General features: G+C 32.2%; 2 protein-coding genes across 5 annotated transcripts; both read left to right on the forward strand.

Moving 5' to 3' along the window:
* The first annotated feature begins 1,184 nt into the window (after nt 1-1,184).
* Nucleotides 1,185-40,405, forward strand: CETN3_1 (Centrin-3). 4 transcript variants are annotated; one of them, XM_051209181.1, is made up of 7 exons: nt 1,188-1,240; nt 3,056-3,183; nt 3,220-3,337; nt 5,008-5,122; nt 14,772-14,848; nt 34,879-34,985; nt 40,180-40,405. In XM_051209181.1, exons 1-6 carry the CDS (start codon nt 1,231-1,233, stop codon nt 34,959-34,961), a joined length of 531 nt encoding a protein of 176 aa, XP_051074612.1. In that variant the 5' UTR covers nt 1,188-1,230; the 3' UTR covers nt 34,962-34,985; nt 40,180-40,405. The 4 variants fall into 4 exon arrangements, with proteins under 4 accessions (XP_051074609.1, XP_051074612.1, XP_051074611.1 ...); XM_051209178.1 differs by lacking the exons at nt 34,879-34,985; nt 40,180-40,405 and adding an exon at nt 18,869-23,272 and having other exon boundaries at nt 1,185-1,240; XM_051209179.1 differs by lacking the exon at nt 34,879-34,985.
* MS3_00001708 (uncharacterized protein) lies at nt 29,019-33,372 on the forward strand. Its single transcript, XM_051209182.1, has one exon. It carries the CDS (start codon nt 30,393-30,395, stop codon nt 30,849-30,851), a length of 459 nt encoding a protein of 152 aa, XP_051074613.1. The 5' UTR covers nt 29,019-30,392; the 3' UTR covers nt 30,852-33,372.
* Nucleotides 40,406-72,089: the final 31,684 nt, after the last annotated feature.

Below are 72,089 nucleotides of genomic sequence, written 5' to 3' on the forward strand. Positions count from 1 at the left end.
TAGATAACCACAAACGGATGTACTGTAATTAGAATTCGAAATCAAGCATGCAACAAGTACAAAGGTATCATTGGTTTATTCATGCACCACACTTTAGCAACTCGGAGACAATGTTTTAACGCTCAGTTTTACTTTGTCCAACGGTTGGGTTTGCACGTTTACACGTATGGGACGTTAATCTACCTTAGACGAATATCTACACTAGATTCCTTCCCATTGTCTATTCTACAGGACGTCAACACAACTCAGATCAAGAACACGTGGTTAGCCTGACCACAGCGCAAATATATTTCCACACCAAAAACCCGACACAAACCAACAACAATGAACAATCAATAATAAGTGGGAGTAATAATAGTAAGGATAAGAGAATATATAACTCATCTGACACTTGTCAGACCATCTGCATGTATGACTAAGCAGACAACCAATCATTATCAATCTCGCCCACACATCACCTATGATCTGAAATCTTACTCTAATTGCGACGAAAACACCTTTGACAAAACCTTGTACTGGTAACATTTAAGTGAGTGTTTGGTCGGTTTGACGGGGAAACTTACCACTTATTCTTCACCATTTTTTTGGATCCCATCTAGAGTATCGAAATATCGTGTTTTTTCCTTACTCAAAAAGAATAAGAACACCCGGAACGTATTCAAAGGCAAGTCATGAAATCACATCAAGAACTCGAATTCATACCTTATGAAGAGCGCTTTAAATCGCTGAATCGTTACTCGTTGCAGCATAGGCATCTCACAGTTGAATTTTTTATGATTCATAGCATCCTGAGCATCCCTGAACACCGCCTGTTCAAAACTTACGTTAGCTCAGTCCCAACACAAACCTTAGAGGTAGCACCCAGAAATCGGAGACACAACATAGCAGAATGGACTGTAGGAAAACCTTTTACTCTTTATGAGCATTCAAATTCTGAGATGGTTCAGGTGACTTCCCAGGAGTTCTTCAAGAGTATACTTGAAATATTCTAACGGACTCAGGACAGCACATCATTGTTCACTGATATTTCTCTTTTTATCGTCAGATATACCTAGGGTCTTGGCTGGAGGCATCAGTGAACTACTGCTACCAGATATGGACCCCCATTAGGCGAAAGATTCTTCTGCTCCATCCAGAACCATTTGTACCATTAGAAACTTATGACTGTAACCTTGAAATTGAGGATTGAACAAAGTTGGGGAAGTTTCGAAGACATAGTTTTTCCTAGTGATGGACTCAGGTTCGTCCTAAGATTATTTGATGTGGTGGAATCCGTCTGAAACAGTGCCGCCTATTGTGTTTTAAGTGAGATTCCTATTGCCAGGTTTTCGAACCACAATAGCGTTAGATATTGTACTGGTAGCATCTTGCCAAATAGTTCAAACTTGAATTGGTTGCTGTGATATAATGCTGTAGATGTCATTCCATATGAGTGTGACATAAAATCTCAAAGGTTTCTTCTTTTAACACTTCGTGATATACACCTAGGGTAGTTCGTGGTAGAATCCTTCGTGGTATGCTCAACCAGCTGCAAACCTTGATCGTTGATTTGGGCTGTTTCAGAGTCTCTTGACTCCTCCAAATCCCAAGTAATCAAATTTAAACTAAACTAAACTTGTTTTATTTGCAACTGTTGAAGTTACCGCTATCGAATCCAAAACGTGCACCATTTACTCATGTTTGACCATCCTTTCAATATTATCATTGCCATAATGTAGGTCAAAATAGAGCTTATGAGTCTACCCTTGACTACGGGAGATCTTTCGCGTTTATGTTTTTATTTCTTGAGGCCTCATTCCATTACATGACCCAACTTTCCATCAATAGGAGTTATAATCTCTTCACATCCTGTTTCCTCGTATAGATTGTCAATAGCTTATAGACTAGACACCCCATAGATTGTCATTTCATTTTTTTTAATATGGGGCGTATTTTGTTTACGTATAGCGTTAGCTTGGATTAATGCTTTTTATTCGAACATATCATCAGTCGAAATCACAGTTGGTACTTCCCAAATCGGGGCTAGACCTGTAACATTACACGAAGTATATTTGATGCTGGGTTCGTTGTTGATTATGCTGAACTGCAGGTTCACCTATTTATTCGTTTGTTCGTCTGATTCCTATATTTCTAGTTATAACCAAAATATAAAATTTTAATTGATATGTTGGTGTTTGGACTCAGAGAGCTTCGTAAATAAATATTTCTCAATTAAAATAAATACAGTTCAGTGAAGAAACTTTTCTTTTTGATGTCATTTACTAGAGCTAAACAACCGTATTCATAGTTATTTTACGCCTGGTGGTCTATAATACAATAGTGAATCGTCGCACTAGTTGCAAAAGCTCTTGAGGTTGGTGAAAAGTATTTTAAAGTTGCATAATAGTCGGATGATAAACACAAAAATAGTGTGTGGAAGGGAGACAAAAGAAAATCACCCGTTTGACGAATATAGAGAAGATAACGAAGCACTAATAACATAAAAAAGATTTGAAAAATCAGAAAGCTGTGTTAGGACCATGGCGAATTACCAACAAACACCTTAGTTATTAATTTCATCTACTCTTGAAGTATTATTCGGCCAGTCACTTTTGGCTTTAATCCATCTATTTTGGGCAGAACATTTTATTGAATGTAAAATGCCATTGTATCAATAATATATTCAGAAACTGAGCCTCGTATTGTACTGGTTTTAAAGTATTGGTATAAAATATGCTAGTAATAAATAATGTTTAATATGATGTACGTCCTTTTTAGCGTTTTTTTACGACTATTTTGAAGTTAATATTTACCATAAATACAAACTGGAGTACTCTGTTGAAACAAAAATGGCCCATTTCAGTTCCTCAGGCTTTGTGTATTCAAATATCGAGCCAACTCGTAGTCCTTTTAGTTCATTAACACAGGTCATCCAGCTGCCGGTTTATACATAGCTTTCATACATTTTTTTAGACTTTTTTTCTCATTAATGTTCCAATACACTGGAACTTACATTTGATTTAAAACAGTTACTTTGTTTTATCTGAGAAGTTTATATCTATCATTTTATGTACAGGAATTATAGATAATATTCGACGTCGGAAACGAAGAGAACTTACAGCAGGACAAAAACAAGAAATCGTTGAAGCATTTGACCTTTTTGATACAGATAAAGATCAACAGATCAGTTATTACGAATTCAAGGTATGATCGTGATATGTATCATGATTTTCCTTACAGGTTGCACTTCGAGCACTTGGATTTGAGTTAAAAAAACAAGAGGTTCTAAAAACTTTGGAGGACTACAACATCAAAGAAGATTCTGGAAAACTACGATTTGAAGATTTCAATGAAATAGGTGAGCATGATATTTACTGAGCTATGGTGATTTATTCTACACTTCACTAAAGATAGTGAAATTATGCTCAAATCCTTAATCATATATTTTCAGAAATCACTATTAATCCCTTATCTTTTGCTCAATGTTCCTAAAGATGATGATGTTACTGACTTAATTAATAATCCTATGAACGGCTTAAGTGACGGTGTAAGGATGTCGAGGATTCCTTTCTGTCATTTGGAATTCCAAATTATAGTCCAAAACTGGTCTTTTATCCAGTCTGATTTTCAAGAGTAAAGTAGGTAAACGCGTTAATCACTTCGCTTACTTTGGAAACTTCATCAAACCTGTCGAGTATGTTGACTAGGCATTGTATGGACCATTTAAGCCAATACCATTTGTTACAAAGGTGTGTAAATTTTACTTAAAGCCAATCTTTTTATTCTACATCCATAAATCTGGATGCAGCAGTCGTCAAAAGCAAGAAAGAAGTACCTCTGTGCTTCTCTTAAATCAGAAATGCTATCTCATCCACAGATCAGCCCTCAGCATTAATACAACTCGTATGTTATTGATCATCGTATGGTATTTAAATACCTTATAAATGAATTTCCCAAATAGTATAAAGTCCAGGATTACATGTTTAGATGCTTCCACTAATGACACTGGTATGTTAGTTAATTTATTGAAATTAATTATTAGATTAGATTTTGGCTTCTTAAAAAAAGTACGTAGAAACATGAGTTAAACGAAATTTCACGTTTTTTAGACGTCTGTATTGAATTACATAGGTTTACAGATAAAACGTTCACCAAGTCACCCTTGTGTATTGATCCATTTGTTTTTGCAATATATGATTATCGTCTTAGATAAATCCAAATTTATTCTATTAATTCTCCAGATAGTGAATACAAACTAACAAGGATTATTTGCAAATTAAGGAATTCCACATATAACAACTTTCAATACTTCCCTCTCAAATCTTCCAGGAATTGTATAACTGTGTTTGGAAACTTTGAGGTCTCTAATGTAGTTGTTAGTCATCAGCATTAGTGCATAAGTGTAGCGTTAAACCAATTCAGCCTATTTGGGAGATTTGGAACTTTTCCGTTAATTTAAAATAAAATAGATATGTGTATACAGTAGATTTAATTTCTTACGTTTTTTATCTTCGTATACCTTCTTTGGAAAATGAATAAATTCAGGTTAACAAAAGTCCGAATGATAAAAAGAGCAAATCAGGTCAGAAATTCCATTTCATGCAGTTGGTCCGCCTTGCAAATCTAAACAATGCAAAGACGAAGACGTTTACTCCCTACTCAGCCATTTGCAAGTTACTAGGTATAATCAGTTATAATAATAACGTACATGGAAACCAAGGAATAAATTATGCATCTGAAAAAGAAGTCCGACTACCTATAATCACTCCATCAAAACTTTAATCTAAACTACATTACCACTTTAAATTCCAAACACTTTCGTTGCTACATCTATTAATATTTATTTAGGAGAATCCTCTTCATTTTTATAGCTTCAACTCTCGGAATCCTAATACTTGTACATTGTGATTAAGTTTCTCTACTTATCGGTTTGAGAAGTAGAAGTTAGTATTTTATCATTTTTATCTATGCCCCATCCTATTTATCATTTTCCTTTCACATAGTTTATATATATATATAATTTTTTAGTGACAGATATGATTTTAGACAGGGATCCTGTCACGGAAATGGTACGAGCCTTCAAGCTGTTCGATGAAGATGATTCTGGAAAAATTACTTATCGTAACCTAAAAAAGATCTCCAAGTGAGTTTTATTCAACTAATCTTTCGCATGATTATTAACGTTTTATTTGTCTTGTATTCATTATACCTAATCAGTTACTAATTGGAGTTTTGGGATATCATTAAGAATTACTTACACCTGTTACCCCTCGTGGAGGAACATAGGCCGCCCACCAGCATTCCCCATCGAACTCTGTCCTGAGCAACCCTTTCCTGTTTCTATTCATCCTTTTGATGTCTGCTTCCAATTCTCTGCGTAATGTGTCCTTTGGTTTTCTTCTTTTTATTTTCCCTTCAGGATTCTAAATCAGCACTTGCCTCGTGATGTAGTCTGATGATTTCCGCAATGTATATCTTATCCACTTTCATTGTCTTTTTCTAATTTCCTCTTCACCTGGAAGCTGGTTTGTTCTCTCCCACAGTAGGCTGCTGCTGATGGTATCCGGCAAACGGACATTGTGTACCTTACGTAGACAATTGTTTATAAACATTTGTGCACTTTTGATAATGGTTATAGTAGTTCTCCAAGTTTCAGCTCCATACAGTCAAGCTGTATTGACGTTTGCATTTAAATTTCTGACTTTGATGTTGATTAACAGTTGTTTTGAGTTCCATACGTTCTTCAACTGTAGGAATGTTGCCCTTGTTTTGCCAATCCTTGCCTTTACATCTACATCAGATCCCCCTCGTTCATCGATGATGCTGCCGAGGTACATGAAAGTTCCCACATCTTCCAGAGCTTCTCCATTAAGTGTGATTGGATCAGTGTTCTCTGGGTTACTACTAATATTAATTGATCTGAGACTTCAATAAAATGCAATCAAGAAATCGGATTCAAAGTAGACAGAATAGGATTGTATTATATTACTGTAACAAATTAAAGCACAGCATAAAACATTTAATCATACAAGAATTGTATTCTTTCTCTACACGACTGAATATTTATCATTGCCTTTTTAATAAATAAATAGTTATAAAGGGTAGGTCATAGGGCAAACTTTCCCTGCTTCATTCTAATCAACTCGAACTTACATTCAAATTCATTGGTTCAACTTTTCGTCAGCTTGATTTTGTAATTTTTCAAGACTTTAGCATCTACACGTTTTAGTGACCCTAAATCTGACTCCAGGTAGATCGTTATTGAAATAAACATGTCACCAATCCTTGACGTAAATCGCGTTAATGGATAACGGAATTAAATAAGTCTAATACGAGAATGAATTTCGTATAAGTGTATTTCATACAATCGTTGATCCAGCATCAACGATTGGAGAAGCAAAGCGGAGAGAAATGATGCGCGGTGAAGAAGGCGTGTGAGCCAACTCGATTCGATCAAGTGTTGATCGATATTTATTGTCAGATAAAATTAAGTTACAGACATGTGATTAATAGGATAGGAAATGAACACACACACGCTTATATAAAATCAGTGAGGGTTGATAAGCGAATAATTAACAAGGTCAAAACGTGACTCAAGACGAATGAATAAATTGGTCTGTCCGGAAGCTGGAATAATCTATGTGGGCTTAACATAGCAACCAATACTACAAGGTAACTGTCATGTTGTTGCATCAAAATATTAAAAAATAAATTTAAATCCAATTCATATAATCAGTTTCTATACATTAAGTTTCTTTGCTCACTTCGTCTTAAGTTAGTAAAAGTAGATTTATTTTGTTGTTGTTGATAAACTTTCGATGTTTAGGCAGTATGTAATTGCTCAAATAGTAATATTTTAGGCAAATCAACTTACAGAAGTCACAGTATTATACATCTAATTAAGTAGATATCACATTAAACATTTATGGATGACAAATCGATGCTTTATATAGTAGGTGGTTTCTGCTCAAATATTTGGAGTTTCCTATTTAGAACAAACAAGTGTAATTACCCTTCAAGCCATCTTTGTAAATTAATAAAAGTCGTTAATGATTTCTATTGTTTTTTTACTACTCGTAAGTAGTTAAAGTTAGTTCACCCGAATCTCTATGTCTATTTCTCCAGTTTTTTGATAATCAGTTACTTTAGCATCCATTTTCTCCATAATTCATCTTTTAGTATTCGTCTAAAAAGGTTGAATCATTTGTAAAGATTATTTTTATTCCTTGCCAACTATTAGCTGCTCTCTTTAATCATGAGTTGTTCTTTGGAATACATCAAAAATTTTCATGTATTACTGTAAAATTGATTGTTTTTCATTAGTATGATCCATAAATTTGAATACAATACATTTCATTATAAATTACCAGAATTAGATATTTATTTTTTCCATGGAATATCTAAAGGGTCATTTTCTAAGGAAATGTACGGTCTTAACTATAAAATACTTAAATTAACAGATGTGACCTCATCTTTAATTAAGCTCTCAGCTTCGTCTTGTGATGTTCTTCTGGTAAGATCTATTACCATTCCGTAGTAATTCAACATCTAAACTGTTAACAGAAATATAACTCATTGAAAAATCATAGTAAAGAATCTTGAAATTATTGTAAATTACCGATTAACATCATTTAACTATCGTGCATTCATGTATTGAAACTGCTAACTCATTAGTCACGCATTTTATTTACAACCATTCGATCTCTTGAAGAGAGCACGAACAAATAATATATGTGGATTCATTTTACTTCGCGAGGTTTTTGGTAGCTGATGAAAAGTTTACGAAATGAAACGAATTCGTGTTATTCTGCTCAATTCTTTGTTCTTGCTCTCTTCAAGATAATAAAAGGAATTAGGTGTATGAATATTCGATCTCTTTTTAGATACTCTCTTCACCAACTCCTGTCTTAACATTCAGGTTTTATTCTCAGATATTCTAAACTAAATATAATCCGGAGAATTTAAATAAGTATTCCCGTACTTTATTTATTTAATACACATAAATACTGATACAAGTGGGCACCAAAATAAACATGAGCCACACAAGAAAACAAAATTGTTGAGAGATATAGGAGGGCGATGAAGTATGATCAAAAATAGGTGAACGAGAGTAGTATATAATGAAAGAAACCTTCCATTAGAAAACACGACCAGGAAGAATTTAAGTTAAGGGAGTTCCCTTCGTCTTTTTATGAATAATGCAGAAAACTACAATATCACTGGCTTCTGTTATGAGTCATATCCGGTAAAATATCAAAACACTGAGTTGGGCAATCTCTAGGACCGACGGATGACAGTTCTACACGACTTATTTTCATATCGTGGAACCATATCATAAGGTAGCCAAATCTTCGGTTTCACTAGCAAATAATCCATTCTATGGCGTGACATACGTTTAACTAATATCAGATCATGATGAATATCATTTACAATTTGAATCTTCATAAACCATATTGTTTCTTTTTACTTTCTATATTGTCTTCCTATATCTAGCAAGTAATTTCACTTAGCCCTAAACATTAACAATTAAATGGATCAGTTATAAATATATTTAAAACATTACATGTGGAACTATTTCACCAGGCTATTTATTTATTGATTTATTATTATTATTATCTCTTTTTAAAATTCTTGTGACTGACTTGCAATCCGCACAGGATGCACATATACCAAAAGAGATTGACCAATTGCAGTGCTAAGCATCACTGGGAACACTCAAACAACCAATACAAATGAATTATTAATACTGTTTTTATACAAAGATTGAGTTGACATTCTGACTGGAACTTTTAGAAAGTATTATCATTATTTTGACATCACTGTTAGATTTTCCCCAACAAGAACATGATTAACAACAAGTTATTTAAATTTGTTTTGTATTATTTGTTTGGATCTTCCCATTGATGTTTAGGACTGCAGTTGATCAGTCTCTTATTGGTATATGTGCATCCTTAAATCACGAGAATTACAAGTAAAGATGAATAGTGGTTAGCAGTGGGATCCAGGACGCACGTTTCGTCCTATTTGGAACTGCATCCCAGAGTTGATGTTCACTCCAGGACTCCCATCCAGTACCTAAACATCAATAGGAAGATTAAAATAAACAATACAATATGGATTTAAACTTCACCCTATTGCATAAGCTAATGGCTATAGAACTCAGTAGCTAAATTGATAACGTGATGGCGTTTGAAGCTAATGGCACTGGGTTGGAGTCCCGGAGTGAACATCAACTCTGGGATGCAGGTACGTCCAACTGATGAGTCCCAAACAGTACGGAACATGCGTCCTGGATTCTACTGCTACCCACCATCCAACAGGTTATCTAGTTTTATTATGATTTTTTAGATTGTCTATTAACAATTTCTTATAGGATTATGAGAAATTTTGATGTTATAGCCGTAAACATTCTTTTATAATTAAATAAATACAAACACGTACAGTTTTTAGTTTTTCATGAAGTTTTGAATGAAGAAATTACAAAATGTACGGAATAAAGTCCATTCAATGACTTGACATAAGGTTCATATATTTATGTACCCGACTTGTTAGTGGTTCATACTACTTACCAACACATTGTTCACTTTTTTTTTTTTTTGAAAAAAAGGCCATCTAAAGTGACCACATTTCAGATACTTTTAACAGTATGGTCGTTAAAACGGAAATATTTTTCAAAAAGTGCTGATCTATTTATCTGCTACTTTTTTTCTCACAAGCGAAATAATTACCTTTTATAAAGGATTTCCAGTGTTTCGTGTATCTAGAAATTGTTCTTTATATGCTCACTCTATTACTTGCCTACAATTGTGGGTTGAAATTTCTTTTTGTGATATATGCATTTGAAAGCTTTATGAGCTCATTGGTTTGCATTAGTAGTTAAATGGATTTTAATTTAATGAACATTCAACATTTTAGAATTTCACTTTAAATGCTTCAAACTATCATACTTCATAACTGCATAGAAGTGAAAAGACATAAAAATAGCATTGAAGTGAGTTTAAAGGAGTAAAACAATTAATTCGTAAAGTGATTTTCAACATCTAGAAAAAAGTAATTGAACTCATGACCTCGATCCATTTTTAGCCATTTTTTTCATGATCTCTAACCCTCAATTTTTTTTCATTTTCGGGCCCCTCTCAAGAAGTTACCACCTTCTTTGTATGAGTTGATTTAACACAAATTAACCTAATAGACTGCCTCCGTTTCCTACTTTTTCTATCCACACTCTGTTCCAACCTATTCCGTTCATCTCACAGCCAGAAAAGTAGGTAGTGACTTAAAACGGCCTAGTCTGTCTTCATAAATTTGTAACCTTATTGAGTAACTGACCTTTTTGTCTAAATTATTTGCTTCTTTATTTTGAAGCCGACCATTTAGTGGTCCATCACATACGGTTAATTCTGGAAAGATATTTGTCATAGAACACCTTTCTGTCTACTCATATCTGCCATATCTCAGGAATGTAATGGATTTTGATCGTGCTTTTTGCTGTATAGATTAGCGAACCCCATGCAAATCTTTTGTATTCTTGATAAGACTTTAAATAAACAAAATGATCAGTACGCTAAAACATTCTACTCACTATTCTTATCCTGTCTGAAATTACAGACAGGTGCGAAACGCATAACAAGTATTCTCTGATTTTATTCAAGATGCTTTGAAGACCCAATTTATTTAATATTATGAAGCACATTTGTTTGTTTTTATACATTACCCAACAAAATATTCGATTTGCTTAAATAGTTACTAGAAATTCTCACGGTATCATCATTGTATTTGATGTGACTATCAAAATTAGCATACTCATCTGATATCCTAGTTACACGTGACTGTAGATACTGATTAAGCTTAAGGCAGTTAGAATTAATTGGTTTATAAATTCTTGGTGGTGTATTACTATATTTACCAAGGCATTTTTTAAAATTTTTTTCAATTTCTCAGTTAAAACAATGTCAAAAAAGATCTCTTTCGCATACTTACCTACCTATAATGATCATAAAATATTATATTTACTGATCAAACTTTCTCATTTATAAAGTTTATTACTAATCTATCCACTCCACTTGTGACAGGCAGAAGTCGAATTACACTTCATTCACTAAAAGTATACATTCTAAATCACCAGTTTATTTGCCTTTTCTCTGCTATAATACAGAATTTGTAGAGAATTAGTGAATGGTAAAATTTCTCGAATATCAAACTTTTTAATAATACCCCTAGGACTAATGTGTTACTATTTTTACATTTATCCAGTCAAATAATAGTAGTCTATTTGTCTATCATTTAATTTGATTTCACCTCAGACTATGGACATTTGATCAATGATATTAGTTTCTTTTTTTGTCTAATTGATTTGATCAGTATTTTCTTTTAAGGAAATAAATTGTCTATTTCATCATATGCTATAAAGAAAATTATTTTATGAAACCTTATTTAAGAAAACACTGTCAGATAACTAATCAAAATACTTTATGAAATTATCAAGGACTAAATAATTTTATTGGAATATAAAAGTATAACTTTCAAATGTTTATGTTCAGTAATAAACCTTCTCTTAGACTCCAAAAAAATATAAACTTTGTAAGGGTATTATCTGATAATCCGATAAAAGTTAATCTGTTTTGTTTTGTTTTGTATCCACCTTGACTTTGAAGTTTATTAGTTCACATAATTCATGAAGGTTTTCCAACTTTTCAAAGTAAAATTCTAAACTATTAATCCTTTATACTAAACCTTTTCATAATGTCTATAGTAAACTCCCACTTCCATATATCTTTTTTGTTTGATATATAATGAAACTAGCTGAACTACTGATCATTTCATTTGTCTGCTAAACTGGTAGCAAAGACTAATCTGAACTCTTTCTTAATTAATAGTTGTGGTTGTTCGAAATAAGCAACATAAGGTTACAGATTTTTGTCATTATAATCCTGAAAGCTATAGTCACATGTAATAGGATATTTCAAAATTTTATGTTTAGTGTTATGTAAAGGAGTTTCAAGCACTCGATTATAAAACTTGGGATTGCAAGTTTAAGTAACACTCAATGTTACTCTAGATAGTTTAGAAGTCTTTGTAACTTCCCCATAAGTTTGACTCAAAATGTACACGTACTCGTATTCACCTACTAAATTCAGTTACTACGTTTTTTATGAAACCTGTCGAATCACGTGTTTTATGCATATAGTACAACCCACATTGTTACGTAACTAGCTTATGAAGAAAGGGGGATGAATAAAGTTCCAAAGTGTTCAAATAAAAATATGACAATTCGTAAAATCTTCGGTTGTTAGTCTGAGCAATTATAAATATTCTGATTGAAGTCAACTAAGCAGAAGTCTTTATTTAATGATACATTCTATTCTGTCTGATGCACTAAATGCTTGCAACAGTAAATTTATAACAGATTTTTAAATTCCTACAATCGTCGTCACTTTAACGTCAAATAAGATAAAGGAGAAAAATAAGATAGCATTTTCATTCTCAAGGTTACCATATTTTGGATAAATCAAAAGAAATTTATAACATCCTCGGTAACCTTGGCACACTCCCTCGAGACCGTAATTTATGGACAACTTGTCAGCGATGCCAAAGTAACCTTGAGAAAGTTCACCTACTAGAGTCTAAAGAAGATTATAAATTAGTGTGAGAAATCAGAACCGGGACTTAGAGTTAGAAGCTATGGTTAGGAAGTAGAGGTAGGGTTTACGTCACGAAATAACGTCAACTATAGTACCAATATTCTATTTAGCCATATGGATGAATGAATTTTGCACCAAAATATAAGACCCACTTTCTTAAATCTGATTAGTTTGTTTATAAATTATAGTCTCGCTGAAATTTCTGGGAAAAATACTGATATTTGAGATAATCCGGTTACTTTGTCACTCAATTAGTTCACCGGTTGATTGAATAAAATTAGTAAGAGCTTTTCAACCTCTTGAGATTTTAAGGAACACTTGAAGATATCTCGTATTATATATCTATTCACCATTTCATCATATAGAATTCACATCTTATTGTTCAGAATTCTCACACTCCTCCCCCTAACTTTTTCATTTTGGTATATTCCTAATTACTGTTGGTTATTGTTGTTGTCGTCGATAGTGTAAGCGTATTTATATTTTGTGATAATCATTAGACTCTTGTATACCTTATGCTGTTTAACAGTTAAGGGCTTTTTGTCAAGTGTTACATTATTTTCATATCTCAGCAATAATCATATCAAATAAAAAGTTTTCATTATGCTATAAATTGGAAGTAACAGCTATCCAAAGGACTAAAATAATTAGTTTTTGAAAGAAAAAGACATTTTTTGGTAAGATAAGATCCCTGAGTTTGATTCCAGGATAGTTTAAAATGATTTCATTGTTTGATATTTCCTTGTTACTGTGTTGTATTATTTGGTTTCAGGCTTTTATGGAGAATATCTTCACATGTTCTATTTTTTTTAGTCGGTTATTCATTTTTCCTATTTTTGTTAATATGTTTCGACATAATCCATTAATAGATAAATAATGTATTTGTAATATCCCAATGAGTATAAAAATTAGATTTTCTGACGTTTCGTGACTTAGTGTAAGCCACTCCTTCAGATAATAAATAAATAACCAGGATTTGGTTATTTATTTATTATCTGAAGGAGTGGCTTACACTAAGTCACGAAACGTCAGAAAATCTAATTTTTGTACTCGTTGGGATATTACAAACATTTTATTTATTTATAACAATCTACCCAATGCTCAATTTATTCGAAATTATCAAGTCAAACCTTGTAATGATACCTATAATCCATTGATGAAGTCGTTTCATACATCTTAAGAAATAAGTATCATATACTTTTCTTTATAATGTATATTAGGGGAAGAACTCACTGAATAAAATATCTAATACGTCGTTATGATTCGTTCAGTCTGATAGGCTGACTGATAAGATTGAGGTTTCCAAAATTGATAAGTTTCACTCACTTGAGTGATCTCCGAATCACAACCGCATGGATTTCAAAAGTCTGAGCATCTATCCAACTGATTATGTGTGTTAAGATATAGAAACTATTAGTCATATCATATGCTCAGTCGAAATGGTAAAACTGAGTCTGTTTGCAGATTAACTGTGGGACAAAATAGAGATCACAAATTAACCGATGATTCTTTCAATTTTATCTATCATTGGACTATTGTTAGATAAAATCTTAATGTAACACTATCATGCCTATTTACTCGAAGCACCTGGACTGATTGTTTTTGCAATATCTACCAAATAAAATTTATCTATAATATCTGAATCCATGCAATACTTTTTTGTTGATTAAGTTTTAATAGAACGATCAAATTAATATATTACGACAAAAAACCCAGATAACTTTGTAGTTGGGATGAAATAAAATAGTTGTTTCAAATCGATATGACGAATAGAAACGTGGTCTCATTAGTAGTTTACGCTTTCCATTTCTACCATTAATCGATTGCTTATTATCCGATAAGTCAACCCTACTGCTTTGGTTGAATATTCTGTATGTAATTTCCTAATATATTTTTAATCCGTTGGAGAGTTATTCTGTTTTCGTAAACCTGTTCGTGTGGGAATTCGGAAAAGCTTTCGCAAAAAAAAGTTATCCATTTGGCAGCCTCAATCACTGGAATTTTACTAATCAATTATTCGCTCATAACACGAAGCTCTTAGGACAGTTTAGATTACTGAATAAGTATTTGAGTACTTTTAACAAAATCATGATTATAATTTTACTATTCATTGTGGGTTGATACATCTGTTTCTTGTTTGTTTTCTCTTAGAGAACTTGGTGAAAATTTATCAGATCAGGAACTTCGTGCTATGATAGAGGAATTTGATCAAGACGGAGATGGTGCGCGTAAGTTCATAGCAGCTAGTTTATTTTGGTGCAGGTTAATTCTGTATACCTTCACTTTAAATAAAACACGCTCGTAGCAATGGTCTTTTATCAACTTATGATAATCACTTCAGTTTTTCAGGTTAATTTTGAGTGTTCCACTGTCACTAATTATTATTACTGTTATTATTGTGTGGTGTTTAAAATATTTGATGATTCGAGTGATAACGTATGAGGAATATTACGATCTTCAACTTGTACCGTACACCTCATCCTCTGGTTTTGACCTGATTCACTCAGAATTATTGTCTTCCATTGCTGTACGGACAGTTTTGGCTTACACCTTATAGGTAGAACTTCAGAGTTGTCGGGTGTCTTTTGATTCATTCTCAGTAATACTCATTCAACTGTTTTATTCTGTTGATTCCAATCATCTTACAGCTATTTACATATTAAAATTAAAAGAAAGATAATGTCAAGTTTGTGTTTCATGACCACTTTACTCCATGATTCGATTAATGCACATGCTAAAAGAATGAATATTAATGCATTTCAGCATATTGTATACATCGTTTTTATTCCCTACTATTAAAAAGTTACAATAGCAATAAACATTGTTATTACTTTTATTCTTACTACGCTATATGTAGAAAGTTGGATACATTTCTGTCATTTCCGCTTTCTATATACTTTTTCTCATTCTCTTTTCATATATATTATTTCTATGACCGATACTATATATATACTTTTAAAGCATAATTCTATTGTGTATGCATTATTAGTTGGTTACCGGCATCTAATTAACGTTTCTCATGTTCCCAATAATAAGCATACCATTTTTCATTACGTTTTGAATGCCTTATCATTATTGTCACTGGTGAATAACCATTCTATCACTATACATGTCCTACATTATTATAATTAATATGAATAATTTATTCTAGTTTCATATGTATATGTTTATAATTGTTGTTGATATCGTTACATCATTTATATGCTATAGCTCAACCAGTTTGTCTATATTCGTTATGTTTATAAATCTATCTCTTGCTTTTGCATGCATGAAAAGATTGCCACTTCTTTAATATACATTAATATCCTAGTTATTTTTCACATTTACATTTGATCTTTGTTTCTTACCTGGTTTGTTTAGTTAATATTTCTCCAGACACGATTTGACAATGTATCTCAATACATTTAAATATCCTATCCACATATTGTTTAACTAACGTAGAAAATTTTCATACTATTCTTTAATTTCTCTTCACTTCGCTTAGACAGAGGGAAACAAACAAAAGTGCTAAACTTGAAACATTATTCATCTCATATTTAATCGTCTTCTCCGTAAGCGAATAAACTAATTTCAATTTTGAAACGTTGTAAGCGGAATTTCAGTATAGACCAATGAGACTCGTAGACGATTTGTAGACATGTGACATTTAAAAGTCGATATCAAATAAACATTCAGGGATGGTGTATGCGAACTATGTATTGGTTAAACATTCATTATCTACTGTTTTGCAAGAAACAATCAATTTTTTAATTTATCATGACGAAACAATCTGTCTGGTTAACAGACATTTGTATATCTCATTTGTTTAAGTTTTCGGATTTCGTCTTATCTGTTTATGATTCAAACCTTGTAATACTGTCTGAATTTGGACAGCTAGATGGCCTGATATGTCTCGTCATGAATATGTATACATTATTAGTAATAACAATATACTAGACTGTTTGAATCCAACTTGAACCCTAGTACCTGTTTATATATTTAACTTCTACTTCATTCGATGAATTACGAAATTTTTATCAAACCCATTTCTGTCGTTTGTTTATTTTTAAGTATATCCATTTCTTTTCTGATACAACTAACCAAATAGTTATCGGTCCGTTGGAAAATGTTGCTAGCTATTGACTGTAAATGCAAGTGATGTTATCCTAAAGTACACATCATATTTTGTGTTATGGATTTGTTACAGATTCTTAACAGTAATTCCTTATACCAGCAAGCCAAAACTCTGCACATTTTCAGTGGAGAATTAAACATTTAGACTGCTCCCGCTAACTTTGCTTCTTTGAAACTTACAACTTACCTAATATCTGTCTCAGCTTTAAAAGATGATGTTTAGGTTTTTAAATGAAGTTATTCGGATGTCGTAAATCAATAGTTAAAGGTCCTACATGACTTAAATGTATATCATCTACAATGACGCAGTTGCATCCACTGCTTACATTTCTTTGTATTTGAATCGGCTAATTTTAGTTGCATAGGTTTATTGACAAATTGATTATATTCTCATCGTTTATTTTACCTTATTATTTTCTGTCTTTTGAATTTTTTTAAAATGTTTTGATGAATCAAAATCTATTCATTTTTATACGTTTTCTGTTTTCCATCACTCTATTAGTCTACTGCACTACTCAATCTTCTTTAAGTACACCATTTATTGGAACCCCGCTGATGGATAGGCAGTATTAACAAAGTGGACATATTTAATTCCAAAACGAAGAGAATGGGTTTGCTGTTATAATACTCGATTCTCAATTGACAGATCACGGGTTTGAACCTCATTTATCGACTCTTGTTTAGGCAGATAATTTATGTCACTTTTCCCTTACACAATTAATCTGGATTAAAGCAAACTTTTACTCGGTAAATGTGTGCAACTATTGTTCAATTGCACATTATATTAGTTTCAGTATTACTGACTTCTTGAATGGATAGTGAATGCTATTGATTTCTGAATGCAATAATTTTATTGCAGAAGTATTTATCCAATTATATTTTATCAAATACAAAAGCGTTATGATTTCTTTAGGTATCTATTAGTGATTCAATTTATTATATATGTATTTTGATGCTTCTTAAAACAATTCAATAAATTATCAAATATACGTATACCACATTATTAATTCTTTCTTTGACGTGAGCTTATATTTATAGCATATGTTTCGGTAGACAGAATGATCGATGTATTGATCTGTGTTTGAGAAGATCTATTTCTTCTAATTCAGAAACTACTCATTTAGTCCCCTGGAAAATTAAGCTATATTTTCAACCAATAGCATATGTCTGTTTCCTCAGAAAGCTAAACCAAATCTTAACCAACAACAAGTCCTCATTAACATATTTCACTTCTTATTTGGTCTATATCTGATTAACCTAGAGTATCATACATGGGATATGTATTCCAGTAAATTAATTGACTGGAGAGAATAATCGTTTTTGTTGTTTTGATGGTGAATCATCTAAAACTTAAAGAATATTATGTAAATAGGTTGAAAATCAGGTCAACTTTATTTTCTCTTACATGTAAAAATTTATAAAAAGTATATCTTTCTATTTGGATAAATTTGTTAAGGATAAATTCTTTATGCACTTCATAAATACGATAGAAATTCAATCTTATTAGTTATTTCGTTATGTTCAGTGTCACTTTTGATTTGTTTTTTGTATTGTATTTGTGCAATATTCATAACCATATAATCTGATTTATGCTTTTTGTACATAAATGAAGTTTACTTCATTGTGAGGAAACTAAGTTGTTTTAGGAATTGCTTAATTATCTTTTTTGTCATTTCTATTTGATCGGAATAATTGCTATCATTAGTTAGCGGTTATTCGTGTGTATGTTATTATTCATATTTCTTATTTTTAAGGGGAGGACTGTGAGACCCCACCCCAGTGACAAAAACTACACTCCCGAGCGCACCCGATTAGGGTTCATCGCGAGTTCCAACCCACCAAGGTGCAATGGTGAACCTCCACCTGGTGTCAGAGCATCCTTGAACCCGGCTCTAGATATTAAGTATGTGAGGAATATACTAGTCTTGATTCGGAATGTAGGTACTTGCCATTTTTCTTAACTCCCCTATCCTGATTGTAACTGATTACTGATAGAAAATTTTCCATCTCTATAGTTTAAATTGTTTATCGTTTAATAATTCTAAAATATGTTGAATCTGTCTTATGAGTAATATACATTGTATTCAGTATTATCATATCGATTATTGTTGTCATTTGTTCTCATTCATTCTTAGTTAATTTGGAAGAATTTATGGCGTTAATGACAAAGGAAATATAATTCACCAAATTGTTTATTGAATCAAACCAACAACTGTGTACTTAATTATCCCAGTTAAATACATATCATCATTCTTCTGAACTCAGTTTGATATGACCAGTATAGTTTGAATCTGCCTTCCTTTTGAATTTGATGCTGCTTTTTGTGTTTGTGAATGATCAGCTCCCGATATGGGTGGTGATTATTGTTGATGGCAGTTGATCTACACTAAAAAAGTACTTCATCTTATTTATTTCCTCTTACCGGGCATCATCATCTATGTATATTATCATTCTGGTCAATTCTTTAAAATATTTCACAAATAATCTACATTCTTCTACTTTTATTGTTCACAGCTTTCTCACATCTGTGTGAAATTATATACGTATATAAATATCATGTCTAACGTAAAAGCAACAAGAAATGCTCTAAGTCATAGTTAAACATAATCTATACGAAAATATAGGTTTCATAACTTTTGACAACCTGATTTGATTGTCGCTGTAATCATCAAGTAAATACACTTGATTATTGTGTGGTGTTATGTAATAAAACCAACTTTACATATCTTTTGTTAACGTGATAATCAGTTTTGATAATAACAATTGGAGAAATCCAGGACTTTGTCATTGTTTATCAGATTATATAATCCATTCGATAGAGTACTAACCTGTTAATGTGAGGATTGTTGGTATAAATATATTCACTTTTAACGCTCTCATCAATTGGATCGAATAATTAACCACGTAGCAGTAACCAATCCCTTGTCTAGACCTCAGCTATGAACATATCTTACTAGTCGGTATCATAGCGCACTTTGTTTGATGTTAAGTATTTGAAGGTAATCAACAGAAAGTCAGCTACAACGTAGGACTAGGCACATATATACATCGGTCCAAGTTGCCACACCTCATTAGCGCAACAAGATAAACACCAAATTCATAGAAGTAGTCACTTCAGTGATAGTAATGCATAAAAGAAAGATTGTATATATAGTGCAGGGAGAAAGAATTAGTTCGCAGAAAGAAAGACGTAAAGTAATTTTAATCTCACGGTTTAAGGAAAGACAAAGAGTGATCGATTCTGAGCCATGTCACCCAGAGCCTCCAACCATTGGTTACGGTAGTCACGCTGACCCCAACCAAGTAGTCTGCATTTACCAACATGGCTCAGACTAGGAGTTAGTGACTCCAAGGACTGGTGCCACTTTTTGGTTTGGCCACCCCTAACTTTCTTCCAACCATCTTCAACACTAGTCAGCATTGCGCGTCGTGGTAAACGGTGTTCAGGCATGCGTAAAACGTGGCCCAACCATCTCAGTCGATGAAGATTCGCGACCTCACCAACTGATTTATCATCATTCCCTAATACTCTGCGCCTAACCTCACTATTACTTACCCGGTGATCCAAGCAGATGCGAGCAATATTTCTAAGACATCTTTGACCAAATGCTAGTAACTTACGAGTATCCTCTACCCTTCAACACCACGTTTCGCAGCCGTAAAGAAGAACAGAACGAACTGCTGTGCAGTATACTCATCCTTTAATTGATAGACGGATATCTCGCCCTTACCATAGGTGACGTGAGTTGACAAAAGCCAAACGAGTTTTCTGAGTCCGTGCTGAGATTTCATCAGACACCATCCCATTTGGGCTGATCAGATGTGTTCAACTACTTCACTTCCGATCCTTAGCTAAGGTGCTGACTCAGGCAGTTTTGAAGCAACAACTTGCATTTAGCGTAGGAAGAACACACACCAAACACCCTGGCATTGTTGGTCAATGCTACTGAAGGACTTTGCATTTTATCAGCGTCTTCAAGAAACAGGACTATGTCACCTGCATATTCTAAGCCCATAAGTGGACCTCTTGGTAGATGGTCAATTCCTGAAAGTTCAGTCGACGAGAGAGTTATTTCCAGCAGTAGGTCTGTGATGAAATTAAACAAAAATGGAGATAGTGAACAGTCTTATCGGACACCATTTGGGGTCGCAAAATCAGATGACAGTTCTCCATAAGCTCTGACTCGACTGATAGTGTTCGAGTAAAAAGCCCTGAGAAGATTTCTGACGTACACCTTTCCATACAGACCCTTCCACAGAACGTCTCGGTTTACAGAGTCAAATGCTGCTTTTAAGTCAAGACAAACTGTCATTGTTGGACGCCGATAAGCATGTCAGTGTTCTAAGACCTAACGAATGGTGAATATGTGGTCGATGCAACCACGATCAGGTCTGAAACCAGCCTGATTTTCTCGAGTTTGCAGTTCACGAGTCTTTGTTAGGCACCCGATAATTATTGTGGTTAGTATTTTAGATGCTATATTGGTCAAACTAATCCCTCTATGGCTATCACAGGCTGATTTTGGTCGTTTCTTATATATTGGGACAATCAGTGATTGCGACTATATGGATGGGATTACATCCACTTCCCAGATTTTAGCTAAAATATTAGTCAACCTAATCGCTAAAATTGGACCCTCATATTTGTATACCTTTGGAGTTAATCCATCTGGACTAGCTGCACTTCCTCGTTTCAGATTAGCTATAGCTTTTCGAACTTCATTTAGAGTCGGGGGGCGTAATTCAATGTTCCATTCAAGCTGTTTGGGAATGGTGTGTAGTTGTAGAGTAGTTGAAGGCCAGCTGAACTGCTCCCTAAAGTATTCCGCCTATCGTTTTAAACGTGTAGACTGAGAGCAGATAAGTGTCATCTTTTTCCCAGATATTGTCACTTGCACTTGACTTCTTTATTCCTGTCTCTTTTATTAGTCTGAAAAGCTATCTTGAGTTACCTACAGCCACTGCCTTTCCTATCTCATTTGCTTTCGTTGCCCACCACTGCTCACGGTCATTCCGTAGACTTTTGGCTAACCTAGATCTGATTTGTTTTCTCTCTTCATCGTGTTCAGAGCCTGATAGGATGAGTTTACGAGAATCTATCAGTGCAATAGACTTAGTAGAAATCCATTGGTTTTTCTTAACCCTTTGGTTTAAATCACTAATAAATGTCACTACGGTTTCCACAGTTGTTTGTATATCTTTCCAAGCAACACCTGGGCCAACCTCTTTTTCAGAACTACCTAAGTGTGACCTCAGTTGTTCCTGGAATCTACTTTCGACATCCTCGTCACTAAGAGCAACTCTGATACGTCTTCTTATTTTGGTTTTTCTGCGTCCAGCGAGGTGCAAGCAAATGCGTGCTCGTATTAGAGCTTGATCGGAGTTCAAGCAGGTATTCCGGAATGAGCGACAATCTTCTATCGACCCTCTCCAACGACGACTGATGGCAATATGGTCTATTTGAGTCCATCGTTGGTTTGGTGCGAGGGGTCCCCATGTTAGACGATGTCTCTCCTTATACTTAAAATTAGTGCTTGCTAAACATAAACGATTGTCTGAGCCCAGTTGCAACAGACAATCACCACTATCTGTTTGCTGAACCGGAACACTATAATACCTAAATGTCCTTCTGTTTGATTTAAGCTAACTACTTAAGCATTAAAGTCACCTGCTACGAGTACTATGTCTGAGCGTTTAGCTTTCTGAAGAAGTTCAGGGAGCTTTCTGTGAAAGTCATCTTTCACTTCATCCGGGCTGCAGTGACTGGGAGCGTAGATAGAAACGACGAAAAGACAACAACGTCTGGCCTTATCCTTCCGAGTTCTCACAAAGCCATTTAGCCTAACAGCACATAAGTGATTGTTAACAAGGATCCATTCTAATAGTGTTTGTTCTGCCCTCATACTTAGTGCTATGCCTACACCCACCAGACCACGGGAACTAGCCATCGGGTCGCCAGATGCATGGAGGGTGTATCTCATCGGCTCTCTGTTTTGGCGAGGTGAGGTCAAGTGAATGGCCACACTAGGATCCTGTATGTGTGTTTCGGAGACACAGCATACATCAATGGTACGAGATTCTAGGGTTTTAGCCAAGGAGGCCTGCTGGCCGATTTGACATAGGGCGTGTACGTTGAAGGCTCGAATGTGTAGTTTGAAGCGAGGTTTCAATAGACCTGGGGCACTGTTTTGAGCACTAGAATAGTTGGCCATGGTGACACTTGAGGAGGAAGTCAAAATAGTTGAAAGTCGATGTAGGAGGAATAATAGAAATTGAAGAGGGAGGTTGATTATGAATACAGTGGTCTTGAGTGCTGTTAGGGGTATGAGGGCGGTTATCACTTCCCGGTTGCCCACACCGAGGAAGGGTTCTTCTGGAGGTACCTGAAAAGGAAATTGGGTTAGAGGTGGTCTTAGCGACCTGAGAGCGTGACCGCAGTGCCCCTCACAACTGACGAAGTCGGTTACACACGACCTTTTTGTGAGTAATTCTCGTGTTTGCTCCATATTTGTTGAGACCTTACCACCGGAGGTCCGTGGGATAAGGCCAAAAGTGCATTTTTAGGTCCGACCTTTTCTAACCCCACCCTTCCTTCGTGGGAGGGCAACATCGCTGTCATGCTGGTTGTCGGGGGGAACACCTTGTTGCTGTCACACCTCTGTACAGTCAGCACTACGACTTCGCTCTCGGATCTTGGGCTTGCTGGTCTTAGTATTACCGCTTTTCAACCGACCTGTTTGACATGGTAGGACTATTAGGAACGATTATTCCAGCCAGTATAGCTCTGTTGGTTCATTATGACAGGCAAGCCCGACCACCATGTCAAGGTATCAGCAACGGTCGGGAATTAACAACATTCCCTTAATTTACTGTTTATTCTAGGTGACATGAGATAGCGAGATGTGCTCGAAAACTGGAGGGAAATACTGCTCTCTGTGGGATTCAAATTTACATCACCCAGTGATTGTTAACTATTTGGTTCATTGTAGCAGGTCATTCACATCCCGAACAGCTTTCTGGGTTTACCTCCAGCTTATTAAAATATAGTAAAATATAATTTCATGTGAGCATTACTCTAAGCTAAGTGTTGCTAAGCTACTCAAACATATTAAAATGAATGTTTCCCAATTTCACCATAAATTAATCCTGATTCAAATGAACAAACTTACAACATGCTGTCGATCCACCAGCCTTTTTAACAAGACTTGGTTAAATAAATTAACAGTTTGGGGAACAAGACTGGCGTTTCCTGTAAAACATTAGCACATTTGAACCCTCGTAACTTAAGAACTCCCAAGTAAAGGATAAGTGTTTCTCCAACAAGTAGCCAAGTTCAGAAATATATACAGAACATTTTTATTCGTTACTGAACGAACAATTAAAAACTAAATTGATACTAGTTACCAGTACGTCTCCCTTACCTAAGTGATAGACTTTCCAAATACAACCATCAGTGATGAGTGAATGTGGCTTGCTTTATAGTCATATCCAATATTTCAAAAGTTTCATATTTAAATCAGATTCTGAATGGTAAATTATTCAGAGCTATACTAAGCTTGTATTTTAAGTGAAATGACATGGTAGTGTATAGTGTTTTCCAACTAAGATTCTTATTGTTGACATCCCACTACTACAAAATAATAGATAAATTCAACGAAACATTTACAACTAGAGGATTCAACTTTGAGTAGTGTAATATTTTAATCAAATACTTTGTCACTACTCCATTTAGGTAACAATGTGGTTATTAGATGTGTGATGATTAGGAGTATTTGAATTATAGTATGAACTAAGAATCCCAGGAATAACGTAATCGGATCAAGAAGTACTAGATAAACACGAACGAATGTACTGTATTTGGAATTCGAAATCAAGCATTCAATAAGTACAAAGGAATCATTAGTTCATTCAAACACCACAAGATGTCACTTAGGGATTTTACCGTTCTAAAACTGATTCCTAAATACATTTCAATCCAAAAAAGTTAACTAGCTACAGCTTGAGCAATTGAGCGGTAAATTTCCTGGCTAAAGTAATTCATGGCAGACAAGAATTTTTAAGGGATAGACAGTTTTTCGAAATTTCTTACTGCTTCGATTGACGAATTTAGTGAATCACAAAGGTAATTACACTGAGTGATCTGCAAGTTTTAGTAAAAGATTTAATGATTCTAGGTATGACAGTGGATGTGGTGGTCGGTATTCGATATATCCCTTAAACTTCGTATACAATTCGTCTTGATAACCGTCCTATTTAACCCCAACGGTATATTATTCAGAAGGCGAATACGAAGTGTTGATTACGTTTATTTCGAGACCACACACACAGATGTCCAAAATTACAGATGCATTAAACGAGCATTAAGAGTTGTGTCGAACGGCAAACAGGCAAGCGAGCGACTGAGCGAATGTAGACCAATAATAAGAAAGGTCAGTAACTGGTAACCAAATATAAGGTCAGTGATTAGACAATGAAAATGGACAGTCAAAATCTGTGTGCAAGCAGTGATACTGTAATTAAAGGCAACACATATTCTCATTACATATCGACAAGGCAAGCTATAAGCCAATTACAGAGATACTTTAGTGATTCATTTACTAAGGCTTTACCTATTATGTTCCCTGAAAAAAATTATTAGCTTTCAGGTTAATCCATCCTGCTGAGGAAACATGAATATCACTAAAATAGTTTTCCACATTGAAGTGAAAATTCACAGTATGATGTACAATCTTTAACAATACTTTTTACATCAATAAGAGTGTGTATATATATTAGTATTAGTATTATCTACTTACCATTTGAGTTTAACAGATTACGAAAGCATTTCAAAACCAGTTCCTTTTCTACCACTGTTAATATTATATAATAAATAAAAAGGCTGAAGGATGTGAAGAATTTTTTTTTCTTGTCGATACAAAACGTTGGATGACTCATCATTCTGTATGTCTTATTAACGCTATCGATTTTCTCCAAACATCTTTAATAAAAAAAAACAAGTAGATTTAGTGAAACTAGATGACTTTTTTCAGGAATCATCAAAAATGTAAACAGTTTAGGTTTAATTTTTCAAGTCACCTAATTGAAGACAGGTGATATTAATCAACCAGAGCATATTTTTTTCCGAGAACATTAAATGATGCTTACCTGTGTTTATTCTCAAACACTAACAAGTATCTTCTAAACATCGTTGCATGTTCATTAAGTCTCATCAAAATTTACCATGGGATACAAGTTACCATCATATCGGATCACTGAAATGGCTAACCATAACATAACTTTCACTTAAAACTATAAACAGTTATTTTTAGATCAGCTGTCAGCTGTGATGAAAACTATCATCATATTTACTGAGAAATAATTAACCTTTTATTATACTGATATATGTTTTTCGTATAAATATGTTATACTAACCCACAAGCCTCGTATCTTATAGTCCGCATAGTACCAAACTAGTATAAGATAAGCAATTCTCACTTTGAAATTTTTCTTCTCTTCATAAGCCTCAATTTATTATTATTATTTTTATCATTTAACTACAGTTTCATTCAGCATTTTTAAACCTTTCTTAAAATCTTAACCACTTAATATATTAGCATGGAGTTCATTCAAATGTAGAAATGAATATAATTAAATTCTAACTATTTCGGTCTATTTTCACAATTATCTTTATATCAATACTGTTGAAGATTTGTAATTATAGAATGTCAATAGTTGAAATCATGAGTCAATTGAAGCTAGATCATCATGGAAAACCTGGAAGCACTGGACGGCCGTTTCGTCCTAGTATAGGACTCCTCAGCAGTGCTCATCCACGATCCCGCCCCCCGCGAGACTCGAACCCAGGACCTATAAGTCCCCTTCTGATAATTATAGAATGGTTCGCAAAAAAACATGTTCATATCTACCCCTCCAACATGTAAATAAGTAGATCACCAAACTTATATCCAAGACCATATAAATTTAAAATGTAACATAAATGAGAAGTTATATTTAAAGAATGTTCTTTATCCACAAATGCCTCCTTCTTTCACTGTCCACCTATCTACTACTTAAAATGATACTGACCAGTATTAAACTAACCGATATGTTACTAATGTAATTATATACTTTAACAGATTTAAGCGAACTGAATTCGATACACAACTTTATATAAAATGGATAGCGTGCTTATATATTATTGAGGTCCAATGATTAAAGCCTATATCTGTACACATTTAAATAATTATCAGTTACAATTTTTAATGTTAGTAACAAAAGGTCAGGAGGTCATAGTTGGTTGAAATCATCTAGTTAGATACAAACATAAAATTATGATGCGTTTGAAAATTAGAAGACAAATCGATATGCATTCGACTATCTATACCTGTTTTATTTTTTAATAAATGACGGTATTGTTAGGTTAGAATAATAGTGTTTAAGTGTGATAATCAGGTAATCACTACCTTCGATGATACTTCAGAAGAAATATTTTCCTATTAACGTATGTTAGTTTCTGTAAAATATATCAAACTGATTTCAACGGTTAAAATACTTTAATCTGTACAATCCCTCTAATAAAAATATATCAAAATTCATCAAATTCCTGAGTAGTATGTAGATTTATTAAATTTACGAAAATAATAATGATTTCAGTGTACCAATCAGTCTCTGAAGAAATGAAGATTTGCCAATCATCATTAATGTTCAGAATTAGTCGTATTCTTAGTGTTATGTACACCATTAGAGTAAACCAAAGTAAAATTATTCAAGATAAATAACTTAAAATATCTTATTTCATAGACCATAGGAAAAACTATATCTTTATTCTAAACTAAGTACCTGAGGAAATTAACAGTTTTTACCGTATTATAGGTATGATGCTCCAAGCGGAAGCTATTATTTGAATGAGTGAAATTATGGCGGTTTTATATCTTTTAGTTCACCTCTAATTGATTGATGAGTAATTACAATCGATTTATCATAAATTAAAAGACAGTAAATCTTACTGCAAAATAGTATGTTATAAAAGTGGTTTGTACCAATTATTGTATTCCACAATGGAATAACGCCATTTATATATGACAGTAAATGTAACAAAAACGTATGAATTAGGGCTGCGGAAATTATCACTAGTTCGCCATACCTAAAGAATTAATGCGAAACAAAAATTAAATAAACAACTTAAGTCAAATGGATTTTTAAAATGTCATAATTTCACATCATTTACTTATATTCATATGTATAAAGCGTCGTAAACAGACAGACAAAATGCTTTCGGGATTGTCCTAATGTACTGTAGTTCCTCAGACCATTAACGTAAAAAAACTATCCAAATATTACTTATTGACAGTGAGTGTTAGTGTGATTGTTAGCCTAACATAGATAGATGCTCTCTCACCATTCCGCTTACCTAAATGAATTCACAAGTGCGCAGAGTTTATCTTTAGCCTTGGCACAATTCCAAAATAATATTTTTTATTAGTTAATACTTATCGTTTTGACCGAATTAATTTAACTAATGTGCTTGTTTTTCTACTGACTTACGAACCATAATAATTCGATAACACATTTTCGATGAATACATGTTTAGAAATCATAGAAAACTCGTATTCTTTAAAATATTACAGTTTGTCTCTATTACTGTCTCAGTGTAGTAGCTAAAATAGACATACAAACAGACCTTTCCACTGAATGATATGAGTTCGAGCTTTTGGAATATATGCGTTGACTATCAGCTGTAAATAACTAACGGAATACCTTCTTTGTTATTGATTATGGAACTTGACTATCAATTAACTGATATCAAATCATACACTATAAGTTTTCAGAACTGTCATCGCTTAAATATAATCGTTCTGTAATCGTGAAAATCATTGTGATTAATAATTGACGTTTTTGTTACACTGAACCCAACCTCATGTAAAAGAATTTAAAAGGAGTTATTTCTGTTGGTTGACAAGACTCTAAATTTAAGTGTACAACCTTGAGAAATGAAATGAACAGTTTGTAGAAATGAATTCATTATTAAGTGAACTCATTTAGTCAGTTCTCCCCTATATTCTGAGTGGTAATATTTTTATAAAAGGACTCCGATTGTAGTCTTCACTCCACAAGAATGTCAGACACAACCGAAGTATTGCTATCATTTTTTATCTCGTTTCACTTTCCAGTTTGAAAGAAGTTTCAAATACATTCGCGCCAAACTTGGCAATCATTAGAATACAGAAAGAAAAAAGCTGGCATCGTTGAAGTTACTACTTGTCCTTCCCTCTCTCAACTCCGCATGTAGCCCTCCTAGTGTTAAAGTCGCTCCCAAGACCGGATAAAGAAGGAGGGTTGGGTACGGGGTTAACAACTTCATCTCGTAGAAGACAATCTTGCTAAGACAAATTGCACGAAAAAATTCAAACTTTTAAAACTTTCCTGCCAGTTGAAAGTTCTTCATTTATGATCTTTATGACATTTAATGGTTAAAGCCGAGATTCTTCGAAACTCACGAGGCCGATGATAATGGAATGTCCATACAATGTGGGAGACCGGGAGGACCACCAGATAGCAACGGGAATGAGGAGATACAACTTCGGGGTTCTCGGAATCAGTGAAACCCATTGGACTCAAGCTGGATGAATGTTGCTGTATTCTGACCATGAAGAAGAAAATTCTCCACACACTCAGTGAGTTGCTCTGATGCTGTCCAGAGATGCACGAAATACACTTATAAGATGGGAATCTCATGGATCCAGTACCATCAAAGCACGATTCAAAACAAAAGAGGAGATCATAATATATGTTGTCCAATGTTATGCACCCACCAATGGTAGCAACGACGACGATAAAGATCAGTTCTATGGGAGGCTGTAATCCATCCTAGCGAAGTGCCCAGGAAAAGACCTAACAATCCCGATTGGATATCTAAACTCCAAAGTCGAAATGGACAACACCGGATATAGAGATATCATGGGACGACATGGACTGATTGGGAGAAACGAACAAGAATGGTGACAGGTTTGCAAATCTATACACATTTAACAAATTGGTTATAGGCGGAACAATACTCTCGCAAAAACACATACACGAAACTACATGGGTCTCACAGGACAACAACACGGAGAACCAGATAGATCATATTTGCATCACTAGAAGATTCAAAAATTCAGTGGAAAACGTGAGAATCAGGAGAGGAACTAACATAGATTCAGATCACGCCCTGGTTTTAGTCAAGATGAAAGTGAAGCTGAAGAAGCATTGGACAACTGGACAAACAGCAGTACAAAGGTTCAATACAGCCTTCATTTGGCATACTGACAAACTCAATGACTTCAAGATAGCTCTCAACAACAGGTTCCAAGCCTTACAGGATATACTGAAATACGAAGAAACTACTATAGAAAACAACTTAGAATAGATTAAAAAAGCAATAATTCCAACGTGTCAGGAGGTGCTGGGTCACAATGGGCATCATCATAAGGAATGGATCTCTATGGAAACTCTTAACAATATTCAAGAAAGGAAGACCAAGAAGACAGCAATTAAAACGTCCAAACAAGAACAGAAAAGTTCAAGATACAAGCTGAATACACAGAAGCAAACAAGCAAATGAAGAAGAGCATCAGAGCTGACAAGGAAAAATGCATGGAAGAGCTAGCAATGACAGCAAAAAAAGCTTTAACATAAGGAAATATGAGACAGCTATATGACACGACGAAGAAACTATCAGAGAAATATAGTAAACAAAAGAGACCGGCCAAGGACAAAGAAGGCAAGCCGATCACTGAGATTGAAGAACAGAGAAACAAACTTGTGGCACATTTTGAAGAACTCACGAATAGACCAGCTCCACTGAACCCACCGGACATCGAAGTGGTACACACAGACCTCCCTATAGATGTCACTACACCAATGACCGAAGAAATCAGGATGGCAATCAGCCAAATCAAGAGTGGCAAGGTGGTAGGACTTGAAAGTATACCAGTTGGAGCACTGAAGTCATACACGGAAGCAACTTCAAACATGTTCCACGTTCCATTCAGAAAGATTTGTGAGGAGGAACAAGTGCCACAGACATATTGGAAAGAAGGATATCTCATCAAGATACCAAAGAAGGGAGATCTGAGCAAGTGTGAGAACACAATTGTATAGGCATCACACTAATATCAGTACCACGGAAATTTTTGAACAGAGTGTTGCTAATCCAGACGAAAAATTCATTAGACGCTCATTTTCAAGATCAATAGACCGGATTTCGTAAGGATCAGTCGTGCACAACCCAAATCGCGACACTACAAATCATCGTTGAACAACTAATTGAATAGAACTCGTCATTATACATCAACTTCCTTGATTATGAGGTGTTTGACAGCGTGAATGGGAGAATATTATGGAAACTTCTTCGATATTATGGTGTGCCTAAGAAAATTGTCAACATCGTACAGAATTCATACGATGGACTACATTGTAAATTGGTTCATAGAGGACGGATGACAGATGCATTCCAAGTGAGGACCGGTGACTGACTGGTATATGAAGAACACTGCATCTCAAAGGGAAGCATAGAATACAGTTGGCGGCTCGCATGCAATAAACGAGTTGGACATTTCAGATGACCGAGCCCTTATATCCCACACATACGAACAAATGCAGGTGAAGACAGCCAGTGTAGCAGCAGCCTATGTCGCAGTAGACCTCAACATTCACAAAGGGAAAAGCAAGATCCTGAAATACAGCACGGAGAATACCAATCCAATCATATTTGATGGAGAAGCTCTGGAATAGGTGGAAACTTTCACGTACCTGGACTGCATCATCGGTGAACAAGGACCATCAGATCCAGATGTGAAAGTAAGTGTAGCGTTCCTGAAGTTGAAGTACATTTGGAGCTCAAAAACTGTCTTCAAGCCAACGCCAAAGTCAGAATTTTCAATGGAAACGTCAAGACAGTTCTACTATACGGAGCTGAAACTTGGAAAACTACTGAGGCCACCATTAAAATGGTAAAAGTATTTATAAAGTTTTCTTCACAAGACGCTTCATATCACTTGGCTAAGAATCATGAAAATATCCTACTTTGGTGGAGAATATACCATCTTCCAGCTGAGAAAGACATTAGAAAAAGTCGCTGGGGGTGCGTTAGAAGCATTTTACGGAATTATAAAACTGAATCATTAGGCAAGCCTTAATTAAGAATCCTCAAGGCAAAAGAAAAAAGAAGAGACAAACCAAAGTACACAGTACACGCAGAGGCAGACGTCGAAATCACGAATAACTTTTTGCAAAACTGGAGAGAGCCCATGATAGAATGGGTTGGAGACTCCTGTTCGGACGCCTATGAAGTATGAGGAGTGATAGTCTTATATAAGACATCATATGTCATTTACGTGTTGTTCTCATGTTAATAATCATCTCAGAATCGTGATGATTATGATAAATTAACATCAGAAGCATGCTGATTCCAGGAATTTCAATTGTCACTATGATTTCTTTTCATCCGGCTTATTTAGTTTCGAATATTTTGTGCATAATATTAACTCAACTGGATATGTTATTTTCAAATTTTAGAATATTGCCCTGAAGGACGCTCTAAAGACATTTTTATTTACAATAATTTATGAAGTTGTTAGTTGGATTTGAATAAAAAACGTTATAATTGAAAATATTAACAGACATAATCTTTAATTTATATTGTTTTATTTATATGGGATCATTCGTCATAACTCTCATATTTTTACATCATCTATTTATAATTATGTACTTTGTTTAATTGTCAATGATTTGACATGCCTAGCTCAGTATACACTTGGATTATATAGGAAACAACTATAAAGTATTGGGATTTTCTTCAATTTTTTCTCTGAGGATTATCATATCTCCCTTATTATCTTAATATTTACTTAAATTGTCTATTATGGTTAGCGCTTTTTTAGCGAGGTTACTTTATGTGGGATTGGGGTTGCCGATCCCATTCCCAACCCTCCTCCTTCATACTAGCTGGGCACCGACGGTAACCCTAGAAGGGCAACAGGCGGAGTTTTATTACCCTAAAAGTTCACTTAATTATGAATACCCTAACATTATTTACATTTGACTTGTTTGCAGACGTAAAGTGTCGTTCCATTCATTTATTTGATAGCCAACATTTAAATGTTTTCCCCACTCTCTACATACCTAAATATAGTGAATTATTTATTGAATAGTTGCCAACACCAAGTTCTAATTCTCATCGAAGGTTGAGTGTTGCTGTATAAAACCACGTTACTTTTGCATCAAAAAACGGCATTTACAAGACTTTCTGTGGAATTTTATTCTGATATTAAATGATATTCTATTGAATGTCAATGCGAAGTTATACATAACAACAGTAACACAGTAAGAATAACTTTAAGCTCTATAAACTAGGTGATTGAGTAGAACTTAATTCTCAATAATAACAATGTGAAATTTTAAACATCTACAACAAGTGATAAACAACATTATTTATAACCATTATAAAATGATGTCATTCGAGAGGAATATTCAGACCTATTTCTTAACTATATACACCAGTCACCAACTGGCCTATAAATCCATTGTTTTATATATAAATATGTTATTATTTGAAAAACGATTACAAAGATACTGTGTGATTCAAGTTAAAATCAGTATGGTAATGATTTAATGAAAACGTTTCCTAAATAACAATCGTAATTATATTAAAATTAATTATGAAACAGGGTTGGCAGTGCTACAAATATACATTCATCAATTTTGTTAATACTATCTATTATCAACTTTAGTATATATAAGTAAGTGTAGGTTTAATGAAATAAATCATAGAAATTCAAACGATAAACCACCAGTTACTTAATTCCAGTTGATTGTATAATATTATCAGAGTAAAATACACTAAAAACAAACTATTCAATGCACTCACTTTTCATTACATTTTGTATACTTTATGAGCTTATATTTTCTGACAAGATTATATTTAATGGTTGAATTCATGAGTCGATTTAAGCTGGATCACCGTGGAAAACCTGGAAGTACTGGACGGCTGTTTCGTCCTAATATGGGACTCTTCAGCAGTGTGCGTCCACGATTCCTTACGTGGGATTCAAACACAGGACGAGAGCGTGCATACGCTTAGCCTCTAGATCATTGAGCCGGCATCCAATAGTGTTAATGTCCAACTTCAACCAATCCACGATTTATCATTTACTGTAAATCACTAGTAGATAACTAGTCAGTACATAAGTAAACAATCAGTATTTGTATATTGAATAAATTAAGCCTAATAGATTACATCCAACATTATTTTGAGCACTTAGTTCTCACATAATACACTAATATTTTAAGTCCACTTCTAAAAAGCTAGACGTTTCTCATAATAATTTTGTAAATGTCCAACTAATAAGCATTCCACTCAACAGTTAACTAGCTACCTTTTTTTTTTTAAAAAAAAAATCAAATTATTCAAATACTCTGGAAATCATCTTAACCAATTTTGGAGTAAATTCAGTTCATCTCTTCATAAATACCAGTTTTTCTTTATTGTAATCTCAAGATTTTATGAGTAATTTAAATGACTAGACTGGACCATAGAAACATATATATTGTAAAGATTTTCTGAAATGAAGTGGTTAATAGTTAATGTTTCTCACAATAATAGAATTTAATATAAATTAGGAACACACTTTAAACTGATACAAAAATTATACTTGTTTAAAACATGATATATATTTTATTCATTTAAAGCTGAATGTTCAGTCCTCAGTATAAATTCCTTTCGACATTCCTTCAGAGAAAAGGTTATCTATATTTCGCATGACATAAACACGATGATTTATTCAGAGGTCTACACTAAAACTGTACAATAAAAATATAATCAATATTTTCAATGAGTTTATTCAACAATACTTCAATGCTTATCTAAACTCCAGTTTAATGTTGTTGTTTTTCTACATTCATTAATAAGATCTGCTTGTGAATAACCAAACTAAAGTAAATAACCAAAGTAATATTCTAATCTACTGTTTTTGGCAAATTTCTTTATTTTAGTTCATATTACTTTGATTATATTATAATGCCTATTCAGGATATTCCCATTAATATAATCTTCTAACTAATAAACATATAAACAATAAATATACTTAGATTATATTATTTCATTATTTATTCTTTATTACATTAAAAGACAATCTCCAGTGGTTATTGGAAGAAGTAATCATAAATCATCAAATGCTACTTATATCTCTATATATAAGTAAATATGCATAAATATCTATAAAATTCATATGACAGGTAACAATTAATATAGTCATAATTTGTCTGTATTATTATTAATTTATTATTATTTTTCTAAATACAATTAACTTCTATCAAACTAGTAATTTTTTTTAATGAATCATTTTACATAAATTTATGCTTCAAGTTTTAAATATGACGTGATGTAATAAATTTTCACTAAAAGAAATGACTCACAATAGAAATAATTCAGATTAGTAACATCATATTGTACAAACATTAAGGCTACAAACATATCAATATGGATGAAACATACATATATATATATATATATATATATATATATATATATATATTCAATAGAGCTGATACATTGGTTTATAGATTAACAAACTTCTTAAGCAAAGATGGATATTGGCTAGCAGTGCAATCCAAGACGTGCGTTTCGTCCTATTTGGGACTCGTCAGCTGGATTTATCTGCACCCCAGAGTTGATGTTCAATCTGGGACTCGAACCTAGTACCGTTCACTTCAAATGCCATCGCGTTATCCACTTAGCTATTGAGTCCTGATAGCCACTTGCTTGTGTAATGGGGTGAAGTTTAAATTAATTTGGTGTTGTTTTACTTGTATCTTCTCATTGTTATTTAGGGCTGCAATTGATCAGTCTCATGCTGGCATACGTGCATCCTGGATTCCACTGCCAGCCACTATCCATCCTTGCTTAAAAAGCTTGTGAATTAAGGCTATATCGAGGCATACGCACAGTATGCACATATGCAATAACAGACTGATCAATTGCAGTCTTAAACCTCAATGGGAAGATACAAGTAAAACAACACCGAGTGAATTAATAAACTTTCAGAAATGTCTAGCTAATGTTCTCTTTTAAAGAAACTATAACTGTTTGTAGTCAAACAAATTGGTTAAGTAATTCAATCAACTTTTAAAAATGCAATGAACAAGTTGTTGTTTTTTAGCTTCTTGAATGTTGAACAGAAATCTAAAATTTAGGTTGAATATGATAGAAAACTATAGATATTTATCAGATAAATCTGTTAGTTGAAAATCCTCGGGAAAACATTTCTGCAACTTGTTCTGAATGCCTAGTACTGTAAAGAAAAGTATTTTATTTGTGTTTATTTAAGAGTTCGATTGCTTAAAAATTTTGGGAAAAACTTTTTAATTAATGTTAATAAATCCATGATCTTGCGTAACGCTTCATCCATTGCCTGAGCTGGAAAAGTGTCTCACACTCGACAAGGATTGGACTCCACTGGTCACGGTTCCACATGGAACATCAACTCTGAGGTGCAGGTACATCCAGCTGACGAGTCCCAAATAGGATGAAACGTGAGTCCTGGATTCTACTGCTAGCCACTATCCATATTTGTATATAATGTTGTCCAATAGCCTACAGATAGAATCCAGTCATCGCTGTGTAAACTGAGGAACAAGTTGTTAGTCAATACCCAGTGACTGAACGGTCGATCTTTATCTGACAAAACAATACTAGTTTGGTTAGTATTAGATGAAAAGTGAGTATAAAAGAATAATAAGTCAAACTATGTGAATTCATAATTGTGAAAAGAACCGCTTTCATCAAGCTCAAGGGAATAAGAGAAAATTATATTCATCAAGTCATTAGAAAGAAGCAGTATTTAAAACTAAGAAATAGTCTATGAAATTAAGTAAAGAATAGGTTAATTAATAACAATCGTGAGCTCACAATAGAGCATAATTGCGATAGCGTAATATTGATTCTCAGTTAGATTAAAATATGTCACTAATGATTTCTAGATTGATACGCTTCCTATTCTTAATTATTTGAGGAGTACAGAAAATAATAATTAGCTTTTAAGATGAAAATCACTAGAAATTTTGTTAAAACTATAATCTAATTTGAAACCAAGCCCTTTCAACAGGCTATATCTACCTTGCAGTAACCTGCCCTAACTTTTAACTGGGGTATGAGAGCATAATCCAGTGTCCTTTTATCATAAGTTTGAGAGGAGAGCGGTTGGGAATTCTATTTCTCAAAATTCAAGCGGTTCTAACCATTCCACAGAACTACAGGTTAGTTTCAAGGTTGTTTACAGAATTCGTTCAAATCTACCAAAATTTCTTCGCAGTTGGCTATATAAAACGGAAGCTAAGCCATCCATAAAAAGAAGATAAAATTATAGTCTTGACTACAGTATAATTTACCCACTACTATTATTATTATTATTATTATTATTATTATTATTATTATTATTATTATTATTATTATTATTATTATTAGTGGAATATAGACTCAATTAAAGCCTGTTCCGTGCAGGATTATGTTGAGGCAAACTGATTAGCTATTTCTTAACCAATCAGCGCTAGTGGATATTTGGAGAAGACTCTAGAATCTTCTCGTGTAAAAACTATAAATATACTAACGTTTTTCTTATTGTAATTCTTACTTCCATCTACCCTTGTTATTTGGAATATAATTCCCTATCTGTCCAACCGCCTTCTGATTTGGGGACTTATCGAGTGAATTGGTGTCCAAGAATACTAAGAAATAGGAATAGCTGGGTCGTAATACGAGAAATTATAACATTTGTTATCTTGGATTATATTGTTATTATTGAGAGTATATTTTCAAACTTTACCATATTCTAACTACCTACAACACTCCGTTTGCTTTAGTGTACATAATGTTCAGATGAAAATGTGATTTAAATTTTTACAATTTTTAAAATCTATCCAGTAAAAAAATGATATCCATACCTAACAAAATCTACCAAATAAAACTGCTCTGATATTTATTATTTTAAGCATTAATTAACGCTCGTGAATATTCCCGTTTGTATTTTTGAATTCTCAAGTTTCCTTAATGGGAATATAATAAAGACTTCGTCATTTAATGAACGGATTTTCCTATCTATTATTGTAGGGAAATGAAACTAATGAGTAAGTAAATTAAAATGAATAACACAGCAGTTATTATTTAAAATCCAGTGGGGAGTTGTATTGTTTTTTTACTTCAAACAATATCCCATATCAACAGGAAATTTTTTCCACCAAAATAATCCAAAGTAATGTGGTTTCATGATAGTGGGTTTGGATATTGATTGAAATAAAACCTCGTGGGCTAGTTAGAGAACCAGAAAGTAGCCAGTGTCATTGATTCCTAATATGACAACCGAACAAAGTGCTTGATGACTAAATGATGAGTGAGTTTTTATTTAGATGATAATTTGTAACTATACATCTACAGGTATTCTTGAAATCGAAACCAAGATATTTAATTTCAGTAATAAAAGAGTTAGTATGTGAACTATTTGCATAAATTGTTGTATTTGACAGTTCAAACCTGAATTGAGTTCTAATTTAGAGCATTTTATTTACCGATGATATGTTCTGCTCCTACCTTTATATATTGTATTGATCGTGCTTTAGGAAATCCTATAGGTTTCTCAAAGTTATCGGATTTAAAGCTTTGGTACTTGAATCATATACTTCTATTCCGATAAATGTAGTAACAGACAGAGCCTATTGACCGCTGAAATGAACCAGTTTATAATAATTTCCAAGAAAATATCGTTACAGATGGATATTAATTTTTAAAAAATGCTAACCATAAAGTCATAAGATAATTCGTTTCATTAAATTGTCGTTTATTTAACTAACCAATAAAAGTATACATTTAAGATATTCTTGTAGTGTCTTAGCTTCGTTAATCATTCATCTCGATAACCGTTAACATATAAATCCGCGACAGTGTTTGAATTCAGAAGGTAATAAGAAGAAGCAACCACAGTTTATTAGCGGATAACACAGATAACAAAGTTACAAACACATTGAGCTAATTGGAGGAAATAGGCGAATGTGTGTATGTAAGCAAGTTCAGAGGCGAATTTATAGTCAAGTCGAATCAAGGAGCAGATACGTACGGCAAAGGCTATAAATAGGATTCGAGCGCATATATACGTGGGATAGACAACACTCATCGAGCGATATTTAGGTGACCAATATTTTAGGTAGAGTGAGGAATATGTGCGTAGGCTGTCACATATGATCAAGAGTACACGTTTATACAGACATGATAGTGATCATAATAATACAAAGAAATAGACGAATTGTTACTGCTCGAATAACACTGTCTGTTAAATAAGTTTACAAAAGGGCACTACAGAAACCAGCCATAATCAAAATAAATCGTAGAAGTGTTGCTATACTCTTTCCAATTCTTTTATACGTAGGAAATAAACTGAAATAAATAAGAAAGAGGAATACTTTAAAGAATGGAACTCGAGCAACTGTATAAAAGATTTGTAGTCTAGGTCATAGTAACCACATCTTTTTATATTTAACTACCGTACATCCGGATGCTATAATATGATAATTTAAACAGGAAAAAGAAAGTTCGGTGAACAAACATTCAAGTAAATCATTGAGACATATTGAATAAAAAGATCTACAGTACTCATTATTATATCACAGATAAATCAGTTTTTATCACTATATGCTTTAAACCGATATTTCACAAAATCTCGAACAGCTGATCATTACTGCTCTAGAGGGTCAAGCTAGAAAACCTATATGTTTTTCGGACGTCAAAAGTTACAGAGATTCACAACTATTAATCGATTACCACCATTTGGCAACCTAACTATTATGGGGTCAGTTATGAAATGATCTTGTCCATTTCAGAAAACAGAAAGGTACTGAGACGTTCTTTCCCGATAGAAACTCGCAACCTGTATAAGCGAATTATATTTCTTATATCCAACATTAGATCACACCTATATATTATTCAGTGACTTCAATAGACATTTCAACCAATTTAACGTCCAGTATCATTAAATTTCAGTAATAAATACATATATTGTGGTATCCAATGAGTAGCAAACTGTATTTCGGAGTAATTTTATTTCAGTTATTTATTCGCTCCTCAGAACTGACTTACATTAAGTCACAAAACGTCAGAAATACAATTTTCTGCTCATTGATACCACAAAATATATATTTATTATTAACTTTCTACCTAATGATCAATTGATTTAAAACTACCAAGTCCAACCTTGTGATTGATACCTACTAAACTTAGTGATTAATTCCGCACTCACTACTATTTTATGTGCGAGACATCTTTAGAAAAGACACATCATGCCAACGTTATAATTTTAAAACGAACCTAAATCTGAATATTTTATGAACAAAATAAACTATGTATTCATTGTTTAAGTAATGCTTTTTATGTATTTTTTTATTGTAGATAAGGTAGAATACACGAATTCATTCTTATATTTAAATTTCTAGACGTGGTCTTCTGCTGCATTCGAATGACATTATACATCTACCAAACTAAAACTATTGGAAATAACTAATTTGAGCTTATTTTATCAGATTTTATTTAACTAGTAGACTAATATCTGTTGACGTTTACGCTGAGATTCTAACTCAGATTCTTCTGTTTCAAATATTAACGTGTTATCCTTAAAGTTACTGGGTTCAGATATCCACTAATTTGTTTAATGGGTATGAAGTCATATATGATGATTTAAATTTTCTTGTTGTTAGTATTAAGGATCTCAAATAATCAGTCTCTGCTGGTATATTCGCATCATCATACCTAAATATATGTAATAAGACGTTTAGATGAAAGCAATATCGAAGCTATGTTCTCAGGTTGTACAAATTTCACTTTAATCATTGTAAATTTAGCTCGATTGTAATATCAACAATAAATACAAAATATCTACTACATACACGAAAACACAATGCTCTGAGCATAACTGAGATATGATTAAGAAGAAATATTTCTTCGCTTTAAATGTCTGGATAAGAATTTCCAGTTTACATAAATATGCGTCATTTGTAATTCGCCGGGTATATCTACCAATTTAACTTGTATTTACTTACTCTGTAATAATGACATGTACTATACCTACTTAAATTCCAAACTGACTGGATGTTTTTAACATTCAAGTCCTCAACTATAAATGACATATTCAATACATTGAAAAAGTCCCACAATTATCTGATATGAGATGTCCTACAGATATATACTATTTTCTATTACAAAACTTAATTTATTAAATTTAGCTTCCCAAAGTTGATTGTTTTGTAGTCTGTCATTGCAAAGCTAATCGGGCAAAACCTTGTCCTCAAATAAGTTCATCCTGAGAACGAACTTTTTTAATTGTTAAGTGGGAACAATTTGAAAAATAAATCAAAGCTTTCAGACAGTTACTTAAAAGTGACAGTGAAAAAAGGCCAAAGTACAGCTTCATTTATTCGACTGTAGTGGAATTTCGAAAGGCTGTTTTGATACACAATTCCAAGTTAAAAAACACGAAAAGCATCCATGTACTTAACGAATTACTACATTAGAGATTGCAAACATAAGCTGCCAAGTAAAAATCTATTTAACTAATAGGTTATGAATTTCAGCCATAAGTATAAAGATGTTGTAGTTTAATAGCTACCGGGTAGATAAATATATCCTACATCCCAAGTCCGAAAAAGCTTGTGGGTTCTCTCGTTAGGGAATTATGATATTTACATGACTGCTCTCCGAAGAGAAAACTATATTTAGCTTAGAAAAAGACAAAACAACTTGTATGACTAACTATGATATCTGTAAATGACTTATGTACCTGTTTTTTTTTCTTCTAAAACACATCATTCATGGCAGTAAACAAAGATAAAATTGTATTTTCTGCTTCCATCTGTTTATTCTACGTATGACTAGTCTATATGCTTAGTCGTAGAAAGGGTTAAGAAAAAAAACGACAAAGGAAACATATCTACTATCAGATAAACTACATTTTTAGAGTTTGAAAATGAGACAACCTCACAGTCCTAGCCCAGTTGCATGATATTCTCATTTCAAAGTATGACTCATTATTGTAATGACAGACTGACTAAAATATTCTCTCAATATTAGTTATTATCTATACTTTAAATAAAATAAAAAACAATGAACAAAGAAGTCTCTATGTTAATTATAAAAGCAACACATAAAAACTATCTTTATTGTATGTAATTAAGTTCTTCAGAATGCGCCAATCAACCAGTTTGTGAAACAATCAATAAAGATAGCATAGTTCGTTCCTATTGATTACTTTCCCATGTGATACTGAGATCACTATGAACACTTGATTCGACGGTTACAAATCCCAGACTGAAAGTCATTTTCATTATACCAACTGGTGATGACAATAGTAGTTTCCTCAAACAATGGTGACTGAACGAACTCCCCCTATTCCATAGAAAATATCTATGGATTTTCGACAAAATTTTACCATTTAATAAGCTGTTTTGTGGAAATTTCTGGATGTTGGTAAGACAGTTTTGGTAGTCAGCTGATTGAGGTAAAGAAAGCACAGTGAATTATTTAGTAGTAGACATCTGCTTCGACCTAGTTTTTGACTCATCAGTTTTACTCACCCAGGGCTATCAGTTTTCATAGCATGCATTATACTGAAAAAGCAGTGATTCGAAATCAAGTGTTTCTCATCTTCGGCTCTAATTAATCTATCCTATATACTGTATCTGAGAGTTCAAGTGCAATGAATATCAAAACTATTTTCAGCACAGTAGTTACAATCTTGTATTCGTAAAGTATGACTCAACAAAAAAAACCTGTGATAAAAATAGTAAATCTACTACAGAATAACACTTTTGATTGTTCCTAAACAGAATTTCGGACCTGTATACTAGTCGTATAACTTCGTCATCAGATTTGAGTAACATTGTTTAGATCACAACATTCAAACGTAGAACAGACAAGTAGTTTAAAATTTTTAAAGAGACACATCTAAGTTGGAAGTATGTGATGTAATTCCAGTCAATCAAATATCATTATAACACAAAATGTTTATAAAAGTGATATATCCTATTCTGGTTTATGCTGTTAAAAATCTAGTTTTTCAGAAAACCAAAATGATTAGTTAACTATACTCATTATCTTCATAATTTAGGAATCTTTGTTATTTATGTGTTAGGAATTAGTCTTGAAAAAAATAGTCCCTTATTGAACAATCAGATTATAAATTCACTTGATATTGTTTTACTTGAATCTTCCCATTGAGGTTTAAGACTGCAATTGATCAGTCTGTTATTGGCATATATGCATACTGTGCGTATGCCTCGATATTGCCTTAATTCACAAGCTTTTCGTAAGCATTGATGGATAGTGGCTAGCAGTGCAATCCAGGACGTACGTTTCATCCTATTTGGGACTCGTCAGCTGGATTTATCTGCACCCCAGAGTTGATGTTCACTCTGGGACTCGAACCTAGTACCGTTCACTTCAAACGCCATCGCGTTATCCACTTAGTTATTGAGTCCTGATAGCCACTTGCTTGTGTAATGGGGTGAAGTTTAAATTAATTTGGTGTTGTTTTACTTGTATCTTCTCATTGTTATTTAGGGCTGCAATTGATCAGTCTGTTATTGGCATCACAATATTTCTGTTTAAAAGTTTCTTATTCGGAAAGATTTTTTTCTAAAATATTCAAACTTCCAGATTTTTGTATTATCTAGCATACCGTCTATTTAGATTTCATAATGCTCATAAAGAGAGAACATTTTCACTTTTTTTTAAAGTGTCAATGTTATCTATGAATATATATATATAGATTACGTTATTAATATTTGTCAAACTGTGTGGAATACAAGTTACCTTATGAAATGAAATTAGTTCAGATTATGCACGCACACACACACACGCACACAAAGAAAACAGTTGTCCTTTAACTTTTCTAATTATTAAAGCTATTTGATACAGGAATTTATAAAATAAATCAAAGTTGAAAGCAAAACAAAAGTATATTTTCAAAATATTCTAAGTTTATAAAAACAACAATATTTTTCATCATTTATAATCTTGTTTATGATTTTCCCAATAAAAAAATGCGACAAAATATATGTATGATATTTATGTTCTGTATGTATGATTTGCATAGGTGATTTTATTTCAGTCTATTTCCAAATAACAATAACTTAAACATCTAATTGTATTTCGGATAATAACAAACAATGGTTGTGTGTTTCGTTCTACCCGGCGTTCGTCAACTGAATAAAACCATGTCCTAATGTTGATGTTTATACTGAAACTGAAATCTAAATTAATCAAGGATTTCGCTTTCAAATACTGCTCAAAATATAATCAACTAGTAAATAATGAATATATTTCTTTGTTATATCCCAAATGAGTAGGAAAATTGTATTTCTGACGTTTGGTGACTTCATGTAAGTCAGTTCTTCAAAGTAAATAAATAATTTTCTATCCAAAGCTCAATTTATTTGGAACTATCAATTTCAACCTAGTAAATACAGTTGAACCATAGATGTGTGTTCAAAGAACATACAAATGCTAACAAAGATTAACTAGTGAAATCTTGGTTATCAAAAGTGGATAAGAAAATATAGACAAACTTAATTTGTGTATCATTAATTTTACAAATTCAACAATAGAATCAATATGACGAATACATTTACAAATTTCATTCTGATAATTACTTAAATGATTATCTTAACGTCAAATTATGTTCAATTACCATAAAGAACAATAATTCTTACTATAAAAAAATCCATAATTCCAGATATTAAATATTTAGCATAACATGACCACGTAAGATAAATTTTTATGGAATCACTAAGATGATACCTAAGGAAACATGGAATTATTGATGAATTATGGACTATATATAAAAAACCAGACAATTTTAATGCCTCAGATACATGACAGTTTTAAAATGCTTTTTTACAAATGAAATACAGAAATCACCAATTAATTTCGAACAGCAGTGGTCATAATGAGTTAAGAGAATGATGACGATGTCAATGTACTGTCGTGTATGTTTCAAAATTTCACCCGATGAAATATGAACTAGAACATTGTTTTAAATAAGGGGGAAAGTTGCATAATTATCTGTATTTGATCCATATGTGTATCCTAACGAATGATTCATCATTGATTAACCGAACTACATAAAAATATTTAAGATAATAATACAAGTTTCCTCATTTAAAGATGCCCTATTATACTATTGTAAACAATCAAGCTACTTGAATAATTAATCATCATTTGAAGATCAGATGGAATTTTTCCACATTGTTCAAATATTTACTTCCGTGACATTTGTTAAAAGAAAATTATATCTTACTGAAATGTTCATTCATGATATTTTAATTGAAGCCAAATAATTTATCTATAAACAGAAAATTCGGCTGGTTCAAATAATTAACTACACTTTCAGCAATATTAGACACTATAAAATTAACGTAACTTTACTACCAGGTTATGTTAGTCTAATGAGCTGACCATTTAAATGAAATGGTTTAAGTTGATGCCTTCTCACTTGGTATCTGTGCTATTTGAATTAAACTCTCCTCACATCTGGAAAAATATTCGTGATTAGCCATAGTGTTCTTGTCTCTGTGTTTGCTGAAATTCACTTACTACATTTTTACAGTAACCGATATTACCCTATCTAAATTAAACTATCAACTTATAGACTTGTGCTGAATTCATAAAATTATGTATTCACTACCTAACTTCTTAATTGTATGCAACTTCAAAAACTGACCTGTGTCTGTGACCTCCAATTTGGCTAATTTAACCAGTACAGCGAAAGTGACCTTTATTTGCCGTGAAGTTTGTGATTGTTTTAATGAACTTTACAAGCGGATTTTAATTAACCACGTATTTCAGGTCAAAAGCTTATTATACACCACGTCTACATTATAATATAGTGAAGTTTCACAAAATTGATAACAGTAATTTTCGTTAATTATCGAAAGAATCAGTTGAATCACCTTTTATTATTTGACTTAAGAACAGAAAGAGTACAAGAATAAGATGAATCTCGAACCCCACAATCAAAAACTCTATCTTAAGATAACCAAGAAACTTTACAGAATCAAAAAAATTGTCATCCTCCGACCTGATAAAGGCTTGCACGTTGTTATAATGGACAAAGAGAAGTACGTAAATAAAATCAAGATGATCCTCGTTGATTAAAGGGAAAATATATGACTGATGCAACTAAACGATATGCAACAAATAACTTGAGGGATCTCTTGAAAAAGAAATTAATGCACAATAGCATTTAAAATAAGTTGAAACCTAGAGGTTCCAAACCATTCTATCAGTATGACTTACCGAAAATACAAATCTCATATTCCTTTACGACCAATGCTATTAATGATCGATTCTCCGGTTCACAAACTCTCAAGATTGTTAGCTAATCATTTGGAAATTATTCGTTCAAAATTATCTCTATGTTATTCGAACGATAACTATCAATTTGTCAAAATGTTAGAAATGGTTAAGATCACTGGTAGTTTCATTTGATGTCATATTATTTATTGCATTCCCACTAGACGAAATCATACAAACCTTATATGAACACAGTGAACTTCTACGACTCAGATTCAATGATGATGATGATGAAATAGCTAACACGATTGATTATAGACTGGATGATGTACTGAACACGACGAATTCAGCCGCCACATACTAGTTTCGCTTGGTCAGACAAATCGATCATTCAAACAAATAAAAGTGAACTCACTCTCATCCCATCTCACTTCCAATAGCATGAACTGCTTTACACGTTCATACCGAACTCCTTACATTGAAAGAACTGAAGGAGTGTTCCTGTTCACATCTCGTAGCACACTCCACAGAAATTCAGATTGAAAGGTCAACGTATTGTAAACAGTGCTATTGTCTGTCATCTGTTCGATGATGGACATAATGCTAGAATTGTAAAATCATTCATAATATTCAATGCTCAAACAGCTTCAAATTTACTACGTTATGCAGCAACCATCGCTATTGAAAATCAAAACTGTGTATTGGAAGAATACATTTGTTAATCTCTTACTACCCTGATAACTTCCATTTCTCCTTGAAATCATGAACCAAACCATGTTAGACCAGCATTGGAAACTATTCACTATTCAACTACGTAATATCTTATTTGATATTCTCACTATAAAATACCTTTCCTTAATTCTTGTGACATTTCTGAGCTTTGTTCAACTCATTCTGTTAATCTATCCAATTTCATAATTGTTATGACGTAACTGTGATATCAATGTTCAGTCACTAGGATCGTGTGCTCTAGTAATTTCCTTCTACAATTTTCACATTTGATAATATGTAAATACTCATCCACTTTACCATTTTATCACTCTTTCATGTTTGTTGTTGTTACTGTTCTACTAATTTTCGCCAACAAACTATGAAGTATGTCGATTGGTAACAAATAATTATTACTATTTTATGTAAGTTGTGAGTAACTGATGAGAATCCACTAAATAAATGAATCCACCCTATTCTACTACTTTTGTTGTTATGGCTTCATTCAAATCTATCAGTGGTAAAAACTGCTTTAAATACCTTCTTTTAGTTGATTACACCTGAAGTAAATACACATAACGTTATTTAGTTTCCTGATAGATATCAGGAGAAGCACTATCTGAATTTATCTTTAAGGCTGTAACTTTTATTATTGTTTGTCAATCAATGAAAATGATTTTCAGTAAATGGCCAAAGAAAAAACTACACTTGTATATAAAACAGGAGTCACTGCAACATATTGGAGTAGGGGTTTGTTATTTTGTAAATCCACTAATTATTTAACTGAAACTTAACAAGAAACAAAGTCATCAATATTCTATGCATCTTGATATTTAGTTATAAGTGTTTCAGCAATGATGTATTTTACTTTATCAATAACATAGGATATATTATGTTTACCGTTTCTCACTGAATAACATTTTACATCGTGAATATTTAGTTACTATTTTTTTCATCTAATTATTTCTTATGTTTCTTTATGTACTCACTTCGACAACACAGTGAATTTTAGTTTTTTTCTTAGGAATTAATTTCTGTGAAACACTGGAAACGAAATTATTCATTTCAATTTAAATAGAAAGTATAAAACAAGCAAAAATCAAAATTGATCTATGGTTTAGAAACAAGAGAAACTGATCAAAATGAAAATAATCAGAGAAAAATAAGAATGAAAGTCACTTTTTGCGTATATATATATATATATATATATATATATATATATATATATATATAGATAGATAGATAGATAGATAGATAGCTACCCTACCATTTATGGATGTTTCAAAGATAAACTCCAATATTAGTGTATATTGATATTTATTTGTAAGTTTACTTGTTTCATATTCATTTCCTCATTTTTTCCAGTAGGTGATTAATTAAAACGGTTTTTCGTAAGTTTACTTTTTGTGCAACTATCTTTTTTGTTGTTAAGTGATTAGAGGAAGTCGACTGGAATTCCTGGATATAAGCTTCATGCTTTATGCAACTCGTCAGTAAGACATCTTTAGTGCTGAGCAGACTGGTACTCCTTAGAGAACTTAACCACGTATCACCCAACTTCACAATCTAGAAGGTGACCATTGAGCTATTCAAACTGTGACTAACATTTTTTTCGCTGAATTAATTAGACATATGGACTGTTTCAATGTTTGAAAAAATAACTACCTAATATACTATTTTATCTAAATAAGAATTTTTTATTAATTCAATGAACTTCATTTCATGTTTTGAGTAAACAAGGCCAATTACAAAGACGATAATAATAACTATAAGGAGGCGGTGATCGAAAAAATTTACGTGGATATGCCTTAAACCCACAACTTTTCACTTAAAAATTAATTAATAATCTTATTTCTCTTCATAAATACCATCAAAACAAAAATACTATTTTAACAAAACTTCAGCAACAGACTAGTAAATTCATTGTAATTGATTTTAATTAAGAATAATAGAATCATTTGAATGTCTTATTGAAAACCTTCGAAACCACTTCACATTATACCAGGAATAGTTTATGAAAGATTTCAGGAGTTAGAACCTTACAATCAGCTAAACTAAATATATAGACAAACATATAGAGAGATTCTTGACGGCATAATCATGGCGTCACGATTAAATAAAAGTGATTTTAAATTTTTAATGGTTTTGTTTTGCTTACTTTCCATTTATAGGAATTTGATGAGATTTACATGTGTACATGTGTGACTTCGAAGTAGGAAATTCTATAGTCAATAAGTTGATCGGGTTACTGAATAATATAATGATAAATTTCATAAATAGGAAAGGTAAACTAAATACCATGTAATTTTTTTCTTCTTTTGTTTCTCGGAAGAAACTAGGACCAGATTTCCTGAATAAATGTTGAAGTTATTTAATTTTAATTATTCCACGTTTTACAAATACAATTTACATTTCAATATTCTTCTATCCATATTTCAATGAATATGTTTAATGTAACCATTTTAAAACATTCATTCTAAGATGATGAATATTAAAACACTATTCGACATTCACTATGAGAGGTTATTTTTAAGTTTTAGGCTACAAACATGAGTATTTATTTAATTAATGTAATGCATGAAAGTACTATCAATCTATCATTTATAAAAACTAATAAGAATTTATTCTAAATATGTTTTATATAAATCAATCATCAGCTTTATAGTTTGATAACTCACACCTTCCATAAATACTGTTTATCTTTTGTTAAACGTTATTTCTAGCCTGTTCATATGTTCACTTGAGAAATGAAGAATAGACATTAGTGATCATGAAAGTATACATCTTGATTATTATACATCGACTTAAGGAAAAGCCAATTTCCACACGTAATTATAAACATTAATTTTTATTTCAGTAAAGCTATAAATATTTTAAATAACGTTATTATTATTAATAATACAAATAACAAAAGTAGTTTATTCATTATTTTTATTTCTTATCATCACAGAAACTGACTGAACATCGATGATGATTCATCTTTGACAGTATTTCCCTTCAAATGTACGCACAAACACACATACACTTTCGGTTAACATGAAATGTTTCTGTAGGAGGTTGGATTATAATTAACAAATCAGGGCATATAAACAAACATCTGAGACAATATATTTAACATCTTCAGTCTATTTATTTACTAGAATGTTTATATTCGAAAACTACAGTGCATACTTGAAAAAAGAAAACTTTAGGGTAAACACAATTTTGCCATCAGTCAAAAATAATCTGAAAATGGCAATTCCTGTTTTGTTTCTTATTTTTTCATTGTTTAACATAAGACTAGCCAAAAAATATATGTATATCATTAGCTGACTTTATCATGTTTCTATGTAAAACAGATTTCTACAGAAATTAGGTCAGATTTCTGTAACTGTTAAGTGATTTAATTTTGTAAAATATGTATACTTTTGTAGATGAAGTAACCATACCTCTGTGCATTCATGTGGTAATACAACGTTGACTTATTCACAGTTTACTTACTATTAGACAATATATTATCATCAGAATTATCATCATAAAATGATTATGTAAGCATGAACAGTGAAACTATTTTAGAATGCAGATAATATGTATACAAGATTCGAACAGTCAAGCCATGAATATCCGTTTTTCATATTTGGTGTTTCATAGTCAAATGTACCAGTATTTTGATAATGAAATTGAAACTTTGTGCCATTTTTAGTAATGATCTACTATTTGTATACTAAAATAAATACATAACTGATATTAAATCTTGGCCAAATTTGTTCATTCCATATGAAAGTTACTACGATAGTGTTGTTCAGCTTCAATGTGAAAAAAAGATCATCAAATAGTTAATCTTGTCCAACGCTAAAACCATCAACAATTAATTCAAACAATGAATCTGATGTTAAAGTACACAATGATAAACTTTAAAACAATAATCTCTCTGATAAATAAAGAATTATATGTTTACTGATTTGAATATTTTTATCAGATTGAAAATACTTCATGATCCTCTGAACAGTATCTACCTGAACTTCATAATCCTTCATAAAAGTTCTGACGAAGGATGTATTTAATAAAATAAAAAGACTAACTTTCAAATTAATAAAATGATTTTTTAGACATATTAGTTTTCCATAGTGTAAATCTTCAAACAACTGTCTTAATAATAGAAACTTATATTAAAATAATGTTAAAATGTATCGTTTATATGATAGTTTTTTTCCCCTCAGTTCCAACCATTTTAGACCAATGTAACAAAAAAAATTTTTGGTCGCTTAAGTTGGTTAATCTAACGTTATTTCATTAAGAATAGCATAAAACTCTTTACAAATGAAATGAATAAGTTGAATTCTCATTATAAGAATTCTGTCACTTAAAAGTTCTGTAGTTTTGCGATAAAACTGCAAAACTTATAAGCACTATATTCAATGCTGAACAAAGTGTTTAAAACTTTTGTTCAAATTTTTATTAAGTAATTATTGGAATCAACCTTGTTCGTCTCGAATTAATCATTGATCCTTTCCTCTTGACATTTTTCCTCTTTAAGAGGAAGATTTATTCTTTTGGATACTTAAGTACATCATGTAGACTATTTCCCGGATTAATTACTAATTGGTTAGGAAACCAACTTCCTTAATCTCATGTGATTAGTCTTGTGATTACCAATTTCATAATCTACAACAATGATGTTAATTTAATTCCTTACTCTAACCAGAAAAAAATCATTTAAATCATTAATTTTTATTATACTAGATAAATTATTAAAGCTATCTACATACTGTTATAGATGAAAATATATATCTACTTACTAAGTGAACCACAATTTTAATACTCAAGTTTAAATGCTTTTGAACACCTTGAAAATATATCATCAGGCTAAATACAGAAAATAGGTTTATAGAAAAGAAACTATTCAAATGAACATAGATTTCTTCCGAATTATACATATCATTTGCAAGAAAACTGGGTATGTAACTGTGTCTCAGTAGTTCTCACTGTAAAACCACATTGATCAAGTAACCATTTGGAGAAATTAGGGAATGCTAAGCCTTGTAATTATGATTTGACTTCCTCATAGAAACTGATATCCATTTGTTCTAGAAGTACTTTATTATTAAGCCATTTAACGTGAGTCCAATTTTTGGTTTTATTTTGCGTGAGACTTTTTATTATTGATTGCTACTGAGGGACCCTGAGATTTAATAGAACATCATTCAAGTTTGTCTGAAAATGATGTTCATATCTGTGAGTCACTTAAAATGACTGAAATTCCCAAACATCCGGAAGGATGTCAATTATTTATAAAAATTAAGACTTACCACTTAACACTAAAAGCACAATCTTTTTACTATGTTCTGTAAAATTAGAATCTTTTTTACGATAAGAAAAACTCTATATTTGCAGTATACTAACTATAACTAGAAGTAAGTACTTACGATAATACTGTCTTTACTGCTGACAGATTACTCCTAACAAAAATCATATAACATAACATTCTGCCCCCAATAACAAATAATTTAATCCTACCGCCGGTTACTGTCATATATCGGTGATGCTGTTCAGAAGAACGATGAAAGCTCCACGACCAAACTATCCAGCTCAGAGAACAAAAGTCCATCAAAAACTGTCATATATCACTAAGACTTTCCTGAAGCGTCAAAGAAACCTTTGCCAATTCAAGGGCTGACAAATCAATTCGAAAATGCCAATGTGAGTTGGTTATTAAGAGTCACAGTATTATTCTTCTAGACAAATTCACTGCCCACGTATCCTTATATGAGACAATCCAGTACCCATTGACATAGAGTTTCATTCCCACTTTAGGATTATTTCTTTAAACACCTCCTTACTCTGCATATATGGTTGATAAGACGTTCACGAACTCCCCCTGTAGCTCTTCTAGGGCTATTGCCGGTCCCAAGACCGAGTAAAGGAGGAGGGTTAGATACATACCATAAGAATCTTAGGTATAATTTTGTCATACTTTTTGAATAAATGTAGACGGAACTACTGTACATGTGAATTGATACATTTACTATCCTCCATTTGTTTCATTTTTGTCACATCTTCGTTATTCTTTATTTTGCATGATTCATTGATTGGTTGTGGTAAGTAATTCAGTTATCTCATTTTTCGATATTTGGTAAATAAAGAAGGAACGTATCCACTCGACGACTATTATTTCATTATTGTAGATATATATATATATATATATATATATATATATATATATATATTAGTGTAGAGCCATGATGAAAAATAATTGAAAAGAAATTTCTTCGCCCGATTTATTCCTTCTTTATCTCATTTTTAGTTTGAAATGTGTACATAAATGACAAAGATGTGTTCATTTTTGTTCCATATGTTGTTTGGATATAAATTTTATACCTGTAGGGATAAATCTTTGTGTTCACGATTTAATTGTAAATTGGCTGAGTGACCTGTAAATTACCGAATATTTTGAATAAGCCTACTTTAATCCTTACAACAAAATAACTTTGAAAATTAAGGAAGAGTAAATTGGATTCTTTAATATGTTTGTTTGAAATTTTATACAACGAAACGGTATTGTTAACTGGATAATATTTTAGAGACAACCTAACGTCCATGTTCCGGAGAGAAATTATGCTATGTAGAGTTGATTAATTGGGCGGGGAAAGAAGTCATTTAACTGTAGAGTTGGATTATTTCTGTATTATATTATGATTTCACTGAAGTGAAAATTTTAAACTACTGGATTTGGATCCAGTGGTTTAAAAGTAACCTATTTGCTATAAAACGTGATAGTCATTATTCCAGTATGCCTTTTTTGTCGATTCTCCGGTTAATAGCAGTTCTTGATCAAAATTATCCTCAAATTGAACAAACCTCTACAAAATACCTGACTCTATTTATTTTTTACACCAAATTATTCATACAATTTAGTAAGATCAACATTCAACAATATATTATGTCAGAAATATTTTCAATTAAACTAAACCGTTTCATTATGACATAAAATGAACACGATTCCATAGAACTAGTTTAACTTTTTAACAAAAATAAGCAAAATAGTAATTTACCTGTAAAACAAAAAACCCAAAGTTACATTTTATTAAACAGATAATACGTTTTCTTATCATATTAATTTGTGTCACTGAGATATAACAGGGAATTATCTTTTCAAACTACTCTACTATCAATATGAAAAAGATGAATGTACTGAATAACATACAGAAATAATAGTCTGTCTTAGTTATACAATCAGTTATGGCTTGTCCGAACAATCGTTCAAAAATCAGGTCTATTGTCGATAAGCTTGGTATTGAAAGAAACATTTGCAGACCTAATTTTCCCATTATTCGGTTATAACTGACTTAGCCCTCCCAGTCAATCAAGATGGCTCAAACAGTACTTTAATACTCCTTTTTTCTTTTTAAATATTACAGTAACAATAACAGATGAAAACATTTTGTTAAAGTACTAGATCCTTGTCCTCATGGAACTAGCATTTTAACATGTTTATATATACATATATATATATATACACGATTGTACAGCTTGATAATAAATTCGTTGAAATGAGATCCCATCACTGAACTCCGTGTTTTTAATGTCTAAATGGGAATTATTTGTCAATAACAGATTAAATAAAATAAAACTCATTTTAGTGAACTTTGAAAACAAATTATTCATCAGTTTAGGGGTTATGGATATTGTTAAGTTTTTGATTGACATCATGAACCGAATCCCACGAGCAGGATCGTGGATGCGCACTGCTGAGGAGTTCCACAATAGGACGAAACGGCCGTCCAGTGCTTCCAGGTTTTCAATGGTGGTCTAACATCATTTGGTTCATGATCTCAATCAAATTATTCACTTGAATTGCAGCTTTTTCAGCATCAATTTTAAAATAAAATTTTCGTTAGATTTCATTTCTTTTCTCATTTGTCATGAACAGTCATTTGGATGAAGATGTTCCTGAATTTATAGAATAAGTATTTTTCCTATTATTGATTTTTTTATTATAAAAGTAATCAAATGATAGTACCATAGTAACAAAAACTGCATATGGCTATCTGAATCTTAATTATGTTTTTTTTAATTTATCACGAATACAGTAACAGTCTGGAATTAAAATTTTTCTAAGTCTCACTCGAATCGAATGACTCATAATATCAATTTGTATAAACACAATAATTACGACACATTATTCGTAATCTTTGATGACTTTTATCATGTGATCTATTAGTCAGTTACAAGTTCTCTAAAAAAAAACAAAAAAATTAATTTAGTTCTTCTTCCAAATGAATCATATTTTGCAATTCAGGTAGAATGAAAAAAATTGTAATTTCACACGTTTTTACTTATAATCGAAACAGGCAACGAGTATGGTAGTAGTGAAATATGTATAATAAACAAATATGGGCCGACGATTTTCATGTAACTCTCCCATTGCTTCAGCAAATAAGTAGACTGGATATTTCTAGATCCTTCGATTAATCTAACCCAACATCCTGTTGGGCAGATAACTCAAAGGGAGTTGGTGTGAATTTCACCAAAATTTATAATTTCTTTCAAATTTAGTTACTATTCCCCAGTATAATATTATACCATAATAACCACTGTTATCTTTAAGAAAAAACTAATTTATTCGGCTAGAAGTATTCTTGATATTGAGGTTACCTTTTCATAAGAGAGCTGTATTCAAAGTTTGCAAGGGATCGTCTATAAACAATTTAAGCAGCATTAAATTTAAAAACGATGTTCAATTACTTAGTCTGATAAACCTTTCCCTAGTCTAACAAACCGGTGTTGAGTAGTGCAGAGATCATCTCAACCAATATCCACTATCTCTGTTTGTTTCATACATTACGCTTTAAAATTTGGGATAAATGTTTAACTGTTTATACAGCGAAACCTCAATATTGCTTACTAAGTGTTATTGGTCGTTGATCAGAACAAAGAATTGTTATCCGTGTAGAAAGAATTTTGAGACAATCAACACAATCAAATATCTTACTAGTTTTTATCCTATTAGCACCCTTATACTCCAGTGTTGAAGCATCCCAAGTCAACCCTTAAATAAGAAAATAATATCAATTTGAATATTTTCGAATCCCATACAGTTTGTACATTATTCGTCATTTGGTAACTCGTAGATAAAATCATTGCTCAGCAGTTTGGTCCACTAATTTATTATTTAATCACCACTCATTACTCGTAGTTAATATCGTTATGGTGATTTGTTCATTTCACAATTGTATGATTAATCTGCCATGAAAATACTATACGTGCTGTCACCGGAGTTTACATGCAATTCCTATGTAACAATATAGTCACTGTAAGCTTACTGTGAACCTATTGAAGCCTACAAGATATAAATATAGTTAATTTCTTTGTTAATGAACATATCAACCTGGTTCAGATCCTTATATAAACAACAAAAAGTTTTCACATCTGTTATGGAAATCCATGTATGAAGGAAATCCTGAAAGAAAATTATTAAATGTTGACAGTTACACTACGAAGTTCTCATTTTCTATTTAACATTGGTTATTCTGTACGTTACTAATTTTTTTTGTCAGTCGAAAACAACAAATGAAGTTTTTAATAAGGATTATTTCGAGTTGAATTCATTTAAGTTAGAGTTTTTATGTATCCGACTAAAAATCTTAATTTCCAAGATCTGAACTGAGTTTAGGAACATCATGAAGGACGTAAATTTAGGAAAAATTCAATATTCTAAACTTTAATGTATACATTAATTATCATTATGGACATGTCATTTAGCATAAACTAACGCAAGCCCCAATGTGTAGAGGGGACTGATCACCCACTCTGCTTAAACTAATGGAGATTGGACTTATCACAAACCCTATCAAAGATGGAGATCGGTCTAATCAACTGCTCTATCTTTATTCTGAATAACAAGGGGACAGAAGTTAACTTCGAATCGGAAATGAGATTCTGGTGCTGGAGAAAAACTTCATTTTGGTACTTCAGCAGGCTTTGTCTGGAAGGGATGGACCAGAGAATATATCATAAACTGTGCCATAACCAGTGCACAAGGGTGCACAATAAAGTTGCTTGCAGTATGAGCGTGTAATAAGCACATCGTCTACAACAACTTATTTTCATAATGATTAGAGTACTTGATATTCATTCAGTGGTAGAAGTCTCCGGACTACGTCCTGATGTGATTGCATCTGTTCTTACATGTATATATGGAGTGTATGGGTCTCGGCATATGCATTCTATATGTGCATGTAACGTATAGGTGCGAGTGGGAACTGCTGAACGTGTATGTACTCGTGGAATGAGTGAACTTGTCTAAGCATTCTATGGTTGCATGTAACGCATACTAGCAACCGTGCTCATTGATGCCTATATATACATATACAGAATACTTGGGAGAAATTTGCACGTTCTCCAATGGTAAATTGATTAGTCGCTCATCAGCGCTTTTAGTTTGCATAAAAGTTTCCGAAAGTTATAGGAAAGTATCGACAGTAACGTGTCCGTCTGCATTACGTTATGAGCAATAACGAGTCTGTCCATACTACTGATATCGAAATCTGTAATTGAACATAAAAAATCGGAAAGTGAACCGTAACGAGTTCGTTTACTTTGCTTTCTCTAGTGTCCAGTAGCACTCTCTTTGCAAAGCTCTGTTCTTTCTCGAAAAATGGGGACTACTACTACTCGGTAAAATTCACATTGTAAACCATATTAGAGCATCTGTAAATTCACTTTGACAATATGATTAATCAAGCTTTCGCAGAATTCAAAAGAGGGAAATATTTCTTTTAGTGGGAAACTAACCATCGGAATAATTCTAAAAACTGACTGTACAATCAGTTTATTTTAAGGTTATAAATAAAATTATAACATGATTAATTGAGAGTACCAAAATAATCCACAATTTTCAAAACGGTCAGTTGGATTATATTACTAAGTTTTACACAAGCATTATATATGACGTATGAACACTGTATATTTCCATGTTCCTAGTTGATGAGTTTAGAATCCAATGATTTTAATATTCTATTTGTAACTCTGAGAATGATGAATCAAAATAAACTCCGCGTCTTTTTTCCTCATTAATAATACCGACAATAATATTCATTTTATTCAGTATCGTATGTCTGTGCGCAGTAAAGAATTCTCAGCACATAGGACTTTAATTTTTGAATATATAGAAATTATAGAGAAAAAGTTCCCAAACAGTGATCAGCTTTCATTCATATTCATAAGTAAATATTGACTATCAATCTTGCTCCCCTGATAAATATAAATTAATACTAAAAGGAATATGGTTAACCGTCTTAGTTTAAGACATAGTAATAATAACCATTTCATCTCGAAATTCTTCTATATATTTAGCTCAAGAGTTTAAGGTTGGGAAGTGAGTACTTTTAATGCCGCCGATAAAGTCAAAATCTATCTCCAGTCTTAAGAATTTCATAATCTGAATTTATTATCTTATTATGATATTTGTTCATACTCAACTAAATTGAGGCATACTGGATATTATGTCGTGTGATTTGCAATGGTATATCTTCTTCCTAATACTTATTTCTTCATCACTATTAAAGAAGATATTGATGATTCTATTCACCTCAAAAATACTCATTACTCTGCTTTTTGTCTCAAAAAAAAACTGACTGAATTCTTAGTTGTTGTACCGTAATAGTAAATTTTTTTTCAATAATTACCTTAACTAAATTCATTAGTTAGTAGATAGGTATTTATTCATATTCATTTATTTTTTTTGTTACCCAACAGCATTAAACATTAATTTGGTACTGTATACTAACCATTTTACCTATAAATATTGATTGGCACGCGTTTAGAATACACCATTTCTGTACACCAACTTTAATGGTAAACAATTAATCATTAGAGCAGTATGTTTATTTATTGATAAAAGGTCAAAAGTTCACATGATAATGAAATAAAAATAAAATGTAAAATAAAAACAAATACAAATAACAAAAAAAGTCAGTAGGAGGAAATAAACAAAATAACTTCCTCCATTATATTTTTCACTTGCATCAGATTTCTTACCACATTCAGAGAATTTAAAAATCAGATCTGTCAACAAATTATCTACCATATAATGTCAAAACAAATGAGGTTAATAAAAGTTATGTAAAGTAAAAAAAAAACAGTACAATACTTGACTAAGTATGTAGTTGTCATTATTGAACCTGGTCATGAAATTTAGTGTACGCTGCTCACATGATTGTTTGTAAGTAACGCGTTGAGGAACGTGGCGTCGCAACTGCCACAATCGTCAGATTGAGTGAAACGTTTCAGTTCGTCGAAAGCGCGGTGTTAGCAGAACACACCGAGAAATGTATATGTTAAATAAGAAAGAAAGATTAGTTCATCGATCAGTTCTCTTTTCGGCGAATTCATTTTCAAAGCTGTACAATCGCAAATATATATACTTATCTTTACAGGGTAATAATATTACTAATAATAAACTTCTGTTATACATGGTGAGAGTGAGGTTATTACCTTTGTTTATTTAACCTCACTCTCACCATGTATAACAGAAGTTTATTATCAGTATTATTATTACCCTGTAAAAATAAGTATATATATTTGTGATTGTACAGCTTTGAAAATGAATTCGCCGAAAAGAGAACTCTTCGATGAACTAATCTTTCTTTCTTATTTAATGTCATAATGGGTGTATTCCGTTTATTAAAAAATGTATATGTATCATATATATACTTTGTTACTTCTAGCAATAAATCCACATCTATCTTGCCTACGTAGGCAATGATTTAAGAACGATAACTCATTGAAATGTTTCTGACACCAAAATGGGTTTGAGTCTTGTAGTTAAGTCTTAGAGCCCCAACATTTTTTGACGATAGAATGTTGAGAATCTTATTCCTCTTCAGTCTAATAAACTATTTGAAAATTCAAGCGAACAGTTCACGCTTTATTAAAAATGTTGATACATTTGTGTGTATTGAAGGTGATGAAACTAACTAGTTAGGAGAAATTCACTTCTTTTGCACTTATCGTAAAATAAGCTGTAATCATTACCTTGTATCTTAGGTAACGAATTGGGTGATAATATCTTACGAGTTTTTCTTTTTCCCAGTACAGGTAATCTCATAAAACATAAAAGAAAAAAAACGATAAGCGAAGAAATTCAGGTTGATATCACACTTTCCGTGTATAATGATCAATGACTGAAACTCGTATCTTTAAATAATTACGTATTAATAACTCTCTCTTATACAGAATAATAAGGATGCGATTTATTTGGGAGTAACTATTACCTAATTCAATAACCTTATCGAATACCTGTTTTATAAACTTAGGTCATTAATAGGGACCGAACAGTATGAAGTCTACCGTAATCGATTGACGTGTTCAAAGTAATCATGTAATTTTTTTCCATTTCAAAACTGTTTCACTGACATTTCCATTTATTCGTTCAATTTTTACCTCAGTACAAAAAGAAATACGAATGGAACTGTTGAAGTTATAAAACAGTGTGAACATATCCATCAAATCATGGTACATACTTTTCAGATAAATTTTATTCGTATAGAAGAAAATACAACTGTCAGGTACTGAGAATTACGAATGAAATTGTGACTTTTATCACGATATTCAATTTACTTGTACTCGAAAGTTATTTTAAATATAATTTTTACAATCCAACATTTTTATACCGATTAGCGTGTATGACTACATTTAATAATACTACTAATAATAATAATAATAATAATAATAATCAGTACATACAATTTTCATTTTAAATCAAGAACTGATCTTGACTAGACCGCTACTGAGAAACAGGAATTACTAGGCAATTACTTTGTCCTAGTATAGCACTCCTCAGCAATGCCCATCCACGATCCCACTGTGGATCTGACTCAGAAACATCGGTTTGTAAACCAACGAGCTGATGCCCAGTGGTGTACATATCTAACTTCAATCAATTCGCGATATTGTGTGACCACCCCATAGTAGGACGAAACAGTTTTCCTGTGGTTTCTGGTTTTCAATGGTTATCTAGCCAAAATCAGTCCTTGAGTTAAACTTTAAAATCCTACAATCTCAGGAAACTCTCCCATAATATTGATATGCGAAATGTCAAAAATTACAATTTTCCAAAAAAACTTTACCCTTTGATAAACTTTAAAAAAAAAGTGAAAAAGATCTGAAGAATAAAATGAATTCATCCTATTTCACGGCTTCAGTATCAGCTACAAACAACCTGAAGCTATAGGAAGTTACATGATGGATTAGAAACAAAGGTGTAACATATTTTAGTGATGTTGAACTAGGTGTTTGAAATTGGATTGAAAATCTGAATTAGAGGAAAAAGAAACAAGAAACAGCCATGTATTTACATTGTTGAACAAAACAGCCACCAAAAACAATTAATCATGTTATAATCAGAAGAAGACATTGTATAATCAGTCCGCATAATTTAAATCAAAATCAAATCAATACCTGAACTTCAATAAGATTGCGTAATAAATAAGAATATTTGATTACGATTATATTTACCATGACAAAGGCGAGTGTAACACTATTTTTCTGTATACAGAGATCAGGTCATGAGCTTTGATCTACTTAGCCTTTCTAAATCAGTTATATGTGTGAAAAATTTTAGAATCCACAATACAAACAGAGAGTAATTCGAAACTACTATAATTATTGGAGTTACTGATTAAATTCATTCTAAAAAAATGAATTTATTTAATTCTGTCTAAACATGAGATTGACTGTGATGGTTATAAATTTTAATTTATCTTTATGACTAAAATATGATTAGTGTTGTAGAGCAATACATGTTTCTGTGTAACTGATGGGCTTAAAGAGGAAATTAGTAAAACTCTTCACTCAAGCATTCTCCGGTTAGCGTGTAGATATGATGACCGAACATAATAAAAGACCAGGGTGGCAGCAGGATTCGAATAGGACTCTTCCAGGTAATGAATCCAGTGATCAACTGACTGATCTATGAAACTCAGAAGTTATTAATTAAGTCTCAATTGCAATTCATTCATCGGGTACTATGTTTAGAGATGTCATGGGAATGAGATATACGAAGCTGATCATATTTCATTTCACAAATAAATCAGCTAGATCTCTTAATTTAAGTTGATTTAGCTAGTGACTCATGCATATATTATTTAATATGCTGTCGTTCTATATTTTGTGACTTTTTTTCAGTGTTGTCTAAAATTATTAAACGCTTTACTTAATAATGTTACGGTGTTACCATAAATTCTGTCAAACAGACTATAACTATGCTTATATTTTTTTTGGACTGATTTTTTTATTACTTTTTAAATAGTTCAGGTAACGTACACATGCCCAACCTCTGTTTTAAAATCACATCACTGGCATGATTCATTCTTAAGTGATGATGTACATGTATGTCACGATGTCTGTATGCGTATATGAAAACGTTTGTTGCATGAATGTTAGGCACGTATTTTGAATTTAAAAATTGGTAACAACCAAATGGGATTCTTTTTAAATGGACACGAAAATTATTTGGGTTTACTAATATAATAAATCGAGTGGAAAAAAGCAAGTAATTCTTTGTTGTCTTACATAAACATCTTGTTACTAAGTCTTACATTTGGATATGTGTTAGAGAAAGTAACTTTTGGCATACAGTTGGCTAAAAGACAAAACATTTAAAAGTTGTTACCTTGACTTCAATGAATGAGAGGTGTGACTGCATATTATTCATGCAGTAATATACATAGTGAATTATATACAATAGTAATACCAGTCTGTAAACAGTTACGTTTTTGTCTGGCGTATAAACTTGTAAATTTATATTCAGTGTATATTTTATTATGCGTAGGCATGCGGGTGTGCTTGTATATGTACATGTTGTCAAATGAATGTTGTATATAACCGTTTATTTTCTCTCGGGCTACGTTTATTTCTGAGCCTCATTATAAAGTTAATTGATGGTTTTTGATTTGATTTGTCTGGTTGTACTGAAAGTGAATTCTTTATAGAGACGAATGGTGTTCACTACCATATTTATTCTTGATAATAATAATAATATATCTCAAATAAATGTAAAATAAAATGCCGGGTGTTAGAAACAAGATATGTATATTTTTTCTACTTATTTAAAAAAAAATAGTCAATAGACTAGTGGTTAATTTGTAAGAATTCTGGTTCATGTCTGGATTTTTTGTGTTAAAATACTACTAATAAATGTGATATTAGTAAAACAATCAGTAAGTTTCGATCAATATCCCTTTTTTAGGATGAAGTCTGATGCTGTTAGAATGCTCACGGAGTTTGTTAATTTTTGAACAAATGGGTCAAATTCTGCTATATATGACTACTTTCAACTACACTTAACTTTTGTGACATATATTACAGTGGAATATGTAGAAGTGTCATCTTAGTTTATTGTTTCTTATTGTTTAAAAAATCACATTATATTAAAATACTGATATCTGAACGAAGAATATTCTTTTCAAGAACCTGATGAGAACTTATTAAAATGAATATTCTTCATTTATATATCAGTTATTTTACTAATAATCTGTGATGTTTAGTACACGGGAATCTATATAAAGCAAACAAAGTCGAAAGAAAAAAGGAATTCACCCGGGTCTGTTGTGAGATAGTAACTCACTGAAGACAATGGTCGATGTGTCACTCAATTTCATGGATTAGTTGCAGTTAGACATTAACATTATCAGATGCCGGCTCAGTGGTCTAAAGATTAAGCGTTCGCGCTCGAGACCGATAGGTCCTGTGTTGGAATATCGCAAGGCGGGATCATGGATTCGCACTCCTGAGGAGACCCACAGTAGGACGAAACGGCCATCCAGTGCTTCCAGGTTTTCCATGGTGATCTAGCTTCAATTGACTCATGATCTCAACAACTGAAAAAAGAGCTCATATTTTTGGGGATTAACATTAGCTCCAAACAGCCTAAAGTTATAGAGATTAATATAACAGTTTAAAAACTAAGGTTCAACGTATTTTGATTAGTGATATTGAAATGCGCATTTAAAACAGAGCTAAAAATCTTATAAAAAGTTATTAAACATTATAATGCGATGCAAGAAATAATTAATAACTAACTAACTAAAAAAAACTGATCAGTTTTCTACATAAGAATCTTTATTTCTCTTGTACGTGAATTAATTTATCTTAATAAAATAAAAATGTCGCCCAGGACTTGTTGACCTCAGACACACCTTCAGGAGCACTCAAGTTCGTCCTGTTTTCCATCAAGATCCTTCTTAGTTTTGTGAAATATCTTCATTTCTGTCATGAACATTTCATAGTTAACTTCAATTTCTTCCACTAGTACAACTAACATGAACTTTCCCTTAAAGTATAAGATGTTTTATTATTCTATATCTACTTCTTATTGTCTGGAATAATTGTAAACTACTACGTTAGAGTCTGTTCATTAACAATCTTTGGGCCCGTTCATTTTCTCCACTAGCATAATTCCTAATTTAAAATCAGTTTCGGTTCATGATTTCATTTATCGGATACTGGTATTATTTTTTGTAAGGTAAATAAACCAGCTATTAAATGTAAGAAAATATAAGCTTACATTAAGTGAAAATATCATTTACAGCCTTTCTATGTTTAGATTGGTTTAATTTAAAGTGATAGCTTAGAATAATCGAAATGGAAATCTCATTGCATTGATTAATGTGTAAACAAAAGGTAAGACATTTTTCAAAATGGTCAAACGTATAGAGTTGCCTAAATAGACCTTTATTTATGTTACATATACTGTTCCTAATATCTTGTACATCTTTCTAAAGGTATTGTATTTTAAATGAATATTGAGAATGTGTTGTTGATCGGTTTGTTTTCTTTTTTAGTATGTGTTTATTACCAAATAACATTAACGATACTATTTATATAAGGGGAATCAAGTAATCCAAATGAAAGTCAATGTATGTTCTCATCTAGACAACGAACTTCGAAATCACTATTATGATAAATAACTGAAGCCAGAAATATAAAACACTAGATGCCGACCCCGTGGTATGAGGATTAAACATCTGCAATGAACCCTCATGGTCATGGGTTCTGTCCATGGCGAAATCATACATGGGTATTGTCGAAAAATCCTGTACTAAGACGAATTAGCTTCCCAGTACTTCATTGTCTTCACTGGTTAACTAACTGTATAAATAAATAATATTCAATTTCCATTCTTAAGGTGATTCTGATAACAGATTGGTGCTATTGAAAGTATAATGTAATACACCTACTTCAGTATCATTTCTGAATAGCAAAATAATGCATTTCCATAACTCTGAATTAGACTGAGATTGAGAAATTAAGTTTTACATGGAAGTCTTCTATATTTAATCATTACATGTAGCAATTTGTAAATGGAGTTCGTTGGAATTACGGCAAAAGACTAGGGTAATGTAATCAAGGAACTAATAATAACATATCACATACCGAATGTTTGCCAGTAAATCAGTTTCCATAATAAAATAATCATAAAGTTCCAAAAAAGAATTTAAAAAAGGTCATGTTTTAACTTTGTGAACTACTCAACAATAAGTGAAAATAGCCAAGAATGGAACCGTAGTCATAAAACGTATAAGATTGTCCGTGAAGTTAAACCACTGAGTTTTAATACAGTGTTCAGGCCAGTTAAATCGATTAGTCAGAATAATCCGAATATTAAAAAAATGCAGAGCGGGCGTTTTGCTAAATATTAATATTCAACTGAGAAAATACTACAATCTTCATAAACCCCCTATACTAATGATAGTCATGTGCTCACTAGTGACTAACTTCAATATGTAGCTGACAGACTCTTAATGAGATGCCATGGCCTGTGGAATTCATCGGGTGTGAGACATTTGTTGACCACAGATAATGTGTGAAGGGTTACGTTAGAACATGAATTTATTAAATTCAGACATTAACACCTCTAAATGACGACTCAGTAGTTTAGAGGTTAAGTGTTCACGTGGAAGACTGAAGGTTCTAGGTTCAATTCCCGCGTCCTGGGTTGTAAATGCGCATTAGTGAGGAGTCCCATACTATGACAAAATAGCCGTCCATTGATCCAGGTTTCCATCGGTGAGCTACCTAATATCACTTCGTGATCTCAACTGTCAAAATATCAATATTATCAAACTGCATTGGTGAAACCATATTTTCGTGTTAATAGACTTTTTTGCATTTCTAAATTAGTTGACTATAGACGTCTCGATCCATCAACAAAAATTGCGAAATCTGTCTTTGTCTATTTCTCAATTACTTATCCAACTTCTGTTTACCCCAGCCATTCGAAAAAGAAACCAGTCATTGATCTGTCATGAAAAATACAGGTAAGGAAGACGGTTTGACTAGTAGGAATAAAACTATAAATGTTCCAGAATTATCTTCTAGATATCATATATATTCTAAAGGCTTTAACTCAGTCTTACAACTTTATTCGGATTTTTTCTATACTATGCTAGTGTATGCGCTCAATAAATTCCAGCAAAAATTATTTCTGAAAGTATTTTGAACTCATTTTGCAACTTCGATGCCGATCAACGATAGGATTGTAAGCCACTGATGAGAGACTAACGAAATGAGATAAATTAATCCTATTTTATCTATTTTATCAATCTTGCTTCTTTCAAGTTAATAAAAAGAACCATCTACATAGAAATGAAACTTAATCATTAGTTAATTTTTTTAGAATTAATAGCTATAACTGAATGCGGAAATACCTACCATAACTTAGATTCAGTTGCTATTATGATTCAAGACCATTTACATAATCATTCAAAATCACCATGTCGTAGATAAAATTTTCTACCATAGAGCTCTTTAATACTTAAAACTTCCTTTGATATCTATCAAAGAATTCTTGGATCCTAAGATAATCAGTGAATATTTTAGCATTAATAACTAGCGTAATTCTCTAGTTTGCGAACGAATAATATTTCCTATGACATATATTCTAGAGTAAAGAGTGAACCTATTATGCTGATTTGTTATTGCTATCTTAAAATTTGTCCTTATTTATTTATTCCAGTTAAACAAACTCAAACATAAATTCTGTTTAATTATGCTTATGTGCTATTTGATTTTAATAATATTATGACACATACCAATTTTAAAGATAGATAATTTACTGGTACAACAAAAGATATATTTTGTCATGCGTCGACACTGGTCTACAACGTGCTATGTCCCTAACTGATTGAAGTTATTGAATTTTAACCCTATGGTCTAAAAATAGGAAGTCTACGTCGAAATATGAGGATTCTTTGTTTGATTACTGCAAGTGTTGTAGATGTTCACTCATGAGGAGTTTTACATATGGGTGCGACAGCTATCCGATCCCCACTGGTCTGTAATAAAATCCTAACTGGTATCAGTTCGTAATAAAAATCGCCTGTGAATTGGAATTATCTTCACAAAATCTATCAAAAACAAAAAACCCAATTTTTGCTGTATGAATTATCTGATGCAAACATCTAAACAAACGAAGGAATCAGTGAATATTAGAGCTTATTGTCAAATTTCAGCTCATTTCATTATTCCCATAATCATTTTCATCAGTTATATTACTGATTTAACCATATATTCGGAATGATACCATTTCTCAAAAATAATTTTTCTGACAGCTTTTAAAATAATCGATAGCAGCTTGAGATAAACTGAGTGATAGATAATTTTGCGATCTCCATAATCCATAATCACATAAATCAGGGATTAAATATATCAAATTACATCATCTTTCGTATATTTGTTTATGAACGTAATACAAATCTTATCTATGTTGTGAATCATCAGTTCTAATCATTTAATAGTCGGAGACAAACAGTTTTTAAAGTATAAACAAAAACATTTTAAATAGTTTGTTTGATAGATAGTATCAACTAAATTGTACTGGAATTCCATATGACGGGAAGTCAAACACCATAGAATCAGTAAACCAATCAGATTATCTCATCCCCTAAGTACACTGAAGTTGAACTTAAGAGGGTAAGTAGGTAAATGACAATAACTAGGAAAATTTCAATTGTTTGCGTTGGTGAGTGAAGTGAAGAGTAAAGATGAATAGCATCAACATTTGGAATACCAGCCTCTGTGATGAAATTTTCTAACCTACGTTACCTGAATTAGTCTTATAACCAACCACATAGTGTAAATTGGTTCTTTGTTATTCGAAATTTTCTGACTTACTGCTCATAAATGAGATTGATGCAGCATGAACTGATGAAAAGTAATGCATCACTAAATAATATCGATTAAAGGTGGCTCAGTTAGAGTATGTAGACAGCTAACATCTTTGATACAGAGACTTAAAGTCTTCATTTAGGTGTGTAGATCACTAGAAAATATCAGAATAGGGTAGAAAAGTGTTCTATGACGGTTGATTGTTAATTCATAATTGTTTATACTAAGTTAGAGCAAAAACTGTCTTTGAATTTAGCAAAAATACCAAATCTACCATGTCAGGCTGTATAAGATTTTTCAACACATTTTGTGACAAAGTCTGCTTGAAACAATGACATAGTGAATAACACATGATATTCAGCTTTCTTAAACTGAGATCAAGTTTCATTGTAGCCATTAACACTGGGATACAAGGATATCTAGATGATGAGTAGCAATTACAACGATAGTCGTTAGTCGTAAAATAATTAACTTGTAAATGCACAGATCTATAATGACACAGATCGATCATGTTCAGTTCCAAATATGGAAAACGGAAAATTATTATACCCCAACACTTAATGATAATTTGATGACTTTACTCATTGAAGATTCATTTTTTACATGTGGTTTTACCATTTATTTATTCTAGTAATTTTAATCTAGCTTCAACTGACTCATGATCTTAACCATTGAAATTACTACAATCTCCACAAAAACCCATATGATATTATACATTTATTAATTACATCCTCGTTTTTATTAGATCAGTAAAATTACAAAAATTATTCTAGTTTCTTATAGTTTGTTGATTCAACAGTCAGTCGACTAACCATAGGTTTAAATTAAAGCCAATCTACCGAAATCTGGGCAGTTAAATGTCATTCCATTAAGCAACAATATGTAAAGTTTACTATTAACTTATGCATGATTACTCAGTTATGTTCAGTTTCATCTAAATCGAAAGTTATTTACTTTAGAAGTTTCGTTATCTGATTTGAAACGAATGTACTTCGCTGAATAAATGTCTTTTAAAATGTCACAATGAGACATTTTATCATAAAATTTCTTTAGAAGATTATGTTAGACGTATAGAACATACATGTGTATTTGTTTTTCTTGTTCATTATACTAGCCTTGTTAATATAGTCGCTATGCGTATGTTTTTCTTGCAACCAATCTAATTGTTACGAATATTCGACTTGTGTTTCTGTTGTAAAATATAACACAATCATTCTATAATAAAAAAATCTTCATATCCATTGCCAAGAATATGGAATAAGGTAGTGTATTATTTTGTCAATTTGTTTCAACCAGTAAGTCATATAACAATCGAACTTATTATGATAAGGAAAAGAAGAATAGTCACATTGACCAATAAACTTAAAATTTAACTTCAGATTATAAAATGCACGGATACTGTGTCTAGTCGTTTAAGTTAAATGAAGAAAATATCGAAGTATAGCAAACGGTTAAGTTGACCGTATGATCTCTGACAAATAAGATAACAAGGAAAATAAGCTAAATGAAAAAATAGACATAGAAAACATTATTGTGTTTAGATAAGCGTTTTGGAAATATATCATCCTATTCTTTATACCTTCTCTATGTCTTTGAGAATTATAAAAGGTCCTATTATATAACAGCTGTTAATGGTTCTACTTGTAAACATGTATATTTTCCACCCTTGATATATATATATATATATATGGTCCAATTCGGCTTCTTTGAATAAAACAGTATGCGAGATAAATATCTGTTACCATGGGAACCACTGTTCTTAAGAGTAATGTATATAGTTTCTTATGATGGTTATTTTAAGATGACATGAAAATAGCATTTGTAATTGGTAATTAATTAAAATGAAATCAGAAATATTTATTCACGAAAACCAGCTTGTATTCCTGATGTGAATTTAATTTTGATATTTGATTTCGGGTTTCGTTACCAAAAATGATGATTAAAGATGATAAATATACTTTTTACAAGTGATATTCCTTTATACTCATAACTAGACTTGAAAAAAACGTTAAAGGGATACTGTCAATGAACAAAAAATTATTTAAGTAGTATAACTTATTAATTGATCATTGCAGTTTCGATAAATTTCATGGGTAGATTTTGTCAAGCATTAAACTTATCTTAAAACATAACCAGATGAATATTTGGCAATTAGTACAACAATAAAATGTACCTGATTTTAATGACAAATCGATAAGTAAATTGTAAATTTTAAAACTACCATTTTAGAGTAATTATTTGGCAAGAAATTACTTCCGATAAATCAAAATAGAGAAAAACGCAGAACATGTTTATACAGTGTTAAAATGATAACATCGCATAAAAAACTAGGGTACATACTATCATCGATATTTGTTTACAATATATGCATTTATTAGACTGTTATAAGTGGTGTTATCACAAAAATCGAAAAAACGACCTTAACTATCCATTGTAATATCTTTTCAGGTAGAAATAAGCTCATTTATAGACGTGACCATAGATGTCAGTAGGTGTATTAGCAAATACGTGAATGATAACTGATGACACTTAATTTATGTTAATAAATAATTGGACAATATGAGATTTTAGAAGATTTCTACTTTATATATTGGTGTTAAGATAGTTTATCTAAAAAGTGTTATGTACAACAAACGTAAGTGCAAAACTTAAAAAAAGTCTTTACTGATTTTCACTCACCATCGGATTGATATTAGAACATTTCAAGTGATAACCACTGGATTGAAACCCTATCTCTGAATGATAACATTTTCGTTTGAAGATGAGAATTTCCTGGGTTTCATTCTGTTTGAAGTTAAGTAAATAAACTTCCGAGGAGTTAACTACTTAGAGTCGTACATTCTCACTGGTTTTTCAGCGAACATGAATCTACAGTGAAGAAAAATTGTCAATACACTGTTTTTATCTTACGGGCCAAAAGTGCCCGTTATTACCTTCAGTTTGTGTTTCCTAACCGGAAGGATCTTAAACGCCATTGATTCGTTTTCTCTTTTAGCTTACTATTTTGTGATGCTTTGCAAGGAAATTTTGTACTATATGTAGTGCGCTTGAGTTGTGCTCGTTATTCGTTCTTCTGAGCTTCATGTGATCTTCCTCTAATTAGCAGGACTTGAGAGTAGAGAAATGGTTTAGCTTCGTCCTATTATTACGTTGCTGGTTTACTTTCCGTTCGCTGGTTCCAAGGTGGTATTATAATATCTCGAACACAGCAGTACTTCTTGTTTCAAAATTCAATTCGAGTCCGTAAAGCAATTAAAATTATTCCATTACCATTAGTTCATGGTAATATTCTGCACACCTTTTTTTACCCAAGTAAGTAGTTATATATATATATATATATATATATATATCTTTAATATGGGAATACTGAATGCTCGACTCTCCTCAAATCAGCACTTATCATTGGTAATTAGCTTCAATTTCAATATGTTTAAATCTACCACCAAGCACGAAACCATCTAACGTTTCGGTAAAATTTCGTTTTTATCACTTGTAATGAAAGCAATCTTAGTTAAGGTTGTGACTGGAAAATAAAATTAGTAATACAAATCATCATCGGTAATAAAGTCATCGCTGATTAGTTGGTCTCTGGAAATCTTAATTTGGATTTAGTCTTTATCGCCCCCAAACCTTTCAATACGTTCCAGGGTGGGGAGTGTCCCCTCTTTCTTCGTCGTGGAGCGCTCTCATATACTCATGCTTCTTTAACTTTTGTTAATGAATTGATAATCACTCCCTTTACGTGATAGGATGTATTACATCATAGTGAATGTTTCTAGCTTAACTCGAGTTGGTAGGTACTAAGGCTGCACCTAGAAGAGTTAGAGGATCCTGATTTAAAACTAATGATTTACGCGACTCCAGGATCCTGAGAAAGAGAATGATGTATAAAACTACCTGGGATACTGACTACCAAGGGATTGCATCTTATGATGTTTCTTCACTGCTTTGTGGCCTTGATCTTGTAGTGTCGGTTGCTATGTTAAGCCACATAGTTTATTCTAGCATCCTGACAGGCCAATTTATCAATCACATTTTGATCTTGTTGATTATACTCTTATCAACCCTGATTGTTTTTATACAAACGTATATGTGTGCGTTTCATATCTTATTCATTACATGTCTGTAACCTATTTTTGGTCGAACTATAAATGTCGATT

Source organism: Schistosoma haematobium, chromosome 1 (assembly GCF_000699445.3).
Source record: "Schistosoma haematobium chromosome 1, whole genome shotgun sequence".
Taxonomy (NCBI): Eukaryota; Metazoa; Platyhelminthes; class Trematoda; order Strigeidida; family Schistosomatidae; genus Schistosoma; species Schistosoma haematobium.

Coding starts and splice junctions, on each gene's coding strand:
- CETN3_1 (XM_051209181.1), top strand. Junction 3,338..5,007: donor TGAAGATTTCAATGAAATAG/GTGAGCATGATA, acceptor ATAATTTTTTAG/TGACAGATATGATTTTAGAC. Junction 5,123..14,771: donor AACCTAAAAAAGATCTCCAA/GTGAGTTTTATT, acceptor GTTTTCTCTTAG/AGAACTTGGTGAAAATTTAT.
- MS3_00001708 (XM_051209182.1), top strand. CDS start 30,393: ATGAGACAGCTATATGACACGACGAAGAAACTATCAGAGAAATATAGT.